Source organism: Cololabis saira, chromosome 20 (assembly GCF_033807715.1).
Source record: "Cololabis saira isolate AMF1-May2022 chromosome 20, fColSai1.1, whole genome shotgun sequence".
NCBI classification, from domain to species: domain Eukaryota; kingdom Metazoa; phylum Chordata; class Actinopteri; order Beloniformes; family Belonidae; genus Cololabis; species Cololabis saira.
Window position 1 is genome coordinate 37,209,827 of NC_084606.1, and position 72,089 is coordinate 37,281,915.

The 72,089-nt window shown below is 41.7% G+C and overlaps 1 protein-coding gene across 1 annotated transcript; it reads left to right on the forward strand.

Moving 5' to 3' along the window:
- Positions 1-27,317: 27,317 nt before the first annotated feature.
- Positions 27,318-53,432, forward strand: LOC133420254 (nuclear GTPase SLIP-GC-like). Its single transcript, XM_061709899.1, is given in 17 exon segments — positions 27,318-27,379; positions 41,170-41,386; positions 41,513-41,728; positions 41,842-42,048; positions 42,134-42,309; positions 48,070-48,127; positions 48,206-48,293; positions 48,426-48,547; positions 48,683-48,856; positions 48,939-49,016; positions 49,018-49,091; positions 49,258-49,375; positions 49,858-49,966; positions 50,055-50,188; positions 50,447-50,528; positions 53,135-53,215; positions 53,299-53,432. Coding segments are annotated over 17 exon segments (2,034 nt in total). The 3' UTR covers positions 53,337-53,432.
- The last annotated feature ends 18,657 nt before the right edge of the window (positions 53,433-72,089 follow it).

Genomic DNA, 72,089 nt, shown 5'->3' on the forward strand with positions numbered 1-72,089 from the left:
CTGTGTGGAGTTTGCATGTTCTCCCCGTGTTCCCTTGGGTAGTAATGGGAGCTACCCTCACAAAAACATGCAGCAGTCCTAGGCTATACATGCCTCCTCTGGCCAACCGGGGAACAGATGGGGTGGGGAGGATCTGGCCCAAATAACGTGATCCTTCCACGCGCTACGTCCGGCCGGAGAAACCCCACCCAGTCTGGTAAAAAGATGCGGCCTGCTCACTCCTCGTGAGATGAGACCTAGATGGAGACCTGAGCTCAGTGCAGGGCCCTCCTGGGGTTGGTAGAGGATGGCAATGCCCACTGTCTAGGTAGGAGCACTGGGTGATAAAATGGGGGAAAAAATATATGGGGGATAAAAATATAAAAAAAATTAAAGCTGCAAGCAGCGATGAACGGGCCCTCGCACTCACAGCCACCGCCCCCATAAGCATATCAGAAATGACACCACCCACGACTTCCTATGTCAAACCATTCAAAAGATATGGCAGAGCATAGTATTCTAGGGGGCGCTGTTGAGCCGTTAGGCCACGCCCATTAATGCAAACCATGAAATATCAAATTTATCGCCAGGCCTGGCTTGCATCTAAAATTTGGTGACTTTTGGAGAACTATCAAACATGGACCAATCAGATGAAGGGGGTCGCGCCTTTTGGCGTCTAGCATCACCACGGTAACGCTTTTGAAAGAGAAGAGTAATGCGTGGTGTCGCAGGATGGAGACGCACATTTTGATGTATAATACACCTGGGTGCACGTTACGGTTCGGGCTGAATTAACTGCCGAAGGAATGGCATAAATTTCGCCAAAATGACACGATTAATTCAAAATGGCCGACATCCTGTTTGGTTTCGGCCATGGCTCCAAGAGACTTTTCTTTAAGTTGCGCCATGATACAGGTGTGTAGCGATTTTCGTGCATGTACGTCAAACCGTATTTTGGGGCTTGAGGCACAAAGTTTTCCGGGGGGCGCTGTTGAGCCATTTTGCCACGCCCATTAATGCAAACCATGAAATATCAAATTTATCGCCAGGCCTGCCTTGCATGCAAAATTTGGTGCCTTTTGGGGAACTATCAAATATGGACCAATCAGATGAAGGGGGGGTGCGCTTGTTGGCGTCTAGCGTCGCCACGGTAACACTTTTGAAAGAGAAAAGTAATGCGTGTAGTCGCAGCATCGAGACGCACATTTTGATGTATAACACATCTGGGTTCACGATACGGTTCGGGCTGAATTAATTCTCGAAGGAATGGCATCCAAAATTACGCGATTAATTCAGAATGTTCAAAATGGCCGACTTCCTGTTCGGTTTCGGCCATGGCGCCAAGAGAATTTTCTTTTAGTTGCGACATGATACAGGTGTGTACCGATTTTCGTTCATGTACGTCAAACCGTATTATGGGGCTTGAGGCGCAAAGTTTTTTCTGTCTGGACCAATCAGATGAAGGGTGGGCGCGCTTTTTCGCGTCTAGCGTCTCCACGGTAACACTTTTGAAAGAGAAAAGTAATGCGTGTAGTCGCAGGATGGAGACGCACATTTTCATGTATAACACACTTGGGGGCACGTTACGGTTCGGGCTGAATTAACTGCCGAAGGAATGGCATAAATTTCGCCAAAATGACACGATGAATTCAAAATGGCCGACATCCTGTTCGGTTTCAGGCATGACTCCAAGAGACTTTTCTTTAAGTTGTGCCATGGTACAGGTATGTAGCGATTTTCGTGCATGTACGTCAAACCGTATCGTGGGGCTTGAGGCACAAAGTTTTCAAGGGGTGCTGTTGAGCCATTTTGCCACGCCCATTAATGTAAACCATTAAATATCAAATTTTTCGCCAGGCCTGATTTGGGTGCAAAATTTGGTGACTTTTTGGGCACGTTTAGGGGGGCAAAAAGGCCCTCCTTTCGTCAGAAGAAAAAGAAAAAGAAAAAAAAAATCCTACAGATACAATAGGGCCTTCGCACTGAAGGTGCTCGGGCCCTAATAATAAAAATTCCTGCAAATACAATAGGGCCTTCGCACTGAAGGTGCTCGGGCCCTAATTAAAAATAAAAGCACCATCACACAATGAATTCAGTTACGTGAACATGAAAGGATTTCATTCAATCAATGCACAAATAATCTGCGATGCAACTATGTCTCTGTCAAATGTTGTTGCCCGGTGGCCTGGAGGAAGGCACGACTCATTATTCTGCAGAACAGCTCTGTTGGTGTTTGCACCTCCAAGCAGGAACTTTTGACTCCAACCAAATCTTAATTTATATGGATAATCTTCCAAGAAATATATCAAACATGGTCAACATAATTATTTTACTAGGTAAATATCACATACAGTGGGGGTTTGCTGTTATGCCATTTGCATTTATGTACAGTGGGGAGAACAAGTATTTGATACACTGCCGATTTTGCTGATTTTCCCACTTGAAAAGCATGTAGAAGTCTGTAATTTTTATCATACTCTTCAACTGTGAGTGATGGAATCTAAAAAAAAAATCCCCAAAAATCACATTGTATGATTTTTAAGTAATTAATTAGCATTTTATTGCATGACACAAGTATTTGATACATCAGAAAAACAGAACTTAATATTTGGTACAGAAACCTTTGTTTGCAATTACAGAGATCAGACGTTTCCTGTAGTTCTTGACCAGGTTTGCACACACTGCAGCAGGGATTTTGGCCCACTCCTCCATACAGATCTTCTCCAGATCCTTCAGGTTTCGGGGCTGTCGCTGGGCAATACGGACTTTCAGCTCCCTCCAAAGATTTTCTATTGGGTTCAGGTCTGGAGACTGGCTAGGCCACTCCAGGACCTTGAAATGCTTCTTACGGAGCCACTCCTTAGTTGCCCTGGCTGTGTGTTTCGGGTCGTGGTCATGCTGGAAGACCCAGCCACGACCCATCTTCAATGCTCTTACTGAGGGAAGGAGGTTGTTGGCCAAGATCTCGCGATACATGGCCCCATCCATCCTCCCCTCAATACGGGGCAGTCGTCCTGTCCCCTTTGCAGAAAAGCATCCCCAAAGAATGTTTCCACCTCCATGCTTCACGGTTGGGATGGTGTTCTTGGGGTTGTACTCATCCTTCTTCTTCCTCCAAACACGGCGAATGGAGTTTAGACCAAAAAGCTCTATTTTAGTCTCATCGGACCACATGACCTTCTCCCATTCCTCCTCTGGATCATCCAGATGGTCATTGGCAAACTTCAGACGGGCCTTGACATGCACTGGCTTGAGCAGGGGGACCTTGCGTGCGCTGCAGGATTTTAATCCATGACGGCGTAGTGTGTTACTATTGGTTTTCTTTGAGACTGTGGTCCCAGCTCTCTTCAGGTCATTGACCAGGTCCTGCCGTGTAGTTCTGGGCTGATCCCTCACCTTCCTCATGATCATTGATGCCCCACGATGTGAGATTTTGCATGGAGCCCCAGACCGAGGGAGATTGACCGTCATCTTGAACTTCTTCCATTTTCTAATAATTGCGCCAACAGTTGTTGTCTTCTCACCAAGCTGCTTGCCTATTGTCCTGTAGCCCATCCCAGCCTTGTGCAGGTCTACAATTTTATCCCTGATGTCCTTACACAGCTCTCTGGTCTTGGCCATTGTGGAGAGGTTGGAGTTTGTTTGATTGAGTGTGTGGACAGGTGTCTTTTATACAGGTAACGAGTTCAAACAGGTGCAGTTAATACAGGTAATGAGTGGAGAACAGGAGGGCTTCTTAAAGAAGAACTAACAGGTCTGTGAGAGCCGGAAGTCTTACTGGTTGACAGGTGATCAAATACTTATGTCATGCAATAAAATGCAAATTAATTACTTAAAAATCATACAATGTGATTTTCTGGATTTCTTTTTTAGATTCTGTCACTCACAGTTGAAGAGTACCTATGATAAAAATTACAGACTTCTACATGCTTTGCAAGTGGGAAAACCTGCAAAATCGGCAGTGTATCAAATACTTGTTCTCCCCACTGTACATAAATGCAAATGGCATAACAGCAAACCCTCCATTGTACATCTGAAAAATGAATGTAAACTGTACTTAGCGTCTCTAAAACTGATGTGTGAAAAAAACAATATAGCCAAAAGCTTATATGAAACGATGTCTTTGTTTCTTAATTTTTATTAATACACTTCCCATAGCCTGTCAGTAAATGTATCTTTTTTTTTTTTGCTCTCAACCCTCCCAAAAGGTTGAATATCTGTAGATAATTGATTGTTTCGTTTCATGTGCCTTTTATTGTAAACCCTACAGTATTTTGTTCAATAAAGTTTGAAAAAAAAACAACCTCCTAGCAGGAGCTGTTGTTGCTGCCATATATGGTCAATTGGAGGCGTTTCTGAATGCAAATGACCCTAACCATGCACGCGCACGGCAGTTAAGAAAAGGTGGGATTTATCATCACTGACTACTTACTAGTGTGCGTACAACCGGTGTCCGCACGTTTGATAAATTCAGATTTTTTTGTACTTACACACATTCTAAATTTCATTCCTACGACAGAATTTAGAACCTTTTCTACGCACGGTTGATAAATGAGTCCCCTGCACCCTGCCACAGCTCCCCTCTTGGAAAAAAGACATAGAAATGGAGTAATGAAGTCTTTTTGAATTATCCTAAGCCCTAAATGCAGGCATGGTTATGTGGAATTGTCAAATTGGTTTAATTCACCATTCGAATGGTTGCAGATTACTATTGTAATACTGTATTTGGCCCGGTCTTTGTATGTTTTGATCATATAAAAATGTAATTATTGCAATTGTTAGTATGAGATGTGTATGATTGGGTTGACTGTTACACGAGCGTGAAACATATCAATAATTTTTCTTTATTTTATCCGTCATAAAATCACGTACTGATGATTGACAGCTTCGACAGGTTTGGTTTCGTCCCGTAAAATGAGCACCGCTGTTTTTTAGATACAGTAGAAGGGCGTGTTCATGAACCTACTGTCAATTGCTTGTCAGTGACATTTTACACAGAAAGGGGTTTATGGAGAAGAAACAACCCCGTTGAGCAGTCCTTTAAGACACAAAGGAACTCTGAGTGCAGACCAGCATATTCACACTGGAAAAAAATCTTATAGATGTGATTAGTGTGGAGTAGGTTTTGTAAGTTATTGTTTATATATATATATAGGTTCACTAGGACCTATTGTTTTACATTGCAAGAGAGTTGCTGCAGTTTTGTGACAGTTTTGTGTGTGAGGCACCCGAGCATGAACGGCCGGGACCGTTATGTGATTAACCGTTTTGTCACTAGACCGTTATGTTATTAACTCGTGTGTTGTTACTTTAATAAAACCATAACCCACTTGGGTTGAAATAAGAAAATTCTGAAGTCCTTGACTAAGGTAGGAGACAGAATTTAACAGGTTTTGCCACACCAAGTAATCTAAGGTGACGGAGGGGAGATCTGAGGGAAATACAGACAACCGACGCTAGTAAATTATTAAGTCAGACCCCCGACCTGCCAGGGTGCGAAGGTCAAGAAGTGGGAGAACCACTTATCTGGGGAGCAGTCAGGACTCTGGCAGCCCTGACCCTTGCAAGAAAAGGACAGGAAGAAGAGGATGATGACAACGAGACCCCTATCCCTGTTGACATCCAACTCAAATTCTAGTTGACATACAAACCAGTACTTCCAAAAAACCTTTTCCCCCTGGTGGATAAATTGAGCCATGGGAAGTCCCATGTCTCAACAGGAGGGATGAAGGGTATAGTACACAAAGTATAAGTATTCCAATACCTACTTTTTGTATGAGCAGGCCTAGTGGAAGAAACTGGAAAACCATGGCCTGAATGCCTGCCATTAGTCGAAATGTACATGAGAATCGTCCCAAACCCATCAGGCCTCACACCCTTTGAGGTTGTGCATGGTCGCCCATTCCAGCTCCCTCTATGGGAAGGGGAGCCATGGCACGAGAAAGCCGAAGAGGCAGATCCACTCTCAATGTGGATGAGTAAATTGTTTGCTGAAAAGATGTTCAAAGTTCTTGTAAGCTGCCGCTTTCCCCTCTCTCTCTTATGCAGGAATTGCTGAAACCAGGTGACCAGATCCTGATTCGAGTGGTGAAACAAAAAACGTGGTCATCACCCCGTTGGGACGGCCCCTTTGTTGTCCAGATCGCGACAGCAATCAGTAAAGATTGCTGAAAGATCTACGTGGGTTCACCAGTCACAGTGCAAGCTAGTAAAAAACTTTCCAGAGTAGGCCGGAAGTCGGACGGTATCAAAACCTTTGTCCGCTGAAGAACTCATCTGATGCCTACTCACCACCCACGGGTCAGTGCCCCCTTGCACTGCCATCATGAGAGTCCCACTCGTCTATTACCAACAACTCCAACGAACTCTAACTGATGACAAGGATGTTTATGATGACACTGGATTGTAGACTGCTTCATTTTGTTTACTGTAAATGTTTTAAGCTTGTGTGTGTCTTGGCCATGGCCATGGGTGATCGCTCAATAGGAGGGTCGGAGAGGAATTTTGCCCCATATAGCCTGGGTTTTCGCCTCTCCCTTGACATATAATTACTCGTTAACAAGCTTGCATTAAGTGTGTTATATACTATCCTTAGCCTAATGGACGGATATTAGTTGAACTTTCATAAGGACAACAGGAGGGAATTGTGAGGTTAATTAACCTTTAAACTTGTTTTTATCCTTCTGAAAACTGTCACATGCTTTGTTAACAGATGTCACAGCAGCCACTTCCTGATCTACTCAGGTTTTGGACTGTCCTGGTTCAATCACTCTACTGTAGTGTAATGATTCAATCACACGTTATCACTTCCACTCATTGTCTACTGTTCACAGTCCATATACGGTCAGTTGCTGTCAAGTTTCTCAATAAAACCATCATTCAGGAGGAGGGTACTTTGGGAAGCTCAGGAGTTCTCAATGAGAGTCTTGTTGCTCTGCACTCCTCTGCTCCCCCCCTTCTGCAGAAGTGTGTTAAAAGACCATTCCAAGCAGTCTCTGTTTTTCCTTGTTACGAACTTATGTAATGTTGATTTAGACCTAACATACACGTCTTTGAATCTAAAGTTCTCCTTTGCATTTCTCTTACTAAGGGCCAAATCCACAAAAGGATTGCGTGGCTTTTGCGGCCGCTAAACCGTTGCAAATGAGACAAAAAGAGAGCGCCTAATTCACAAAGCACCCGCAAAAGGCGAATTGCGGCACAAACTGCGCTGCCAAGCAAATAGCGTCATGGTGCGCCTGTGCCATTTGCATGCATGTAAATTAGGTAATATTCATACATTCGGCGCAAAATTGCCCCCTTTCTATGCAAATAAGCCTCATTGCAAAAACCGTCTTATTCACAAAGGCCAGCGCTATTTGCCACACGCAAAAATAGTGGAGCAAATACCGTCTTTTCGAAGCGCGTACTAACTGCGCGCAAACTCACTCCTCACTCCCCATCTCTCTGTTTCTCTCTCTCTCTTCAATGTCATTCAAGCCTGTGTGATACTGAATGATATTAAGGGTGAAATCTACATTCAGACATGACTGTACACAGTCAGATCAAGTGGGGTTGTGGACTTATCTCGGATTTAAAAATAAAAATAACAGGAGCTCAGGATTCATCCATACAGTAAAGGGGCTGCTTCATTACAAACAATTCCACCATATAAACATATAAATCTAGAATGTGTGTGTTTAACAGCTTAATAATGTCATCACATATCACAACATATATCAGACTTATAATAAAATAGCGCTGATCGTGTCCCTGTGAAGCTCAGCGTCAGTCAGGACTCTCAGCTGCTGCTGGAGATGCAGCCGTGGTGAGTGGGCTTGCCACCCGTCCCCTGAAATACGGAATTGTTACGTAATTGGGAATTAGAATTCATATAAAACAGTTATTTCCGTATTTCACAATCGTCCCATGCACGTCTGTCACATACGCACACACTAGTTAAGCCTAATTATGCCTAAATAATGGTCCGCGTTAAATCGCCGCAGAGCCTACGCCGTAGGTTTACGCCGTAGGGTACGCGGCGACGCGCACTGTACGGTGCGCCAGCCGCGTAACCTACGCCGTATGCTCTGCGTCGATTTAACGCAGAACCATAAATCATCCTTGAGCAGCACGGAGGGAGGAGGGAGGAGGGGGAGCGGGCTCCCGTCCCATCTTCGCACAGTGTCATGATTTGTAATACAGGCTGAGCCTACCGTTAGTTCTTAAACTGTAAAAAAGCATGAGTTTGAAAAGTGGGGGGGACATGCCCCCCCTGTTCCCACTGGAAATTGCGCCCTTGCGCCTCACGGCGTTTTATTTTCACTTGCTTTATTTTTTATTTCTGCAGTTTTCATTATGGACCAATCTGTGTGCTGAAATATGGAGAACACTGGAAACAGCTCCGCTCACTTACTGAGACAAGGGCAAATTGCACTCAGCCGCAAAACTTTATGGGCGTGTTTGCCCCGGTATATCATTAGAGCAAAATCTTTTGTGAATAGGACCTTAAAGCGGGGCAAAATGCGGGCGCAAATGCAGCGCAATTCACAGCGCTATTTGCGAGCGCAATCTTTTCTTTGTGGATTTACCCCTAAGTGTCTGAATTGTCACTCATAATGCTGGAAATATAAAATCTACATGGTGGGTACAATCTACACAGTGGTGAGAGGATAGTTTAAGTGTATATAAACTTTTTATGTTTTTGAATGTTGGCTACCTGGTTTAAAAGACCCAAAACTTTTTTTTTTGTTGCAGTTCAGATAAAACCTTGTTTTCAATGTGCAAACACAGTTACACAGACATACACACCAGCTCACTCATACATAGTCACTCCATAGTTTGACAGATAATTGTAGTTTTAGAGACCTGAAATGGTGGGTGTTTGTGTCGCTGCCTGCTCCCGTTTCTGTTTGTTTGTTTTCTCTCTTGCAGATTCCAAAGGCAGGTGTGCCCGTTGTGTGTTTTCCTGTGTTTCTCTCATTTCAGAATTGCAGCGGATAACTGCATGTGTCCTGTTGTTCAATAAAAAACATATATATACATTGTTCACTTTGTTTAGAACTGTTTATTGCAAGAGAAACAAAAATTCCCAGCTTTTTCATCCATACAGCATATACTGTACTATATATTGTGATTTAACACCGCCATTGTTCAGCAATTCTTTTCATGTCTGCTTTATTTCTGGATAAAGAGGCTGCATTTCCTGCGTGTCGGTATTGCATGTGCTCAGATTACCAACTTCCATATGGTTCAACAGTTGCAAAGTAGTCAGTAAATACAACCAAAATTGATCCACATTAAAATTACAGTCAAATATGTTCTGGATCTCTGCTGTGCTTTCATAATAGGTCTGACTTGTCAGGTGGCTATCATGGGATGTTCTGTGATGGCAGGAATCTGGGTGTTGGCGGCAGTTGATTATGAGGTGAGACATCTGGTGATCAGACCTGTTTGAACATATCAGAGTGGAATTTCGGTTATTAAAACCGGTTGGACTCTTGGTTCTCCTTCAGCAGCCCAGTCTCACTATGATCAATTTTATTCATAATACTTATATGGAGATACCACAATACAGAATATGAAGAGTTTTACTACGTAAAAATGTATTTTCAAATAGATTTCATAATGATTAAATCGTGACTTTATTATAAAATACATAATTCCTGCTTTTAATTACTTCCAGTAAAAAATATTCTTTGTAAATTAGATTATTTGTTTATGAAATCATTAATGAACTAGTAATCTACATGTTTATGTGCTAGCTTGGAAAATGGTAAGAATGCATGTGAACAGTATGTACCACATAGGCATGAAGACCTGCAGGAAACTTTCTCTTTAGAGAAACGAAACCAATAAAAAGCAATTATTTGTCTGCTCAGTGTAGCGCCTCCCATCTACGTTGCTCTGCCAACAGCCTTCCTGCATGTCTCACTCACCGCCACGATCTCCTTAACCTCTGTTAGTCTATTTTTGTTTCCATAACTCCTGTAAAAGGTAAGCTGTTTTAAGATCTGTTTTAATCAGATTTAAAAAAATATTCATCTGCCTTACTTGTACCAGACAAATCTGAGCAGACATGAATATAAAAGTAACATTGTGATTCATTTTTCAGTTCATGCTCTTGATCATGGATGACTTTGTTTGTGATAAACTAAGAGAGTGGGGTCTAAGCGAGTGGATTCAAACATTTAAAGGTAAACTGTTAAAGCACATTATTAATAATGGAAAATATGTTGAACAATAGTGATATGAATTGCTAACCGCACAAAACAAACTGAAGAAAGGATGGACAGTTTGTAGTTTCCTTGTTTTTCCAGATCAGTTCCAACAGATTCCTGCTTGTTCTTGTGTGCAATAATATAAAATATATGAAAAATACAGCCAGATGATGCGACCAGTTGCACGACACTAGTTGGTATTTAAAGAACAACAAAACTTCTCATCAATTTCAAAAACTGCCACAAATGTATAAAAATGGATTCAGGCAGCAACTTAAAAGTATTTCTTCATGACAAAGATTAAAAATATGTGTTATTTACAGACGAAGACATTGAGAGGGAAAGTCTTTATTGCCTGGAGGATGGTCACATTGACAAACTGATCTACAAAGTTGGACCTCAGGCAAGGTTCAAGAAGAGACTGAAACAGCTGAAGGTAATGTCCAGAACTGGGACTATATGATGCACATTTTTACTCTAAACATTTGGGAATAACATTTTTGTTGATACACTATTACCGAAGAACATGTTTTTAGTTATGATGAAGTAAACAAATAGAGTTTCACAGTGGTTTAATAATAATAATCAAGTCAATTTCCAATATTTCTTCCCCCCTAGGAAGAACAAAACCCAGTTCAAGATACTGTTGCCTTTTCTACTCAAGTAAGTTAACCATATTTTTACAGTAATAAAATGTATATTATATGATTTGTGATACATGTATATTGTTCAGAGTTTATAGGTATTGAATGATTTAGGATGCCTAAACATTACATTTTATGACACTAAACCTTCTCATGGGATCATGGCTGATGACAGACAAAGATGTTGAACGTCATTTGTTTCCTAACTCACGCTCCCAAAGCCTTTTTTTTTATAAAAAAAAAAAAAAAAGCTTTGGTATCGTGTTTATTTCCAGTTAATGGCTCAATGCTGTTCAACAAGCTTTATTTTTGTTCGTCCTCAGGCTGCAACATCCACAGCTGACATCGCTGAGACACACAGCATTTTAGATTAGATCCTATTTATTCTGTTATCAAAAATTAAAAACAAACCAAAACATTCCTTCCTTGAAAACAAATTGAAGGAGGATCTTGAGAAACTGACAGACTGGGTGAGACAACAGAAAGTCAAGAAATTCAAAAGAGATGAAAATGACTACAAAGAAGGGAAAGTCTACCGCTGGCCTGAACAGAAACGCTATGAAACACAACGACGGAGGTCTGTGTCCTTCAACCTCATGAGCAGTGATGAAGAATCCACTGCCTTCTCCAATGCATCATCTTATGCTTCTTCTTCTGATTTTTTGGACGAAAGCCCGCAACCTGGGAGATCCATCATAAAAACAAGAAAACAAGGAGGGGCAGGAAGAGGAAGAGGACAAAGACAAAGAGCATCGCAGCGACCACCGCCGACTCTCAGGAGCAGAATGAAACAGTAATCAACCTATCTAATACACCCTTATCTCCAGATTGTGTCAGCGTGTTGTCAAAAGGACTGTCTTTTTCTCCTACCTACCACACAAATGAATTCAACACTAAAGTGGACTTGTTCAGATTCTACCGCAGCCTCCACCTTAAAGCCTGGTACCACCATCACAGCGAAAGAAGTGTTACAACTGTTCAAAGCTCACCCTTCAGACCAAAATCACATTTTATGCCCCCAGTTTCGAATGCTACATTAACTGCCTTTACCAAAAAAGTGGATTATGAAATTGAAGAACTTTTCAGCAACTCTGCTCAGAAGGTTAGGGAGAATCTGACTAAATCTGAAAAACTGGCCATTGACCAATTAGCAAAAAATGATTCCCTAGTCATAAAGCCAGCCGACAAGGGGGGCGCTGTTGTGGTGCTCAACAAAGAAAAATACATTGAAGAAGCCCTAAGACAACTGAACAACTCAGATTTCTACAAAAAACTGTCTTCCAATCCAATGGATCGCACAAAAGAGAGACTGAATGAACTTTTGTCCACAGCCATGGAGGCCGGATGGATCTCAAAAAAAGAACACGATTTCCTCTTATGTGAACATCCCCGTATACCTACATTCTATATGCTCCCTAAAGTACATAAGTCCCTTGAATGTCCACCAGGAAGGCCTATTATATCTTCAAATGGTTCTCTTACAGAACCTGCCTCCCAATTTATAGATTTTCATATAAAGCCTCTCGCCCAACAGCTCCCGTCTTACATACAGGACACTACTCATGTCTTAAAGATCTTGAATGAGATGACCGTTTCTGATGATTCGTATCTGGTCACTATGGATGTAGAGTCTTTGTACACGAATATTGCTCATGGCGATGGACTAAAAGCTTTAAACCACTTCCTATCCAACAGGCCTACTGACTGCTCACCTCCATCTGATTTCTTAATTAAACTCACTGAATGGACATTGAAAAATAACATCTTTCTGTTCCAAGACCAATTATACCTTCAGGTATGTGGGACTGCCATGGGGGCATGTTTTGCCCCAAATTATGCAAATCTTTTTCTAGGCCTATGGGAGAAGGAATGTGTTTACAATAATGTCTATAGTGACAAGATAAAGTATTATGGGAGGTACATAGATGATATTTGCCTAATTTGGACCGGTTCTGAAGATGAGTTGTTTATGTTTCATGATTTGTTGAATAATAATGATAGAAATGTTAAACTATCTATGGAACATTCAAAAACAACTATTAACTTTTTAGATCTAACTATCTCAAAAGGACTGGATGGCCGGCTCCATACTACGGTCTTCCGCAAAATTACAGACAGAAATACTATGTTGAGAGCAGATAGTTTCCATCCAGTCTGGCTAAAAAACAATATACCTTTTGGACAATTCCAACGCCTGAGACGTATATGTGATTCAGACCCAGAGTATGAGAAGCAGGCCAAAATCATGTCTGATCGTTTTACCCAGAGGGGCTACCAAACTGATGTTGTACAGTCTGCCAATGAAAAAGCTCTCTCCACTCAGAGGACAGATCTGTTCAAAAAGAAGAAAAGAAAGTCATCTGGTCAGGATCAAGTTTACTTTGTCACAAAATATAACAGCTTTGCCAATCCGATTAAAAGGATAATTTTGTCCAACTGGAACCTGTTGAAAAGTGACCCTACTCTTAGAGAAGTATTTCCAGTCCCCCCCAAAATTACATTTAGGAGGGCCCCCACCCTTCGAGACAAACTTGTGCCTAGCCATCTTAATGTGAAAAAAAAGACCACCTGGCTCCATAGACCGATAACTGGTACATACAAATGTGGCCATTGCAACCATTGCTCCAACATGAAAGAATGCAAACAATTTATTGATTTCAAATCTAACAAAACATATAACATTCAAGCATTCATCAACTGCAGTACCACCTTTGTGGTGTACCGTTTATCATGCCCCTGTGGCTGTTTTTATATAGGCCGTACAAAAAGGCGTCTAAAAGACAGAGTCTCCGAGCATAAAAATGCCATTAGGAAGGTTAATTTGGATTATCCTATGGCTAAACATTTTCACACAGCACACAATAGCAATCCAGATGGGTTAATGGTTGAAGGTCTAGAAACTATCAAAAAGAATATTAGGGGTGGTGACAGGCTAAAATTATTACTACAAAGGGAAACTTTCTACATCTACACTTTGCAGGCCATGACATACCCAGGATTAAATGAAGAAATTGATTTTAGTCCTTATTTGTAATGACTTTATGTATCTTCTTTTGTTTGTATGTTTTTTTTTTCCCCTCTACCTGGCCATCCACTGGCTTGTGACACCTGTATGGCCATCTAGTGGCTCTTGCATGTATTTTTAGGGCCCGAGCACTGAAAGTGCGAGGACCCTATTGTATCTGTGATGTTTATTATTATTATTATTAGGGCCCGAGCACTGAAAGTGCGAGGACCCTATTGTATCTGTGATGTTTATTATTATTATTATTATTATTATTCTCGCCGTAAATAAATTGCCTTTTTGGAGGCCTTAAAATGCTCGAAAACTCACCAAATTTTGCACACGCTTCCAGAGTCGCGTAAAATTACGTATTTTATGGGCGACAGGCATGGGTCCACAAGAATGGGCTCTATAGCGCCACCTATTTTATGTTTTTTGACGAGCCCCACAATATGGTTTGACTTACAGCAATGACCTTTATGTGAGTATTATATTAGACAAAGAGCTACAAAAAAGTCTCTTGGACCCATGCTCTAACTCACACAGGAAGTCCGGCATTTTGAACAGAAAAAGTCATTTTTCATGAATTCTGATCATTTCTAGGCCTCGTACTTTAACGAACTCCTCCTAGAGATTTTATCGAATTGGCTCACAACTTGGTTTGTACAATCTAGACACATGGCCGACGCTAAATTGCGAAGCTTTTAAGTTTCTGCCAGAGGGCGTGACCGTAGTGATCCGGCGAAGTTTGAGGTCATTTTTAAGCTTCGCCATCAAACATCAATTGGCTGTAACTCAGCAATACATGATTTGATGTGGTCGAAAACGTATGTGCATGATTGTAGGTTGAGCCTGAACCCATCTATGGTGGAATATTCAGGATCGGTTGTAGCGCCACCTGTTGGCACCAGGAATTGTCATGTCTTCTAGTTTGCATCTGTGCTCCAAACGAGATCAGTTTCTTGATCTCAAAGTTGGTCAGATAATAGGTAAGGCATTGACGATGAGTGACAGAGAAAACTGTAAGTTTGTGTCAAAGGGCGTGGCCGTTAGAGGTTGTCAAATTTCGGGGTCTCGCCATGAACATAAAAGTTGTTGTAACTTAAACATAATTGGTCAGAATCAACCCAAAATCAATTCATGTAATCAGGCTTCCATTCTGAACAAGTGGATATGACAATCTTGGATGAACTCCATAGCGCCACCTTTTGGTCAGGTATACATTTTTCATCAAATTATGTGCTGTAATGGCTGTTTCGTTCATCCAATCTTAATCCAATCGACACATATGATTGTCAGTAGGTTCCTTGTTGACCGTGTCGCGTATCGTGGCCGTAATTTGAAAGGAATTGGCATTTTTATGTCACTCTGTATTTCTGGTAAAATATTAATTAAAAATCAGAGATTTTGTGTAAGGAAAATTAAATGACAGTTTCAGATAGCTTACAACAGGACTAAAAAATCATACACTGGAACATATTATTTTTGAAGAACTCCGTCACTCTAAAAATTAAAAAAATGAACTAATAACATAAAAAGCTATGTCTTTGTCACAAAATGTCAAAATTGACATCCGACTTCATAGATATGTTGTTTACTATAATGAGAAAAAATATCATGTTAATTCCATAAGTCAAAGATACATGAGTGATTTTTAAATAATATTTATGTGTGATCAGGCTGCCTGACATGTTGATCTCTCAGTCTCTCAGCTCCAGCAGCTCCAGCAGAGTGGAGAGGGGAGGGGCTGAGCTCCCGCCGGGCGAAGGTGTTTGGAATGCGTGCGCAGCTCCCCCGGGGGCGGGGGGGTGGGGGTGGGTGGAGGGGGTTGGGGGGGTGGAGTTTGGAATGCGCGCGCAGCTCCCACGGGGGGAGGGGCTGGTGTTCAGCGCGGCCGCCATCTTGGTCAAGGCGCCGCATTGACTGCCTGAGAACATCGGGCGTGGCCGCCATCTTGGATCGGTTTTTTTTTTTTTTTTTTTTACTTTATTTAAAAGAATTATCACAAAACAGTATACAAATAAAAAACAGAACATGTGCCAGGGGTGATGTTTGTTATTCAAGAAGATTAAACATATAACACAAGTCTACGGTTTTAAAAGCCTTTTCATTTGTTGATTTTAGGATTAATTTCAAGTAAAGTTCCATTTCTTTCTGGAAAACAAAAAAACAAGGGGTTTTCTTTGAAAATTTACTCTTATGAATATGGAATTTGGCAAGAAATAAAAACAGATTTATCAAAAAGTAACATTTTCCTTCTTTTTTAGAGAAACAATGGAAACCAAAAACAACATTTTCCCAATATAAATTAAAATCTATACCAAAGGAGTCAATAATAAATTTGCTAATATCTGCCCATAGTTTTTTCGAATGAGAGCAAAGCCAAAATAAATGGACAACTGTTTCTGGATGTAAATTACAGAAGGAACAATTTGTATTAATGTCCTTTTTAAATTTCTGCATGTAATGGTTAGCAGGATCATATTTATGTATGATTTTGTAAGAGACCTCCTTAACCTTATTTGTGATTAAAAACTTGTTAGGAAGCATCCAAGTTTTTTTCCAATCAATATGATCTGTGAAACGATTCCAATAAACAGTAATATTAGGAGTAGCAACAATATCTTTTTGAAATAAGGCACGTACCCTTTTATTATTATTCTTTTGGGTCAGTGAAAAACATATTTTACCTATTGGGGAGTCAGTTGAGAATGGGACAGACACATTTCTAGACGAGGAAGTACAACTGTTTTTAAAAAGCATTAAGGTGCCTGATGGAATAGCATTGGCGACAACTGAGAATTCTTCAGGAGTTACTTGAAGACTATGTCGTGATGAAAAGTCTCCGTAAGACAGCACAACTCCTTCCTCATTTAGCAGCGGACTCACCAGCCAGATCCGGTTCTGAAACCAGGTTTAAAAAAAATGATTTATTTCTAACTAGGATATCTCTATTGTTCCAAATAATATAACGGTGGGGTGAAAAGTTATGCTTATAGATAAGAGTCCATGCAAGGAGGACCTGTTTATGAAATACAGATAACTTAACTGGAATTTTTTCTACATTATAATTACAAGACAGTATGAAATGAAGGCCTCCAAAACGAGAGAAAATATGGTGGGGAATAAAATTCCAGATTGAGGTGGGATTCTTCATAAAATTTTTCGCCCAATTAATTTTAAATGTATTGTTTAAAGTTTTAAAATCCAGGAAATTAAGCCCTCCAGATTCATAAGTATTCATGACTATACTTTTTCTAATGTAATGTATACGATTTTTCCATAGGAAATTAAAAAGCATCTGGTTAACAGTTTTACTAATTTTATTATCTAAATGTAGTGATAAGCAGCATAAGTTAGTCGAGAAATTCCTTGGATCGGTATCGCTTTGACTCCAGTGCGTTCACTTCTATTGTGGAAGGAGGTGTCTGCATAAGTAAAATAACTATAACTTGCTTAATTTTCAACCGATTTTCACGCAGTTTTCTTTGTTACAAACGGCAGACATGTAGCTACGATACAGGATGCTTGATGTACGTTAAATATGCAGGCTTTCATGCTAAACTACGTTCTGCAGGTAGTCACACTACTGGTTATGCTATTCAGGTATACACACACACACACACACGCACACACACACACGCACACACACACACACACACACACACACACACATATATATATATATATATATACATACACAAACACACACACAATATACACAAAACAAAATACAGTATAGCATATTAATGAATGTATTAATATATTTGAATAACAGACATAACAAACTTAAAAACAAAAAACATAATGGATGACAGCATACAATTGTCATAATGGAGCAAAAAAAAGAAACATTTGGAAGGAGTGTGTGTGTGAGGAATTGTATTTTAGTGTTATAAATGAAATTATATAATAATGCAATCGCTATGATATATAATTTTACAATATAATACAGTCAAAAATATATGAAATGAAGCAACATACAATATAATAATACAATATGCTATATTACTGGGTACGCTAATATGATATAACAACATGTAATATAATATGGTATAATAGATTAATATAATATCATACATTCTGGACCATGAGATACAGCTGTACTGTATGATCGTCGTTCATTTGAGTGATCTGATTTTAACTACTATCCTCTCATCTGTACCGCCATGATTTTCTCTGTATGTGTGTCTCTGTCTGTCTGTCTGTCTGTCTGTCTGTCTGTCTGTCTGTCTGTCTGTCTGTCTGTCTGTCTGTCTGTCTGTCTGTCTGTCTGTCTGTCTGTCTTTCTTTCTTTCTTTCTTTCTTTCTTTCTTTCTTTCTTTCTTTTCTTCTGACGAAAGGAGGTCCTTTTTTGCCCCCCTAAACGGCCCAAAAAGTCATCAAATTTTGCACCAGGCCTGGCGATAAATTTGATTTTTATGGTTTGCATTAATGGGCGTGGCCTAACGGCTCAACAGCGCCCCCTAGAAAACCTTTCTCTGCCATAACTTTTGAAAGGTTTGACATAAAGAGTTGTGGGTGGTGTCATGGGACTCGGCATTGAGTCCTTGACCATAATTGGTGAAAATTAGCCCCGCCCCTTCTTCTGATTGGTTGTCCCTATTTCCTGCTATAACTTTTGAATGTTTTGACATAGAGTCGTGGGTGGTGTCATGGGGCTCTGTAATGAGTCCTTGACCTTCATTGGCCTTAATTAGCCCCGCCCCTTCTTCTGATTGGTTGTCCCTTTTTACTGCTATAACTTTTGAATGGTTTGACATAGGAAGTCGTAAGTGTCATTTCTGATATGCTTATGGGGGGCGGTGGCCGTGAGTGCGAGGGCCCGTTCATCGCTGCTTGCAGCTTTAATTATTATTATTATTATTATTATTATTCTCGCCATAAATAAATTGCCTTTTTGGAGGCCTTAAAATGCCCAAAAACTCACCAAATTTTGCACACGCTTCCAGAGTCGCGTAAAATTACGTATTTTATGGGCGACAGGCATGGGTCAAAAAGGATTAGGCTCTATAGCGCCACCTATTTTATGTTTTTGACGAGCCCCACAATATGGTTTGACTTACAGCAATGACCTTTATGTGTCTATTATATCAGACAAAGCCCTACAAAAAAGTCTCTTGGACCCATGCTCTAAGTTACACAGGAAGTCCGGCATTTTGAACAGAAAATGTCATTTTTTATGAATTCTGATCATTTCTAGGCCTCGTACTTTAACGAACTCCTCCTAGAGATTTTATCAGATTGGCTCACAACTTGGTTTGTACAATCTAGACACATGGCCGACGCTAAATTGCGAAGCTTTTACGTTTTTAGTAGAGGGCTTGACCGTAGTGATCCGGCGAAGTTTGGGGTCATTTTTAAGGCTCGCCATGAAACACCAATTGGCTGTAATTCAGCAATACATGATTTGATGTGGTTGAAAACGTATGTGCATGATTGTAGGCTGAGCCTGAACCCATCTGTGGTGGAATATTCAGGATCGGTTGTAGCGCCACCTGTTGGCACCAGGAATTGTCATGTCTTCTAGTATGCATCTGTGCTCAAAGGGAGATGAGCGGATGGATCTCAAAGTTGGTCAGATAAATAGGTAAGACATTGACGATGGCTGACAGAGAAAACTGTACGTTCTTATCAAAGGGCGTCGCTGTTAGAGGTTGTCAAATTTCGGTGTCTCGCCATGAACATAAAAGTTGTTTTAACTTTCAAATACTTGGTCCAAATTGACCCAAAATCAATACATTTAATCAGGCTTCCATTCTGATATCCATTCTATATTTGGGACAGTTTGTCACCGACTTTATTCAAAATATGAACTCATTTTGAAATAAATCTTTACTTTGTCATGCAATGTCGAATTAACTTCTAACTTCGTAAAAATATTGTTGAAAATTATATGATTTGAGCATTGTATGTGCAAGAGGCGATTTATAATGAATGTTTTGAGTTGGATTAGAAGCATGAAGCTGTCTGCGGGCCGCGTGCGCGCAGACCGCGGGAACGCGCAGCCGCAGCTCCTGGAAGCTGCCGGGGGCGGGGCGGGGGAGGGGGGTTGTTGCAACTTGCAGCAACATGTGGAGTCACGCCGTCACGTCACGTAAGTTGTATTGTGGTTTTTTAATGCGTGTTGCAATTATTTTATTTTATTATATTATTATATTATTATTGAGCTTCCATCCGCGATCCCGATCAGGAGCGCGCGGCCGCGCGCGGCCACGCGCGGCCACGCGCAGAGCCGAGAGCCAATTTCTGCCCATTTCTGCAGCTTTGCCAAAAAATGCTACCTAAAGGTTTTCCACCTTTGTAGAGCCACAACTTTACTGTGTTTTACTCCCTAAACCACTTCCTTTTCACCCTCCTTGTCTCTTGCCAGGCCGTCATTGTAAATAAGAATTTTCTTAATGACCTGCCTGGTTAAATAAAGGCGAATGACTGAATGAATATCAAATAAAGCCATAGAATTGTTGTTTTTTTTCTCTTTATCGTATAATGTTCACAAAGTGTAATGCATTCATGTCATGGGTCGTGTATTTTGAAGGATCAAATAATCAACATCCCATTATCCATTTTACATCGTGCAAGAAATGATGCAAACTTTGAAAATCGACTGTGCGCATGCGCAGAACCCAAACGTAGCATTTTTTCGGCAGGGAGCAGAAATTGGCAGAACACCGGCTGGGACGGACCTGATGCTCTGATGCGACAGGTCTCTGCTCACACTGACTGTACGTTCATACACGGACGTAATATGGGGGGGGGGACATGTATCCTGCACTTTTTCAAAAGGCAGTTTTGGTCCCCTGCAGTTTTTACCGTCCAAAAACAATGTTACGCTATATTAAATGGAGACAGGTCAGCACTAGGACCAAGCGGAAAACGGCCGCTCAAGCTGAAGCCTGTTGTTTGGTCTGCCTGGGTCACGTCAGCTAGACGGATTTTAAGAATAAGAATAAGAATTACTTTATTAATCCCCAAAGGGAAATTCCTTTGTATGGCAGCTCATCTACTGTACCATTTGCAGATGAGAAGCTCTTCTGAATATCTCTTGGATGAGTTGATTATGTTGAAATGTTAATAGATAACCCTTCTGTGGTCTTTTGGTCAAATTGACCCATATTCACTTTTCTTTTATATCAAAAATATGATTTTCTTCCATATAACTGCCTCTGTTACACTCATTTCAAATAAAATTGATGATCACTACCAGAGCTGGTAGAGTAGCCAAAAATTGTACTCAAGTAAAAGTACTGTTACTTCAGAATAATATGACTCAAGTAGAAGTAAAAAGTAGTCATCCAAATAATTACTTGAGTAAAAGTAAAAAAAGTACTTGGTGAAAAAACTACTCAAGTACTGAGTAACTGTTGAGTAACGTCTGATTTATTTTTTTAACACACCCATTCAAAAAGACAAAAGTACAAAATAATCACCTTCAGGCAAATTAAAATCAATAAAATAAATTAAAATTAATAAAAAAATGAAAAATAGCTTAAATTAAAATAAGCGTAAAGTAAATTCAAGAACTTTAATAAATAATAAAATAACAGAATAAAAAAATAAATTAAGCACCAGTAGCACAAAATTTCAAGCCTTTGTACTTTTCTTTTTCAACCAGGCAGAACTAGAACAAACATGAACTCATAGAAACTCTGTGTGTGTTTGAGTCTGTGTAAATGTGACAAAACATGCAAAAACAAACCTTTTTCCCAAAGAATCACTCAGTGATGTCATGAGATTGTACACGGATAAAAAGGATAAAAGAAAAGTAACAGCTCAACGTAGCCTAATGTAGCGGAGTAAGAGGAACAGTTTCTTCTTCACAAATCTACTCAAGTAAAAGTAAAAAGTACAGTTATCCAAAACTACTCCTAAAAGTACAACATTTCCCAAAACTTACTCAAGTAAATGTAACGGAGTAAATGTAACTCGTTACTACCCTCCTCTGATCACTACTTGCATTGAATTATGGATATTTTATTCAATTTCTCCTCTCCTGTGATATTCAATTTGACCCACCAACCACTGGCTGGTGCTGGGTGGTGGTCCAAACATTTTAAATGATTTCATTTCATTTTCACATATACCCGTCTGTGATAATCCATCAATTTATATGCCTCTGAGTTTAACTATAGTCAAAAAAATTCAGAATTTCGGCTTATCTTTATCTATCTCAAAAATGAGCTATGATTTTATGTAAATGAGGTCTATTGACCATTCATTCCAAAAATAAGTGTAAAATTGGTGGTAATGAGTTGGAGTGAAGTTGACTAACAAGGTGAAACACAGAATTGGGTGATAATTAAAGCTACATGCTTTACAACCAGTAAAACCACAAAGGGAACAGTAAACTTAAAAGTAACAATAGAAAACTAGAAGAACTACTAGAAAACACAGTGAACTGAAAGAGTTTGAGTTTTCTTTTTTTTTTTTTTTTACCTTGTCTGCACACATATTAATGATTGAAACAAGAGGAAAATTGGTTCAAAACGAGCCGGCAATGGCACAGTGTCTGCCCGGCTTTAAACAGAACCGCAGCCAGTACTCGAGTTGTAAAAAAAAATCAGGGGGGATGGTGGATTTTATCATATGGGGACAGATAATTTGTGCTGATTACAAATAATATAATATATTACAAATAATAGCAGTGACCAAAACACCTGCAGAAATACTGCAGGAATGACATAGCAGCAGTTAAATGCAGCCTTCTGTAAGCTTTAAATATCCACTGGGCTTACATCAAATACATCAAAACACAACAATAAAAAACACTTTTCTGAACTTATCAATATGACTCTGTCCTTCACAGGATAAGTAACATGGATCACTGCAAAAACTCACAATCTTAACAAGAATATTTGTCTTATTTCTAGTGAAAATGTCTCATTTTAGTAAAAAAAACTTCATTACACTTAAAACAAGACTCATAACTGAAAAAAAACACACCATTTTCATCTGTTTCACCTGTTCACCTGTTTTCACTTAAAATAAGTAGAAAAATCTGCCAGTGGAACAAGATTTATTGCTTGTAATGAGAAGATAAATCTTGTTTAATTTTATTTATTTTTTTACATTTATCGTATTTTTAATATTCTCTTTTTGGGGGGGGCTGGAAGGAGGGGCGTTGGCCATGAGTGCGAGGGCCCGTTCATCGCTGCTTGCAGCTTTAATTTATTTTATTTTTCTTCTCTTCTCTCTACCTGGCCATTCACTGGCTTTTGTCACCTGCGTGGCCACCTAGTGGCCCTTGTATGTAATGTTTACCTGGAAAATGGTTCATGTGACTTCCTACCTGTGCAGGGCAGGTGTATATAATTAGGAATTCCTGTTTGAGCAGTACCCTGAAGAAGGCTTGCGCCGAAACGCGTGGGTCTCTGCTCCCATGTTTTTATACTAAATAGCCATGTTTCAATAAAGGCTTTTTATATTTTTCCACAAGAAGAGTGCCTTGGACTCCCTTTTTTTGATTAGATATTGTTTTTTCCCCCAAAACCAAAGAGCACCTTCAAGATTCTTTCTTAACAATTCCCTGAGCACTTCGGATTTTCTCTTCACTTGATGACTACTCAGCACTGGGGAAGTGCTTTTCTGAAGTAGCTCTACCCGCACTCTGAGGGTATTGGAAAGTTCTACAAACAAGCTCAAGATGGAGAATGGACACAGCACAGCATTCTCATATTCAAGTGAGCAAGGCAAGAACATTATTGTAACTCAGTCTTTACTTGATGATACACCTGGACTGCCTGAAGTTGAATCAGACTTGAAAAATGAATACTTCAAGTTAAAAAAGCTGTCTGAGAGAGAAATCAGACTGCACTGGAACATTGTCAATATGTCTGATTACTGGCGCGAAGGCCGTATTCCAAGAGGCCTGCGCATCAAGAAATTCCCTGCATTTGGCTTAGAAGATCCAGATTTTAGATCCAGATGGGAAGGCATTCTAAATAAATGCTCACTGGACCTCATTCTGTTGATAATTGAGCACAATAAGAGGGAGAGAGAAGTGACACAAGAAAAACTTGACGAAATAAAGACACAAATATCTACAATTGATGATGAACAGAAAAAGCTGCCATTTGAAAACAAATTGAAGGAGGATCTTGAGAAACTGACAGACTGGGTGAGACAACAGAAAGTCAAGAAATTCAAAAGAGATGAAAATGACTACAAAGAAGGGAAAGTCTACCGCTGGCCTGAACAGAAACGCTATGAAACACAACGACGGAGGTCTGTGTCCTTCAACCTCATGAGCAGTGATGAAGAATCCACTGCCTTCTCCAATGCATCATCTTATGCTTCTTCTTCTGATTTTTTGGACGAAAGCCCGCAACCTGGGAGATCCATCATAAAAACAAGAAAACAAGGAGGGGCAGGAAGAGGAAGAGGACAAAGACAAAGAGCATCGCAGCGACCACCGCCGACTCTCAGGAGCAGAATGAAACAGTAATCAACCTATCTAATACACCCTTATCTCCAGATTGTGTCAGCGTGTTGTCAAAAGGACTGTCTTTTTCTCCTACCTACCACACAAATGAATTCAACACTAAAGTGGACTTGTTCAGATTCTACCGCAGCCTCCACCTTAAAGCCTGGTACCACCATCACAGCGAAAGAAGTGTTACAACTGTTCAAAGCTCACCCTTCAGACCAAAATCACATTTTATGCCCCCAGTTTCGAATGCTACATTAACTGCCTTTACCAAAAAAGTGGATTATGAAATTGAAGAACTTTTCAGCAACTCTGCTCAGAAGGTTAGGGAGAATCTGACTAAATCTGAAAAACTGGCCATTGACCAATTAGCAAAAAATGATTCCCTAGTCATAAAGCCAGCCGACAAGGGGGGCGCTGTTGTGGTGCTCAACAAAGAAAAATACATTGAAGAAGCCCTAAGACAACTGAACAACTCAGATTTCTACAAAAAACTGTCTTCCAATCCAATGGATCGCACAAAAGAGAGACTGAATGAACTTTTGTCCACAGCCATGGAGGCCGGATGGATCTCAAAAAAAGAACACGATTTCCTCTTATGTGAACATCCCCGTATACCTACATTCTATATGCTCCCTAAAGTACATAAGTCCCTTGAATGTCCACCAGGAAGGCCTATTATATCTTCAAATGGTTCTCTTACAGAACCTGCCTCCCAATTTATAGATTTTCATATAAAGCCTCTCGCCCAACAGCTCCCGTCTTACATACAGGACACTACTCATGTCTTAAAGATCTTGAATGAGATGACCGTTTCTGATGATTCGTATCTGGTCACTATGGATGTAGAGTCTTTGTACACGAATATTGCTCATGGCGATGGACTAAAAGCTTTAAACCACTTCCTATCCAACAGGCCTACTGACTGCTCACCTCCATCTGATTTCTTAATTAAACTCACTGAATGGACATTGAAAAATAACATCTTTCTGTTCCAAGACCAATTATACCTTCAGGTATGTGGGACTGCCATGGGGGCATGTTTTGCCCCAAATTATGCAAATCTTTTTCTAGGCCTATGGGAGAAGGAATGTGTTTACAATAATGTCTATAGTGACAAGATAAAGTATTATGGGAGGTACATAGATGATATTTGCCTAATTTGGACCGGTTCTGAAGATGAGTTGTTTATGTTTCATGATTTGTTGAATAATAATGATAGAAATGTTAAACTATCTATGGAACATTCAAAAACAACTATTAACTTTTTAGATCTAACTATCTCAAAAGGACTGGATGGCCGGCTCCATACTACGGTCTTCCGCAAAATTACAGACAGAAATACTATGTTGAGAGCAGATAGTTTCCATCCAGTCTGGCTAAAAAACAATATACCTTTTGGACAATTCCAACGCCTGAGACGTATATGTGATTCAGACCCAGAGTATGAGAAGCAGGCCAAAATCATGTCTGATCGTTTTACCCAGAGGGGCTACCAAACTGATGTTGTACAGTCTGCCAATGAAAAAGCTCTCTCCACTCAGAGGACAGATCTGTTCAAAAAGAAGAAAAGAAAGTCATCTGGTCAGGATCAAGTTTACTTTGTCACAAAATATAACAGCTTTGCCAATCCGATTAAAAGGATAATTTTGTCCAACTGGAACCTGTTGAAAAGTGACCCTACTCTTAGAGAAGTATTTCCAGTCCCCCCCAAAATTACATTTAGGAGGGCCCCCACCCTTCGAGACAAACTTGTGCCTAGCCATCTTAATGTGAAAAAAAAGACCACCTGGCTCCATAGACCGATAACTGGTACATACAAATGTGGCCATTGCAACCATTGCTCCAACATGAAAGAATGCAAACAATTTATTGATTTCAAATCTAACAAAACATATAACATTCAAGCATTCATCAACTGCAGTACCACCTTTGTGGTGTACCGTTTATCATGCCCCTGTGGCTGTTTTTATATAGGCCGTACAAAAAGGCGTCTAAAAGACAGAGTCTCCGAACATAAAAATGCCATTAGGAAGGTTAATTTGGATTATCCTATGGCTAAACATTTTCACACAGCACACAATAGCAATCCAGATGGGTTAATGGTTGAAGGTCTAGAAACTATCAAAAAGAATATTAGGGGTGGTGACAGGCTAAAATTATTACTACAAAGGGAAACTTTCTACATCTACACTTTGCAGGCCATGACATACCCAGGATTAAATGAAGAAATTGATTTTAGTCCTTATTTGTAATGACTTTATGTATCTTCTTTTGTTTGTATGTTTTTTTTTCCCTCTACCTGGCCATCCACTGGCTTGTGACACCTGTATGGCCATCTAGTGGCTCTTGCATGTATTTTTTATTTTATTTTTCTTCTCTTCTCTCTACCTGGCCATTCACTGGCTTTTGTCACCTGCGTGGCCACCTAGTGGCCCTTGTATGTAATGTTTACCTGGAAAATGGTTCATGTGACTTCCTACCTGTGCAGGGCAGGTGTATATAATTAGGAATTCCTGTTTGAGCAGTACCCTGAAGAAGGCTTGCGCCGAAACGCGTGGGTCTCTGCTCCCATGTTTTTATACTAAATAGCCATGTTTCAATAAAGGCTTTTTATATTTTTCCACAAGAAGAGTGCCTTGGACTCCCTTTTTTTGATTAGATATTGTTTTTTCCCCCAAAACCAAAGAGCACCTTCAAGATTCTTTCTTAACAATTCCCTGAGCACTTCGGATTTTCTCTTCACTTGACAAAACATTCCTTTCTTCTTTCAAATAAATATAACAAGGAAAGAGAAAGCTGGATGTTCAGGGAGAGTCCAGTAAGTTGGAAACACCATCTAAACGGCTGCGTAAGACTGAATCCAGATCAGGTATTTCATCACAAACATCAACCCCAAACGTGATAAAGAGCATAAATGTAGAGTAAACTCTGTCATTGAAAGGTCACAGGATGAGCCCGGTACAATAGATTTTCATCAATTTAATTATTCATGATTCCCTAATATTTCTTTTGTAACTTTTATGATGACAGAAGCAAAGATACTGTCTGATGTTAGGCAGATAATGGGACGTGTCAATTTGAGACTCCAAAACCAAGAAAACACAGAGCTCAATGCTTTCCTGAAGTAAGTATTACATTAAGTGTGTTATTCTGTTTTTACAAAAGTTTTTATCACAAATAGTTTAACTTTTCGTGTATTCAAAACGTCCTTCAAAATGATTAAAAAAGTAATTGCTTTCTCTCTCTCTTTTTTCTTTTTTTAAGTTTTAAAGCAACCAATGGGTGTCTTCATTGACCTTAAAAAAGCATTTGACACAATTGATCACAAAATACTATTGAAAAACATATATCGATATGGAATTAGGGGTATTGCCCTCTATTGGCTGGAAAGCTATCTAGATAAAAGAACGCAATTTGTTGGACTAAACGGAGTCGAGTCGGAACCCTTAGAAATAACTTTTGGTGTTCCTCAAGGCTCTGTACTAGGGCCAAGATTATTTATCTTATATATAAAGGCCTACAAAACATGCAGTGTGTTCTATTTGCAGACGACACAAGCCTGTACTCATCTGGTACAGATCTGGAGCAGCTCCTGCATGTAGTACAGAAGGACCTCAACTTATTGAATAAATGGTTTAAAATAAACAAATTATCAGTATCAGTAAAACCAAATTCATTGTTTTTGGCAACAAAATGATAAATGCTCCAATAAACCTAATCATCAATAACATAAAATTAGAACAAACTGTTATGTCTCGGTAGGCGTTGGGCTCAAGTGCACGACACAAGATGGCAGAGATTTGGTTTAATGCCCGGGAGGGCCTTTATTGCTGTTTGTGGGGGAAAAGGGTTGAAGCCTGGCGGGCTGGATCCAAGGCAGGCTGGGGTGACAGCAGGGTGAAGGAGTGGAGTAGGTGGGTAAGGGGTCAAGCCAGACTGCAGCACAACGGTGAGGGCAAAAACTGTGGAGCAAACAAAAAGGAGGCAGTTATCAAAAAGTCACAAAAGGTAGCTTCAGGAGTGTCAACATATAAACGAGCAGCTATGTATGCGACAAACACAGACGAGATACTTGCCAGGCCATTCTTAGGGAAGATCTGGCGATGAGTGGCTGGAAAACCGGGGTTTAAGTAGGCAGAGGGATCCGATGAGGAGAGTGGCTGCAGCTGTGCTGGACCTGGCTGGAAGCTCCTTCCCCAATCACCCACAACTCACATCACCTGCAGCGAAGAGCACGCAGTGCACGAGCTGTGGGGGTGGGGCAGGCAGGCTGTTGTGGAGGGAGAGTGTTGGGTGGAATGAGTGGAGGTGACACCGTAACAGGACCCCCCCTCGAGCGGGAGACTCCTGGCGACCTGCCGGGGGCGTCCGGGTGGGCCTGGTAGAACTCCCGGAGGAGAACGGGAGACATGATCTGGGACCGGGGAATCCAGCTTCGCTCCTCCGGTCCATACCCCTCCCAGTCGACCAGGTACTGGAAACCCCGGCCACAGCGACGGGCCTTCAGAAGCCTCCTCACTGCCCACTGGGGGTGGCCATCCACCAACTGGGGAGGGGGCGGTGGGGGGGCTGGGGGTGACAGGTCACTGGTGACAAAGGGCTTTAACCGGGAGACGTGGAACACCGGGTGGATACGTCGGAGGGAGTGAGGGAGGACCAGCCGGACGGCAGCGGGGTTGATGACCCAGTCAATGGTGTAGGGCCCGATGAATCTTGATGCCAGTTTCCGGGAGGAGACGTTGAGAGGGAGATCAGCTGTGGATAGCCAGACCTGCTGGCCGGTCTGGTACTCTGGGGCTGGAGACCGGCGTCGGTTGGCACTCCTGGTGGCTCGGGCGGTGGCCCGGAGCAAGGCAGTGTGCACAGAGGTCCAGACCCTATGACAACGACGGAGGTGAGCCTGCACCGATGGTACCGATGCCTCAGTCTCTTGAGCTGGCAGTAGGGGAGGCTGGTAACCCAGGGAGCACTCAAAGGGTGAGCGACCGGTGGAGTCATTGACCATGGTGTTCAGGGAGTACTCAACCCAGGGTAAGTCCTTGCTCCAGGATGATGGGTGAAGGGAGGACATGCACCGGAGTGCCGATTCAAGGCTTTGGTTGGCCCTCTCAGCCTGCCCATTGGTCTGAGGATGGTACCCAGAGGAGAGGCTGACAGTGGCCCAAATCCCTGAGCAGAAGGCCTGCCACACCTTGGAAGTGAACTGGGGGCCACGGTCAGAAACGACATCCTGGGGGAGCCCATACAGACGGAATGCATGGGTGGTGAGGAGGTCTGCCGTCTCCGCAGCCGTCGGTAGCTTTGCCAGGGCCACCAACCGCACGGACTTAGAAAACTGGTCCACAATGGTGAGGATGACAGTGTTGCCCTGGGCTGGAGGGAGACCAGTAACAAAATCCACGGAGACGTGGGACCACGGCCGGCTGGGCACAGGGAGAGGCTGCAGCAGGCCAGACGGTGGTCGGTGAGATGCCTTGCTGCGAGCGCAGGTGGGACAGGCAGAAACAAACTCCCTGACGTCCTTGGCCATGGTGGACCACCAAAATCGCCGACGTAGGAAGGACAGGGTACGTCGGATACCAGGGTGGCAGGCAAAGCGGCTGGCGTGACCCCATTGCATCACCTGGGTCCTGACGGAATCTGGGATGAAGAGACGGCCCTGTGGACCCGTCCGGGGGTCGGGCTGGGTAAGCTGGGCCCTTCTTACCACTGTCTCAAGGTCCATGGTGACCATGCCGATGACCCGGGGGGAGGGAAGGATGGTGTCGGGAGTGGTCACTTCCTCCCCTGCCGCATGAAGCCGCGACAGGGAGTCAGCCTTGGCGTTCTGGGCCCCTGGGCGAAACGTGATGGAGAAGTCAAATCGCCCGAGGAACAGGGCCCAGCGTGCCTGCCGCGAGTTCAGCCGCCTGGCCGACCTGATGTACGTCAGGTTCTTGTGGTCTGACCAGACGGTGACGGGATGCTGGGCGCCTTCCAGCCAATGACGCCACTCCTGGAATGCCTCCACGACAGCCAGCAGCTCCCGGTTACCGATGTCATAATTGGCCTCAGCGGGGGTATAGCGGCGGGAGAAGGCGGCACAGGGGTGCATCCTCTCGTCTGCCGACCGCTGTGACGGGACGCCGCCAACGCCAGTGTCCGAGGCATCCACCTCGATGATGAAGGGCTTGGAAGGATCCGGGTTCACCAGGACTGGTGCCGAGGTGAAGCGCCTCTTCAACTCAGCGAAAGCAGCGCTGGCTGCAGATGTCCAGTGGAAGGGGCGCAGAGAGGAGGTGAGGGCAGTGAGTGGGGCAGCCACCCGACTGTAGTCCTGAATGAATCGCCGGTAAAAGTTAGCGAAGCCGAGGAAGGACTGCAGCTGTTTCCGGGTGGTGGGTTGGCTCCACTCGACGATGGCCTGGATCTTTCTAGGGTCAGGCCGAGTCTGCCCACCCTCCACGATGAACCCCAGGAACTCCACAGAGGGGGCATGGAAGGTGCACTTCTCAGCCTTGATGAATAGGCGGTTCACCAGGAGGCGCTGGATGACGAGTCGAACATGCTGGACGTGCTCCTCGGCATTCCTGGAGAACACCAGGATGTCATCCAGGTAGAGGACCACAAAGATGTCCAACATGTCCCTAAGGACATCGTTCATTAGGGCCTGGAACACTGAGGGGGCGTTGGTGAGGCCGAAGGGCATGACCAGGTATTCGTAGTGGCCACGGGGGGTCTTGAACGCCGTTTTCCACTCATCCCCCTCACGAATCCGGACCAGGTGGTAGGCGTTCCGGAGGTCCAACTTTGTGAAGATGGTGGCCCCGAGGAGGGGCTCGAAGTTGGAACTCATGAGGGGGAGAGGGTAGGTGTTCCGGATGGTGATGGCGTTGAGCCCACGGAAGTCAATGCAAGGCCGGAGAGACTCATCCTTCTTTTTCACGAAGAAAAACCCTGCTGCCACCGGGGAGTGTGAAGGACGGATGAGTCCCTCGGCCAGGCAGTCAGAGATGTAATTGTCCATGGCCGCTTTCTCAGGGGGAGCAAGGTTGTAGAGGCGACTGACTGGGAGTTCGCTGCCAGGGCGGAGGTCAATGGCACAGTCGTAAGACCGGTGAGGAGGCAAGGTGCGGGCTCGCTCCTTGCTGAAAGCCTCTCCGAGGTCGTGGTAGACTTCCGGCACCAAGGAGAGATCAGGGGCAGCAGGAGGCGGTTGGGGGGGTGACAATGGGACTGGTGCGGCACGGAGACACCGTGCGTAACAGGCCGTGCTCCAGCTCAGGATGCGTCCCTCACCATAGCTGACATGGGGAATGTGGAGTTCCAACCAAGGTCGACCCAGGATGAGAGGGGACTGGGGGGACCTCAGGATGTAAAATCGAACCTCCTCCACATGGTTCCCAGACATGGTCATGGTGAGGGGGCTCGAACGATGGGTGAGGGGTCCCAGATTGTGTCCATCCAGTGCTGACACAGCGAGCGGAGACTCCAGGGTGACAAGGGGAATTGCCGCTGAGTCAGCCAGTTGAGCGTCCAGAAAGTTGCCATCTGCCCCCAAGTCGATGATGGCCTCCAGAGGGAGAGTTCTGCCAGGCCACGAGAGGGTGACTTTAAACTTGGCTGGGTTGGTGGTTGGTGGGGAATGAGTAACACGGCTCACCCGGAATCCCCCCTCGGGTGGGCCTACTCTTTTGGCAGTACAGGGCAGGTGTCACGGAGGTGCCCCTTCCTCCCACAGTAGAAACACAAGCCCTGAGCCCTTCTCCGTTCCTTCTCAGCCCCTGTGAGACGGGCCCGGCCTAGTTGCATGGGTTCTTCACCAGGGGAAAGAGTGGCGCTCAGCTCCGCTGCAGAAGGGGGATTAGCTCTGGGTGTGGACCGTGGGCCGAAATCCGGGAGGTGAGGTGAGGTTGTCTGGTGGCGTCCTCTTTCTCTCCGGCGCTCCCGGATGCGCCTGTCCACATCGATGGCCGTGGACACAAGTTCATTAAGGGTGGTGGACTTGTCCCTGACGAGTTCGTCCTTGACAGCCTCACTCAGACCCTTGCGGAAAGCACACTTCAGCCCTGCATCATTCCACCCACTGCTGGCAGCCAGGGTGCGAAACTCGATGGAGTAGGCTGCAACTGTCCGGCTTCCCTGGTGGAGGGACATCAGCCGTACCCCGACATCCTGTCCTGCAGTGGGGTGGTCAAAAACCCTCCTGAACTCAGTGAGGAAGGCAGCATAGTCATTGAACAAGTCGGGGCGGGTGGAGAGGATGGACTGCGCCCAGTCCAGGGCGTCACCGGTGGTGAGGTTGGTGACGAAGGCGTCACAGGATGCAGGTGAGAAGAACTGGCTGGGTTGGTGGGAAAACAGCTCACACTGCATTATGAAGCCTCGGAAATGGGCAAAGGTTCCGTCGAAGGGGGGTGGGCTGGCAAGGCGGGGTTCACGGGGCTGGCCAGCTGGGGGAGCAGCTGGAGCTGGGACCTGGGGAGCAGCTTGAGCAGCGGGGGGCGCGGGGGGCTGGGGGACAGCTGCAAGTGCAGTAACCTGTGCCGTCAGAGCCTGGGTCATGTTGAGGAGTTGCTGGACCTGGGCGTCACGTCGCTCCTGGTTAGCCCTCCTGGACCGCCAGGCGGGTGTTCAGAGCCCGGACCGCTGTAGAGGCCTCTGCGAGGGCGTGGGAGTGGTCGGCAAGGACCCTCTCCTGAGTTTGGAGAGGCGTGACGTGAGTGTGGGGCCAGGGGACGAAGCTTGCATCTGGCTCCCTGTGTCGGCCGAGTCAAATTCCATGGCCAGATCTTCTGTTATGTCTCGGTAGGCGTTGGGCTCAAGTGCACGACACAGGATGGCAGAGATTTGGTTTAATGCCCGGGAGGGCCTTTATTGCTGTTTGTGGGGGAAAAGGGTTGAAGCCTGGCGGGCTGGATCCAAGGCAGGCTGGGGTGACAGCAGGGTGAAGGAGTGGAGTAGGTGGGTAAGGGGTCAAGCCAGACTGCAGCACAACGGTGAGGGCAAAAACTGTGGAGCAAACAAAAAGGAGGCAGTTATCAAAAAGTCACAAAAGGTAGCTTCAGGAGTGTCAACATATAAACGAGCAGCTATGTATGCGACAAACACAGACAAGATACTTGCCAGGCCATTCTTAGGGAAGATCTGGCGATGAGTGGCTGGAAAACCGGGGTTTAAGTAGGCAGAGGGATCCGATGAGGAGAGTGGCTGCAGCTGTGCTGGACCTGGCTGGAAGCTCCTTCCCCAATCACCCACAACTCACATCACCTGCGGCGAAGAGCACGCAGTGCACGAGCTGTGGGGGTGGGGCAGGCAGGCTGTTGTGGAGGGAGAGTGTTGGGTGGAATGAGTGGACGTGACACCGTAACACAAACAAACATTACTAAAGTCTTAGGAATAATTATTGATGAAAAACTCATATGGAAGCAATACATTAATACCTTAAAACGAAAATTATCTAAAACAATAGCTATATTATATAAAATGAAAGGCATTATAAATAAAAGATCATTATAAACACTATACGGATCCCTACTACTCCCATACCTGACCTACATGTATTGTTTGGAAGTGTGGGGGAATACGTATAAATCATAATTCAACCCATCTATATTTTACAAAAAAAAAACTTCAGCTTTATCTGAAAGTGTGTAAATTACCCAGATAACAGCTTTGTGGTTTCTGGAAACTATTATATCAGAAACATCCAAAACAAATCTGACGAGTCACAGGATTATTTCTCTCTATTTCTTTTTTTTTTATATATATATATATATATATGTTTTTATTGGCAGATTGTTTCCACAATACAGAGCAAAACAGATGAACATATCTTTTTTTTTTGTTTTTCCTCCCTCTCCCCATCCCTCCCCCCACAGTTATCATCATTAATTTTCCTTTAGGAATAGCAAAAAATAAAATAAAAAATAAAATAAATAATAATAATAAAAATTACAAAAATAGTAAATAAATAAAAATAAAAAGATAGTAATATAGTGAAATAACAAAAAAGTAGTAGTAGTGCAATGAATGTAAACTTAAATAAGAAAATAAAATGAGAAATTAGCAATTCCAGTAGTATTCACAAGTTATACTAGTAAACACTTGAGTCGGAATGTTGTCATATATCACCTCCAGGGTTATATACCAATGTATTAGTAATTAGGCTGTTACTATTTTTAGGGATAGAAAAACGAAAAACAGCAAAAAACAAAAAACAAAGACATCAGCTCAGTTCTTTGGAAGTACTCTCAAATTTTCAAAATAGGTAATAAATGGTTGCCAGCTCGAGAGGAACCTTTTTAATGAACCTCTAATTGTAAACTTTACTTTTTCCAATTTTAAGAAATCCATAATATCTTTGAGCCATAAGGCAATAGACAGAGGCTTTGGGGATTTCCACCCCAACAATATTCTACGTCTTGCTATCAGTGTGGTAAATGCTACCATTCTAGACTGTTTTGCGGTCAAAAGTCCAAAATCCGGTGGTATTCCAAAAATGGCTATCTGGGGTGATGGTTCCAAACGAATGTCAAATACATCAGACAGAGTCTTGAATATATTAGTCCAATAACCTACTAGCTTGGGGCAAGTCCAGAACATATGAGTATGATTAGCCGGTGAGAGGGCACACCTATCACATTTATCTTCAACTTCGGGATATATCGTGGCTAGTTTAGATTTGCAATAGTGAAGTCTATGAAAGATTTTGAATTGGATAAGGCCTAGCCTAGCGCATGACGTTGATGTGTTAATCCTATCAATAGCTCCATCCCACCATTCGTCCAGAAAAGTCTCGCCCAACTCTGCTTCCCATCTATCTCTACTTTTCATTACAGGGTGCTCATTCAGTCTCATGAGAGATCGATATGTTACAGAAATGTGGCCTTTTTGTCCAGGATGCAATATTAGAAGGTTGTCCCATGGTCTATCTGCTGGTTTTTCAGGATAGGAGGGAAATTGCTTTTCAACAAAATCTCTAATTTGAAAATATCGAAAGAGATTATTATGGGGTAGATCATATTTGGTGCGGATCTTATCGAAACTACAGAATAGATTCTTCTCATAAAGATCTGAAAATTTGATAAGACCCTTACCCTTCCATTGCTCGAACACAGGGTCTGATAAAGAGGGAAGAAATAAATGATTGCCAAGTATAGAACAATTTATGGAGCCATCTATAAATTTAAAGTGGGAGCGTAACTGTGACCAAATCTTAATGGAAGCAATCACAACCGGATTTTGGGTAAATTTAGTTGGTGAAAGGGGTAATTTAGAGTAAAGTATCGCAGAGAGAGAGACCGGGCGGCATGATTTAAATTCTAGCACACACCAGTCAGTCTGAGGAGAGTGAAACCAGCAAGCCATTTTCTGAACGTTGGCTGACCAATAATAGTAAGTAAAATTAGGTAGAGCTAGACCCCCTTCGTCACGGCTCCTCTGTAAGACAGAATTTTTAATTCTGGGCCTTTTACCACCCCATATAAAGGATGAAATCATCTGATCTAAAGACTTAAAGAAGGATTTAGTTAAAAATAACGGAATACATTGAAAAAGGTAAGAGAACTTTGGGAGTATGGTCATTTTGACAGATTGGATTTTACCCGTCAAAGACAGAGGCAGACTATCCCATCTTTGAAGGTCTGATTTAATTTGTTCCAGCAAAGGCTTGAAATTAGCTGAAAAGAGGGAGGAGAATGAATTGGTAACCCGTACACCTAAATATTTGAATCCTGAGGTTGAGATATGAAATGGCAGCTTTGACTGTGCAATACGTTTAGCACTGTCATTAATTGGGTAGAATTCACTCTTTTGATAGTTCAGTTTGAATCCAGAAAATTGACCAAATTCCTTGAGAATAATTGAGAAAGAACATGGGGGATAGCAGAAATCGGGTCAGATAAGTATAACAACAGGTCATCCGCGTACAGAGACACCCTGAATTCCATACCCTCCCGCACTATACTTCGAAGGAGCTGTGACGTTCTCAAAGCAATAGATAAAGGTTAGATGGAAATAGCAAATAAAAGGGAGGATAGTGGGCAACCTTGTCTCGTACCTCTCGTCAAAGGGAAATACTCCGACCTCAGATCATTAGTTCAAACACTCGCCCTAGGGTTGGTGTACAACAGCTGGACCCATGAGATGAAAGTCTCTCCAAAACCAAATTCCTTAAGTACCGCTAACAAATAGCCAAATTCGACCCTATCAAAGGCCTTTTCAGAATCCATAGAGATGGCTGCCTCGGGGGTGTTTGGAGAAGATGGGGAGTATATAATATTCATTAACTTTCTAATGTTCGAGAATGAATGGCGGTTTTGAATAACACCAGACTGCTCTTCTGAAATAATACTCGGCAGAAACTGTTCTAATCTGGCAGAAAGTGTTTTTGCCAATATCTCGCTGTCAACATTCAGCAGAGATATAGCCCTGTAGGATCCACAATTGACCGGGTCTCTACCTTTTTTATGAATAACAGAAATAGTTGCCTGTGTCAGAGTGGGGGGGAGAGAACCATTTGTCAGGGATTCATTGTACATATCAAGTAGTCATACCTGCCAACACTCCCGATTTAAGCGGGAGTCTCCCAATTTTCAACCATTTCTCCCGCCCTGCTCCCGATTTGTAATTTCTCCCGCTTATCACCCGATTTTAAAGTGAAATGAGTCAATGGTGTTTCACGTGTCGGGGTTCCTGCATGGATGTATTATATTAACGGGTTCCTGACAAACCTGGCAACCCAACCCAAAAGCACTGCCTACGTCCAAGCTCCGCCCCATGGAGCTGCCAATACGTCAACGTCGCCGCCATATTGGATGTGGCAAGACTGCGCTGTAAACTAATACAAGTGAATGGACTTATTTTCATAAAGCGCCTTTCTACAAAGAAATTGATGTTTTACGTCTCATTTATTCATTCACACACGCACTAATATACTTGGGAAACAGTTAGGCACCAAATATAATATATTTAATTTTCTCAGATGGCAAAAATAAGAACTGTATTGATCCCACAGTAATTCATGTTATATCAGCTATAGAGAACAAGGTAGTGCCGAAAAACAATATATCCCCCCTCACAAAAACAAGAAAAATAGAGAAATATATTCTCTCATCAGCAAAGCATTACATAAACATATTTTAAAAATTTCAAGTTACAAAATAACATATTTGAACCATTTTTCAGATTTTTTCAGTTATTTTATTGTTTGGAAAATGGTTTAAATATGTTATTTTGTTATTTGAAAATTTGAAAATTTGTTTTGTTTGAGAAAATGCTTTGAAAAAAAGCTGAGGGAAGAGTTGGTGGAGAATCAAGTTATAGCAAGCAAGGATCTCCCACAGGAAGAGAGAGTTGAAGGTTCTGGGTTCTTCTAGGGAAAGAGGAGAGCTTTACAAATCTGGCATCACTGATGAAGGCAATGCTCTGCATCCCTCACAGCAATGAAGCTCAGAGAGGTCACTCAGCATGGTGGAAAAGATCCTCACAGAAAACACAATGAGTATGGATAATTCTACTCTTTGTGCACTCCTTTCTTGCAGGATAAACCATACCAGCCCTGGCCACAAGTATGTACCCTCCAAGAAAGTGATTGAAGCTGCAAAGTCTGCCACCTACAATTACAACAGGTCCTTGAGGGACAAAGGGAACCTGGAAAATTCTACAAATATTGTATTTTATTGTTATTAATACTAAACTTATTTGGCTCCAAGAAGGCTGTAGAATCATTTTGGGAGGTACATTTTAGCACATTTCATTGTAGCTATGGATTTAAAGCTCATTAAAAGTCGCCTTGTTTATATCAGGATGTTGTGAGTGGAGCATTCCAACCACTACCCCAGAAAATCTCCCTCTTTTTCACAGCCCAATGTTGGCAGGTATGAGTAGTAGGGGGGCAAGTTTGCCATTAAAGACTTTATAAAATTCAGTAGGAAAGCCGTCAGGGCCTGGAGATGTATTACTTTGCATTGATTTAATGGAATCTACTAATTCAGTTAGCCCTAATGGTTTGTCCAATTTTGGTTGTTGCGGTTGAATCAAGCTTAGGGAAGTTAGGATTTGAAAGGAAGGCGGTCATACCAGATGTGTCAGCTGGGAATTCGGACGTATACAGTGAAGAGTAGAAAGAGGCGAATGCCTGATTAACCCCAGAAGGAGTGGTTTGCAAAACGTTATGATTGTCATCAACCTCAATAAGTCGTGTAGCAGCTTGTCGCCTCAACTGATGCGCCAAGAGACGGCTAGACTTATCGCCATATTCATAATACATTCCCCTTGATTTGAGTAATAGTTTCTCAGCTGTCGTTGTAGTTAGCAAATTAACTTTATTTTGAAGGTCTAGTCTACTTTTACACAAAGCCGGATCAGGGTTCAATGCAATGAGACGATCTAAATCAGCGATGTCCTTGCACAAGTTATCAAATTTACGTTGTGTATTTCTTTTTAAGGATGCTGAATATGAAATTATCTGTCCCCTAAGGAATGCTTTTAGCGACTCCCATAGAAGAGAAGCAGAGGTGTCTCCAGTTTTATTTGTAGCAATAAACTGGTCAATCGAATCAGAAATATAATCACAAAATTTCTTCTCAGACAGGAGCAGTGAGTTAAGGCGCCAAAGCGGCCTCTCCTTCTGGCATGCTGAAAAGTTTATATCAAGTAGTACTGCTGAATGGTCCGAAATAACTATGGCTGTATAGTCATAAGAATTAACGGCCGGTAGGAAGAACTTATCAATGAAAAAACTGTCAATGCGAGTGAAAGTTTTATGTAAATTGCTGAAAAAGGAGTATGTCCTACCCTGTGGGTTTCTATTCCTCCACGGATCAGCACACCCATTCTCCTTCATGAATATGTCAAGGGCTCTAGCCATGGCAGACTGCTGTTTGTTTCTGGGGTTTGATTTATCTAGTAAAGGGCACATCACCATGTTAAGATCCCCACCAAGAATAAAACGATGAGTGTCCAAATTAGGAATGGATGAAAGGAGGTTGTTGATAAACCTAACATCATCCCAGTTGGGAGCATATACACTCACCAATACCACCGGTATTTGACAAAGAGTACCCGTTACAATGACATGTCTGCCGCCAGTGTCAACCTTAGTAGTAGAAACCGTGAAATTAACTCTTTTATTCAGTAAAATGGCTACCCCTCTTGTTCTACTGTCCAAACGTGAATGAAAGTATTGACCCACCCAGCTACTGTTCAGTCTAGCGTGATCTGAGAGGCGAAGGTGAGTTTCTTGTAAAAAAAAAGTTGTGAGAAAACTTTGGACCTTTTGATTGGACCATTCAGTCCTTTCACATTCCACGATACAAATCTGAGGTCAGAGTAGCTACCCATAACTAAATCGAGGTTGTTTAAATTCTGGAGGACGATTAATATGACCCACTCCTATGTCGTAGTAAATAACATTGTATAACATATTTGCTTCAAACTTTGGGTGGTAATGTATATCTCAGATAACCCGTACAAAACAATAAAAAAGAAAAAAAAAACGCACACAGTTTCAATTACAGATGATAACCATTTCCCCCTAGTCCCTAAGTCTTCTTCATCCAAACATCCAAAACATCCAAAACGCTTCCAGTCGTCGCCATCGTTAACCATAACCTATCCTAATCGTGCTGTGGGTGGCACCCCCCAGATCTGAAAAAATCAAAGACATCCGAATCTTGCATTGAAAGTCAGTTACATCATGAAAAGTAAATAAAAAGTAAACTAAAATGTATCCTGTTCTCTAGCATACCACCTTAAAATGTCCCATTATTAAAAAAGAAGTAGAAAGAAAATGAAAAATGATAAAGAAAGAAAAATAGTAAGTGTATAAATTGTTGCTGCATTCATCCAGTCCATCCAATATGTATCCAAGATCCACCAAGGATGATAAAGCAGTTCCTTATAAGTTCCTTATAAAAGAGAGATAACAGCATACTTGTTACACTGAATGACCAACAGTGAGAGGAATAAAAAAAAAAAAAAAAAAAAATCCACCAGATGGGGCTTGTGATCCCAAAAATATTGGGAGCTCTGGTTCACTCCTTTCCAAAACTACAATGACCAGGTCACGGCACGGCGATGTGCGTACGGGGGCAGTAGAGAGCCGAAAAACCATGTGGTAACGAAGAAGAAAATACCGGACATCAGAGTTGACAGGAGTAAAAAAAAAAGAAAAAACAAAAAGGACGACGGTCCGTTGATTGTCATTTAGCCGTTTGGCTTCAATAATGTCCATAATGATGTCCCATTAACATGTATTTAACCTGTCAATCCACGGTAGTAAAAAAAAACGGCATTATATATCGTCACCGTAGTGGAAACGTACGATCATCACTCTCGGCCGTTGTCCGTCTCTGGGTTCTTTACCGATCCTGTGAGCAAAGTCCAACACAGGAGGAGTTCCGTATACATCAGCACCAAGCACCTCCACAAAAAAGTTAGACATAAACTTGATTGATCAAAATATTGATTTTATTCACTAAAAAATAAGAAATGTCCGGCTTTTTTTTTTTTTTTTGGATTCAGTCCGCAAATGACGACGAAAAGCATTCTGGGAAATTTTTTGGTCCCTAGATCAAACTAGTGTGCATCCGAAAACACTCGCTCTGAAGGGACAATTCATAGCCACTCGCCCTCGTTTTCCCCACTCCCCCTAGGTGGAAAGAGGAATTGGGACACCACTACCCTCACGGGAACGCACAAAATTTAGGGGAAGGGATGAAAGGGGGAGTAGGGGTGAGTATTGGGACAGGGCCCAAAATAAATATTAACTAACTAAATGCCAAATGCCAAACCAATGCGTTCATATTTTAAATTTGGTCTTTAAAACTTTCAACTGTCCATATAGGTAATTCCCAAATCGATATCATTGGGATTTCAAAGTTTGTCTGAAATCAACCACTTATTGATGAATCATGTCTAAATCTTTTGCAGGTCTAAAATACGTGATCTGGAGGTAGACAAGAAGGAGATGGTTGGTGTTTTTGGTAAAACGGGGGCTGGAAAGAGCTCTTTAATAAATGCTGTGATTGGACAGAAGAATCTTTTGCCTTCTGCAAGCGTGACTGCATGCACCTCAGTCATGATCAAAGTGGAGGGAAACATGCACAACACAATGTATGAGGCAGAGATTGAGTTCATCACAAAAGAGGTAAAAACAACAACAACAAAAAGAGGCTTTCTATATGGATTTACACATTACAGTAGTTTCTAAAAAAAGATGTGTTTACAGTCTCATAGTCAATCTTAAGTTTACATCATTTTGTTTTGTTTTTAGGAGTGGAAAGATGATCTGTGGTCAATGGATCAGTTTCATGACAATGAAGATCAGGAACAGGAGGATGATGAACACAAAGAAATCAGTGAGAAACTGTCAGCTCTGTATGGAGATGAATGGAAGAAAATACTTGGTGAAAACCGCATGGCCAGTAAATACTTTAAAGAAATTCCTGAATTCCTGCAGGGCAGGAAGAAGATTTTGACATCTGAATCTGTAATTAAAGTCTTTCATTCTTACTAATACATTAATTTAACTTCAATGAATTTGTACACAGTGGCTGTAAATTAAATAAATTGCATTATTCCTTTTATTCTTTTTATCTCCAGGCTAAAGAGCTATCTGCACAATTTGCCAAATACATAAGAAGTGACACAAAACAGGGAGAAGGTGAAGATGTAAGAAGATGGTACTGGCCGCTGGTCAAATGTGTGACCGTAAAGGTGCCAAACAATGATCTTCTCCAGCACGTCACACTGGTGGACCTTCCTGGGAACGGGGACCGTAACAAGAGCAGAGATCAAATGTGGAAAGGGGTGATTATTGAACTGCAGTTTTAACTGTTTTCTTTCTTACCCTGTTTGTAAAATAAATATTACAATGCATTTCACATCCTTGCAGATGGTTAAGAATTGCTCTACAGTGTGGATTGTATCTGAAATCAATCGAGCAGCATCAGAGCAACAATCATGGGAGATCCTGATCAATGCTGGTCATCTCCTTGGAAATGGTGGCGAGTGTCAACGCATTCACTTCATCTGCACCAAATCTGATCTTACCGGGGATTTGGATGATACGTAAGTGAAATAAATTCTAAATATGCATAGATGATTTCCATAACCAGGTACACCACTTATAAAAAATGTCAGCAGGCCTCAGTCCAAATAGAAATAAAGTGTATTTTGACACGGTGTACAGTCAGTCACATGGAAAGGAAAGAACCGTCTAAGTTGTTACTACAGTGTAACTACACATGAACAATAACACATTATATATCTCATTAAATTAACTTTTCATCAAATCTGGGGTGAGAAATTCTAAGCTATTGCTAATCTGGAACGTGTGGTGGTCCATCTCGAGAGTACACTGTAACAGAAATAGGCCTTTTGAAAAAGTGCAATCAAACAAAAGTACAATTAAAGCTGCAAGCAGCGATGAACGGGCCCTCGCACTCACGGCCACCGCCCCCCATAAGCATATCAGAAATGACACCACCCACGACTCTCTTTGTCAAACCATCCAAAAGTTACGGCAGAAAATAGGGACAACCAATAAGAAGAAAGGGCGGGGCTAATTCAGGCCAAAGAAGGTCAAGGACACAATACAGCATCCGATGACACCACCCACAACTCTCTATGTCAAACCATTCAAAAGTTATAGCAGAAAATCGAGACAACCAATCAGAAGAAGGGGCCAATTCAGGCCAATGAAGCTCAAGGACTCAATACCGGTTCAGGTGACACCACCCACGACTCTCTATGTCAAACCATTAAAAAGTTATGGCAGAGAATAGTATTCTAAGGGGGCGCTGTTGAGCCGTTAGGCCACGCCCATTAATGCAAACCATGAAATATCAAATTTATCGCCAGGCCTGGCTTGCATGCAAAATTTGGTGACTTTTGGAGAACTATAAAATATGGACCAATCAGATGAAGGGAAGGTGCGCTTTTTGGCGTATAGCGTCGTCACAGTAACACTTTTGAAAGAGAAAAATAATGCGGGTAGTCGCAAGATGAAGACGCACATTTTGATGTATAACACACCTGGGTGCACGTTACGGTTCGGGCCGTATTAATTGCCGAAGGAATGGCATAAATTGTGCCAAAATTACACAATCAATTCAAAATGGCCGACTTCCTGTTCGGTTTCGGCCATGGCGCCAAGAGACTTTTCTTTAAGTTGCAACATGATACAGGTGTGTAGCGATTTTCGTGCATGTACGTCAAACCGTATTGTGGGGCTTGAGGCACAAAGTTTTCCGGGGGGCGCTGTTGAGCCATTTTGCCACGCCCATTACAGTTTTTCTCAGTCGCTTTGGTGCTATTCTCAGATCACTCTTAACATTTGCACAACACTTAGTGCATTTCTCAGAACAATTATCACAAACTGCAAAACCTAGTGGATGACCTGCAAAAGCGCGTCACTTGCTCAAAATGGATTGTCTATCCCTCAAAAGCAAGTACTCATGTCAATGAAACTGTCAGTGTCGTCAAAATGAGAAGTCCTGTCACCATCGTTTATGAGCATGATAGTCAAATGGCTTTGTCATGTTTTCATTAGGACACTATATTCTCTAAGAGTTTTCTAATGTAAAAAAAAAGGTCAGGACTTGGTGACACTACCTGAAAATGCTCAAGGCAGAACTATACACTACTTGTACAGCCATTTGAAAACTACAGTAAAGTTACACATTGCTGTAGTTAGGGGAGTAACTGAGTACAAGACACTGAATATGTATGTTTCACATTTTTACTGTATGCTCTTTGCAATTCTACAGCATTGTGCAAAAGAAAAATACACTACAGTCACTAATTTACTGTAGAACAAACATAAGAAACACCTTTTTGGTAAAGCTGTGCACAAATGTGAACAATACACTATAGCAGTACATATTCTAACTGAACATAGGTACAGTAAATCATTCTGGCACATCCAGACGTTCCTGTCTGTCTGGCCACATATTTTCATCTACATCACAACGGATATCATCCCTTGCAATGCAACGAGGAAAGTATCTTCTGCAGTGGCGAATCCACCCTCTGCATGAATCTGCTGTGATGTCGTCACATGCTGCATCCATGGCTGCTAGCAGGGCCATTTGTGTATGTGGACGCCGGTCATAAACCTTCCACCTCCAAGCAGAAAAAAACTCCTCAATCGGATTAAGGAATGGGGAGTAGGGAGGGAGATACTCGACCAGCATCCTGTCATCATGTGCAGCAAACCACTGCCTGACCAGAGGTGAAAGGTGAAAACGGACATTATCCCATACAACGACATAATTGCTCTGTTGGCCTCCACCCCTCTCATTCTCAGGGATTATATCCCTGTAAAGAGAGTCTAAAAAAGTGAGCAGGTGTTGTGTATTATATGGACCAATGCATGGGATATGGGTGAGGACTCCATTCTCCGAGATGGCTGCACACATTGTGATATTTCCTCCGCGTTGGCCTGGGATGTCAGTGGTTGCTCTCTGTCCTATTCTATTCCTTCCACGCCTTCTACCTTTGGCCAGATTGAAACCCGCCTCATCGATGTAGATGAATGTGTGCAGTGGTTCCCTTGCTTCCAGCTCCAGTACACGCTTTATTGAGAGAGAGAGAGAGAGAGAGAGAGAGAGAGAGAGAGAGAGAGAGAGAGAGAGAGAGAGAGAGAGAGAGAGAGAGAGAGAGAGAGAGAGAGAGAGAGAGAGAGAGAGAGAGAGAGAGAGAGAGAGAGAGAGAGAGAGAGAGAGAGAAGTGCTGAAAATTAGAGTATACATAGAAGACATGTTTTACCTGTACATACTGGTGACGGATCTCCTTCACTCTGTCACTGTTCTGGTCAAATGGCACTTTGTACAATTGTTTCATGCGCATTTCATTTCTTTTGAGCACTCTATCAATTGTAGCAATTGACACAGATTCAATATTGCCAAATACATTGTTATCCTCTATGACAGCGCTTTGAATTTCTCTCAACCTTATTGCATTGTTTGCAATCACCATTTCACAAATGGCTTCCTCTTGCTGCGGGGGTAAAAAGGGGACCTCTTCCACCTCTGTGAGGTTGTCTTTCAATCCTATGTGGTGCAGAGTAAAATTACACCAATGCACAGTAAACATGAGATATTACTGTATGAGATGTTGGATTACTGTCAAATACTATACATACCTGTTCTCCCTTCGAAATCTTTGAATGATTGAATTCACAGTGGTTCTTCCAACATTTGGCTGCACCCTCCGACCAGCCTCAGCCATTGTGAGGCCGTGATTGATAACATGGTCCACAATTGTAGCCCTAATTTCATTAGGAATATGCGTATGTATTCGGCCTCTTCCCCCTCTTCCCAGTTTTGTCCCCTTCCCCTTCCCCTTCCCCTTCCTCCCCGCATCCTCACCCCTCTTCCACCATGCTGACCTTCCATTTCTGTGTCACAGAATTGTAGAAATGGTACACATGTCTTGCTCGGTCTATATATGCTTGCCAAGTGATGGTTCCTGGGATTCAGCCCTGAGTGATTGTGGACAAGTGGCTTGTCATTGGTTGCAACTAAATGCTTCACACACCTCCTCATGAGTGAAAACTGGAGTTTACCTGAGAGCAATTGTTCAATTTAGAGAGATTTCCAGGAAAAAATGATAAAGAAAGGTATTACAGTAAATTAGCTTGACACATTTTGATAACTTGTTCAACAATTTTGTATGTAATGACTAAAGCAATGAAATGAGGACTATTAGTTTTTTAGGAAATGACTATTCAGCGTCCATAAGTATAGTTCATTTTGACTGACATGACATAAACAAATGATAATGTTGTAAAACAGCAGAGAATTGTATGAGAGCAACTGATACATGTCCAAAAGCATTTGCAATTTGTTCAGAGGAAGGAGAAACTGCTACTATGATGTGGACAAAGGACTACATATTGTGGAGGTTGAACTAATAGTTATGAGAACTTTCATTCTGATCTGAGAATAGCACCAAAGCGACTGAGAAAAACTGTAATACAAACGATGAAATATCAAATTTTTCGCCAGGTCTGCCTTGCATGCAAAATATGGTGACTTTTGGGGAACTATCAAATATGGACCAATCAGATGAAGGGGGGCGCGCTTTTTGGCATCTAGCGTCGCCACGGTAACACTTTTGAAAGAGAAAAGTAATGCGCGTAGTCGCAGGATAGAGACACACATTTTGATGTATAACACACCTGGGTGCACGTTACGGTTCGGGCCGTATTAATTCTCGAAGGAATGGCTCATATTGCTCCAAAATTACGCGATTAATTCAGAATGTTCAAAATGGCCGACTTCCTGTTCGGTTTCGGCCATGGCGCCAAGAGACTTTTCTTTACGTTGCGACATGATACAGGTGTGTACCGATTTTCGTTGATGTACGTCAAACCGTATTATGGGGCTTGAGGCGCAAAGTTTTTTCTGTCTGAACCAACCAGATAAAGGGTGGGCGCGCTTTTTGGCGTCTACCGTCGCCACCGTAAAGCTTTTGAAAGAGAAAAGTAATGCGTGTTGTCGCAGGATGGAGACGCATATTTTGATGTATAACACACTTGGGGGCACGTTACGGTTCGGGCCGTATTAACTGCCGAAGGAATGGCATAAATTTCGCCAAAATGACAAGATTAATTCAAAATGGCCGACATCCTGTTCGGTTCCGGCCATGGCACCAAGAGACTTTTCTTTAAGTTGTGTACTGATACAGGTGTGTAGCGATTTTCGTGCATGTACGTCAAACCGTATTGTGGGGCTTGAGCCACAAAGTTTTCCGGGGGCCGCTGTTGAGCCATTTTGCCACGCCCATTAATGTAAACCATTAAATATCAAATTTTTCGCCAGGCCTGACTTGCATGCAAAATTTGATGACTTTTTGGGCAAGTTTAGGGGGGCAAAAAGGCCTTCCTTTTGTCAGAAGAATAATAAAAATTCCTACAGATACAATAGGGCATTCGCACTGAAGGTGCTCGGGCCCTAATAATAAAAATTCCTACAGATACAATAGGGCCTTCCCACTGCAAGTGCTCAGGCCCTAAAAAAGATGCTTACCATCAGACCCAGGACACTTTGTCAGAAATCAGACTTTTCTCAAATCAGACCCTACGTCATTAAGAGTTATTTCAACCAAGCACGCATCCGTCTTACCCTTCAAAGTTTTTTTAAAACCTTCGTTAGTCCCATGCACGATGCTGCCTCTAAATTCATTACCAACAGACAAATACATACATGGGCCGCAGTGTCTAAGTATTTATGCACATATTATGCCCCTTTGGGGCGCGAGGCCCCGTGCGGTCGCACGGTTCGCACACCCCTTGCGGCGGCCCTGACTCCAGCCCATAACCAATCTAACTAATCATAACCAAGCGGCCAGTGGTACCAGTTGTTGTCAGGTAAAAAACAAAATCAAATGGGCCGATGGGCCTGCCCGGGCAAAAAAAAAAAAAAAAAAAATTTTTTTTTTTTTTGGGCCCGGCCCAAAATCACCATCGGCCCACAGGGCAAATGCCCGGTATGCCCCGATGGCCAGTCCACCCCTGCTTCAAGGTTGAACCAACAACATATGTTCACTGCTCACACAAAAAATATGTGCCCCTGCAGCCCAACATGACCCTTCCCAGAAATGCAACAATGAGCTGGTTCAAATTGTCTCAACATGTAAAACATGTGCTGGAAGAGGCTTTTATGAATTCCTCCTACTCATACTTGGTCACTAACACCACTTACCATCTAAACATTCACAATCCAAACCGTTGTGTCAAACGTGTTGTGTCCGAATAATTAATAAGAAGTGATACGTTATTTCTTTTAGCTCAGCTGATGCCATCCGCACTGCCATTTTTAAAAGAAACACAGATGCCAGGAGAGAACTGCACAAGGAGTTCAACAAGCTAAGCACATTAAAGGTGAATTTGAAAAGCTGACAGAATGTGTAAATTTTTTGTCTTTGACAACAAATTTGATGAAAATTCTATATTCCTCAGAAACACTTCAGTGAAGACTGTTTGAAAGTGTTCACAGTGAGCTCCAGTGAGTTTTTTAAAGGGACACTTCTAAATAAGGAGGAGACTGGTAGGTGAAGCCGTTGTTCAGTAGTCAGTGGGAAAACGGTCTGGAGACATGAAATGTGTAACAGATGTGTCCTAATTTGTGTTCTTTAAATTATTCTAGCATTACGTTTAAATTGACTAACATTCTTTACAGAAATACCCAGTCTTCAGGAGTTCCTGAGCCAGCTGAATGACTGCCACTCAGATACATTGAACTATGTGTCTGGAGCTCATGGGATTCTCTCTCTGATTCAAGGGGCCAGCCATGGAGAAAAGGTAAGATGGGTCGGGTGGATTTATAACAATGAACAGAATGTGCAGAGTAAATAAATTACTTTTAGTAAATTATGCTGGTGTTGGTCAATTTAGCTTAAAATAACTATTGTTTTTACCCTTATTATTTTCTTTTAGACCAACAGCAAGGCAGAAGTGCATGAAAACATCATGAAAAGTTTTCGCTCTCAACTAGACTTGGTTCGAAAAGAAATGGAGGAATCTTGCACATCCTTTGAACAATGCCTTCAAAGAGGAGTTACAAACTCAAAAAGTTCATGTGATAAAGTCTTGAAGTCCTTCTTGTATCCTGTACGTATTTTGATTGGGAATATTCTTTCAATTCTGACTTCCTGTGATTGTGTGAACAAATGTTTTTTTCACTCATTCACAGAGGAAGGGTGTCTCTGCCTTTCAGATAGCGAATAGTGTTGTCAGCAAAGGTGGCGTCTACAAACCCCCCAAAAAAAAATCAAGTGGACCTCAACAGGAAGTTAGCGTCATTTCTGACTGACAGCATTGATGAGGAATTCAGGAAAACCTTCCCGTAAGAACTTAAAGAGCAAATAAAATCTTCTGGGTGAAAAATTATCTATCCAATTTGTTCCTTGGTTGACCCACTTTGTAACTGTACAGTATAAATAGAACTAGCTGATTAAGTAAGTAGATGAAAATAAAGATGCATGTTGTTTCAACTTTTAAACATGTTTTAGCAACGATGACAAACATGGACCATTCAACGATGCCATCAACAACTTTTCACTTGACACTGAGACACTGATTGACAAGTACAAAAATGTCAAACTGCAGCTGATATTTGTCAAGACGGAGGTAGAGAACGAAAAAATCTTATTTGATCTTCACAAATAATTTTTTTGTTGGGTAAAAGATATTCTACAGGACTGTCTCAGAAAATTTGAATATTGTGATAAAGTTCTTTTTTCTGTAATGCAATTAAAAAAACAAAAATTTCATACATTCTGGATTCATTACAAATCAACTGAAATATTGCAAGCCTTTTATTATTTTAATATTGCTGATTATGGCTTACAGAACAGTTTAAGATTAAGATTCCCAGAATATTCTAGTTTTTTTAGATAAGATATTTGAGTTTTCTTAAGCTGTAAGCCATGATCAGCAATATTAAAATAATAAAAAGCTTGCAATATTTCAGTTGATTTGTAATGAATCCAGAATGTATGACATTTTTGCATTACAGAAAATAAAGGACTATCACAATATTCTAATTTTCTGAGACAGTCCTATATACTGAAACGGTAACTCATTGTAATGTAATTTTGGATCTTTATTAGGAAGAAAATCTCAAGTCAAGGCTGAACAAATCCATCCGTAAACGCAAGAAGACCGTCTACAGCAGTCTGACAGAGAACATTAAAGGAAGCATGCAGGAGTGCTACAGCAGTAAATAAAGCTTGTTGCTACAATAATGTTTAATTTATAGTCTTTGAAATCACAGATAATACTGATCTTATGATCTTGTTTTTTGAAGGAGCAGCAGGGTTCACTGGAAAGGGTTCACTGGATAACATGAGGGAAACAATTGTGAGACACATGCATGAATCAAAGAACAGCATGTTTGACCAGGCCAAGGATGAAATGATGAACCAGCTGAAATACTTGAAGGTTTGTCACATTTATACAATTGAAATTAGATTATGATAAATCCTGAATTTGTCAATAGGCTTTAGGTAAGTTCAAAATAAATTCACCGTATGTTGATATGTGAAAAGAAAATTGTGAAAAAGAGCTTTAACAATTAAATTACCATCTATTGGTATCATTATTTATCTTAAACAAATGGCATTCTGTTGTGTTACATGTGAATAATTTATACAATTTTAACTCTACGATAAGTGATCAAAGATTTGAATGTTGAATTAGGAGGACATTCTGCAAACACTGCACACAACCATGAAGGAATCAATCAATCTCTCACTCAAGACAGACGAGCGATCAATTCCAGGTAAAGAAACCGTCTCTGAACATAAATCACAGCATGAAAGTTAAAAAGATAATGATTTATTGGAAAAGCTGAAAATGTCCTTTTTTTTTTAATTCTGTTGATAGATCCAAATTGTAACCCATGTAGAAAAAAGTATTTATATCTAAGCAAGTAGTTGCTAAAGTCACCAGCTTGTGAAACTAATAATGATTTAAAACATGAAACTTTCATCTGGATCAGATAAACAGGATGGGTGTAACTTTACTGCCACACTCCCCGTCCATGTAATGTGAACTTGTTTTCACATATTACAGTCAAACATTTTTTTAATGTAAATATTTTCAAATTGCCACTTCTTTCAGCTGTTGTTTTAGTAGCGACACTTGCAAAGAGGATGTTTGAACACAACTGATCAGAATAAATATAAAAGTAATATGAGACAACATCACAGATTAGCATCAGGTAAGATAGATAGATAGTGTTGAGGAATTTATCAAAATCAGTTCATAAGTCCGCTCGTGGTATAGTGAGTTTATTCAGCCGGCGGTGAGCACGTCTACACAGAGCCTGGTCTGGTTGAAATGCTGACCCAGATTGATTTGGCCACAGGGTTTTTATACAAAAGTTCAATCAACAAAGACAGGAATAAACAAGCCAAGTGAGAGACAGTCAGGTGTGATCTTTCAGTTTTGGGACTACCCCTGAGGGGTCAGGAAGTCCATATATGATCCTCGTCTCTGCAGGGGCTGGAAGTCAAAGGCCGGGTTTCCCAGATCAGTTAAGTAGTTCTTAACAGCGAAAGACTTCTTTCAAACCTTCTTAAGGAGCCTGTGAAAGAAAATCGCGTTTCCCAGAGTTGCTCTTAGCTTAAGTATCTCTTTCATTAAGAAGGAAATGAAAGATGCTGCTGACCCAGTCTTTCCAACCATCTTAGTGAACAAAGACTCACAGATCCAGCCGCGTCAGGCAAATCAATATCACACCAAGCAATGAGATATTAAAACAATGCACCCCGCACAAATTTTGATTTATTTTATACTTTAGATTTATATTGTTTAGCATTTATTGGTGACAGCAAAGGGGGAAAAAAAGAAAAATAAGGAATAACAAGTGTGTTCCTGTATATGCTTTATGCGCACAAATAAAACGATCATTATGAATATCATTTATTTGATAATTTGGCTGCTATACAGCATGTTCTCGCTGCAAATCAACCGCGTCACCGTGCGCGAAGCAGAACTGTTTATATGAACGCATTCGTGCGTCAGCACTTCAGTCCCCTGGACGTGTCGGACCGGGCTGTCAGGCAGCCGGGACACCGATCCTCCTGCGCCGTGCCCGAGCCTGAGCACCTATGTGTGATGACAGGGAAGCAGCAGCTGAAGAACGAGATCCTTTGATGAATCGTTCATACAGTCTCAAATATAATCAATGGTGTCGGTTTATATTAAAGAATCTTTTTGCCCAGAAGAAAAAAGAGCGAAGACAACGACCCATAACTATTTTCTTCTCTTGAAAAAACCCACCTGCAGCATCATTCAGAAGAGGAGGAATAGTGCGTGGCGGGGATGATCTCTGCAATCTGAAGCCCTCTATAATTGTAAAAAGAATTTCACTTATCACGGGTTCTTTTTGGAACATAACCCCTGCGAAAAACCAGGGTTTGCTGTAATTCCACGTTGCGATTTGCGAAACTCGTCTTCTCTTGGCTCATGTTTTTGAACGCACACACACGCCCACCCCGTTTACTCCCGGTCTCCGTGTGTGGGGAAAAAAAGCCTCAATGTAGCCAGAAATAACGGAGTAACACACCGTTTGGATGAAAAAGGGTCATTGAATTATATTTATCATCTTAATTTTTCATTATAACGCACAGGCAGCAGTGAATTAGTACGTTAGGCAGCAGTGCTGCGTGTGAAAATGCGCTGATAGTGATCGGTGATCGATTTGTCTGGCATCGATTCATTTGGTTTCAGAACCGTACAGCTGCTCCAAAGAGCGTCTGAAAGAGCGAAACTAAAGGACGGTGTTAAGAAGTCATCTGGGAAACACCCGTATCTTAGGGTTCTCTCTTAGTTCAAACCTTCTTTGAACCTCTCTTAAATCCTTAAGAGAGGTTGGATCTGGGAAACCCGGCCAAAGCCACTCCCACGGTGCCTGTCTCGGTAGGGATGCAAGATGCTGGAACTTGCATGACAATGCGTCAAGCGGGGGTATTAGGCTGGGGCAACCTGCAAGGCGTCATTGTCCCTGCAGGGGTCACGTGCTGTCACAATGCTTCATCAATAGATAGATAGATAGATAGATAGATAGATAGATAGATAGATAGATAGATAGATAGATAGATAGATAGATAGATAGATAGATAGATAGATAGATAGATAGATAGATAGATAGATAGATAGATAGATAGATAGATAGATAGATAGATAGATAGATGGAGACCAGACTGAATCACTCATACCCCTTGAGATTACTTTTTTATGATTTGGTGATATATAAATAAAGCTGAATTGAAGTCATACATTTTCCTTAGAGAGGAAGATTATTGTTTTATAACTTGGAGGATTTAAGGATTTGATATTGGCCTGGTGAAAGTGTTTTATTTGTTTTGTTTTGTTTTTTAGATGTTTCAGAAGAGCTTGCGATGGTACAAAAACTCTACAATGAACTGAAAAGCAGCTCGGATACGGAACCTCATGAAAGAGGTGAAGGACTAACCATTTTTAAAGTCCTTGACTGTTAATTCTGACTAATGTTAATAATGTATTTAATACTGTCTGTCCAACAGCTGCACTGAAGCCAGAACACTGGAGGTCAACATTGTAACACTTCAAGTTCAACGCCCTTACACTTTTGAGATAAATGTTTGTTTCAGTTTGTTGTTATGATTTCAACTTTTTATCTTTTGATACACCTTGTAATCCATCTTGTTTTAGAGTGGTGTCTGCTTTAGCTGTGAGAAAGGTACATGATCTTTTGGTTACATACAAAAAAAAATAATTATTTAATATTGAGTGTTTGTAAGTACAACTGTATATGAATATTTAACAAGCACAATGATGCCTGAAGAGTGCTGAGGTTTGTTGTATTTCTCTGAGCATTGCGAGATACGATGTTGGGGTAATAAAGTCCTACTTTGGGGTTAATGTGTTTGAGTGTCCTCCCCTGGGAATATTGGCAACTGTCTTGTATCTATTGGAATACTCCTAATATTTGGAAAAATCTTTTTCACTGAGCTCTGAATGGCTTGAAATGGTATTAAAGGCTTTTCCAGATCAATAGTCAAGCTTGTAATGGGAAATTTTGGTATAACATATATATTTTGTCTTGTATGCTTTAAGACTAAAGCACAAATCCTGTTTTCAAGTAAACATTGCTATGCTGCCCGAGGTCAAGCTCTCTGACACAGCGCCTGTGGAATTTCTCAATTTCAGGCGGTGGAGCCAGGTTGAGCGTCAGGGGGCCATATTTTGTCTCATTGTTTTAAGCTTGCTGGAACTATAAGATAGGGTGTCTCTAAACATCTCTAGGTCATTCATGGGCAGCACTGTGTGATCTCCAATCATGAATGTTAATCTTTTATTAAAACTCCAGAAAGACATCTGATGTGTCCTGACATTCTTTTTTAAACACTTTATTGAACAAACAAAAGTTTTTGCCACCACAATTTGGCGACCACGAAGGGACCCCATCTGTGAGCGGATTTTCTTTTTTCCTCTGGACCGAAGGTGACTAAAAGTGCACACAACAACCTCGTACTCCCCCATCAAAGGAAGGTCGAGAGAGGGCCTGACGTCCGGAGGACGGAGACGAGTCCCCTCACCGATTGGGGTCTAGTGAACTCGGTGGCTACAGAAAACACCTCGCTGTTCTTTCGGGTGAGTTTTGAGGATAGAAACAGCCGAAAATTGCGCGAAAGTCTCCTGCTACCTACTGAATCGACAGTGGTGTCGGCGTCCGCTCTAAGGGCGGAGGCTTTGTGTCAGAGAGTGGTAGACTTACTCCAAGTTTGGAACTTGGGGGCTTTAGGTTCCGGGAATCTAGAGTGACCAGACCGGGTCTGGGGGCACTTAGGGCCTATAAATACTAAGACAGGTGGAGTAAGGAGAAGTTTGTGTTTTGTCTGTTAATGTCTGGCTTAACAATTTTGACTGTCTGGAGAACAAAAAATGTATTTAGAAAAATAATTAAAGTTGGAATCCGGTTAAAGTTAAAGCAGCACAACGTAACTTTCAGCTTTTCTGAGTTTGGCGGCATCTTTTGGACAAAAGCGGTAGTGTTTTACCAGAAAGAACACTACGTTTCCCATGAGCACCAGCGCGTACTGCCGGAAAACTCCTGTCCCGTCGCTGCATTTGTTTTGATGAGAAGAGACTGGACGCTTTTCTGTTTCACCAAGTGAACAGACGGAACACAAAAAAAAAGATGTTAAACTGCTCGAAAGGAACGGGAATTTACCGGGATACCTTAAACAAGGAAGCCAGGGAGCGGTACATGGAGAAAATAATGATTATTAACGGTCTGGATCCATATGAAATCTCTGAAGAGCCATATGTTTCAATAAATTTGTATAATACAACATACAGTACATGTTTTGTATCCCTCTTACTTTTCTTTTCTTTTTTTTGACCGCTATATTATGCTGAAGAGGCTCCGAGGCATGATTGTTTTTGTTTTCCTCGTGAGATTATTTTTTTCCTCTGCAGCTACAAATAAGAGTTAATGGCCGGGTTTCCCAGATCCAACCTCTCTTAAGGATTTAAGAGAGGTTCAAAGAAGGTTTGAACTAAGAGAGAACCCTAAGATATGGGTGTTTCCCAGATGACTTCTTAACACCGTTCTTTAGTTTCGCTCTTTCAGAAGCTCTTTGGAGCAGCTGTCCGGTTCTGAAACCAAATGAATCGATGCCAGGCAAATCGATCACCGATCACTATCAGCGCATTTTCACACGCAGCACTGCTACCTAACGCACTAATTCCCTGCTGCCTGTGCGTTATAATGAAAAATTAAGATGATAAATATAATTCAATGACCCTTTTTCATCCAAACGGTGCGTTACTCCGTTATTTCTGGCTACAGTGAGGCTTTTTTTCCCCACACGCAGAGACCTGGAGGAAACGTGGTGGGCCTGTGTGTGCGTTCAAAAACATGAGCCAAGAGAAGGCGAGTTTCGCAAATCGCAACGTGGAATTACAGCAATCCCTGGTTTTTCGCAGGGGTTATGTTCCAAAAAGAACCCGTGATAAGTGAAATTCTTTTTACAATTATAGAGGGCTTCAGATTGCAGAGATCATCCGTACGTATTCCACTGCTCTTCTGAGACGCTGCATCCCGACTCTGTAGCGTCTTTTTATCCTAAACCCCGCGGTGCAGGTGGGGTTTTTCAAGAGAAGAAAATAGTTATGGGTCGTTGTCTTCGCTCTTTTTTCTTCTGGGCAAAAAGATTCTTTAATATAAACCAACACCATTGATTATATTTGAGACTGTAATGAACGATTCATCAAAGGATCCCGTTGATCAGCTGCTGCTTCCCTGTCATCACATAGATGCGCTCGGGCGCGGCGCAGGATGATCGGTGTCCCGGCTGCCTGGACAGCCCGGTCCGACAGCACGTCCAGAGGACTGAAGTGCTGACGCACGAATGCGTTCATAAACAGTTCTGCTTCGCGCACGGTGACGCGGTTGATTTGCAGCGAGAACATGCTGTATAGCAGCCAAATCATCAAATAAATGATATTCATGATGATCGTTTTATTTGTGCGTAATGCATAAAGCATATACAGGAACACACTTGTTATTCCTTATTTTTCTTTTTTTTTTCCCCTTTGCTGTCACCAATAAATGCTAAACAATATAAATCTAAAGTATAAAATAGATCAAAATGTGTGCGGGGTGCATTGTTTTAATATCTCATTGCTTGGTGTGATATTGATTTGCCTGACGCGGCTGGATCTGTGAGTCTTTGTTCACTAAGATGGTTGTAAAGACTGGGTCAGCAGCATCTTTCATTTCCTTCTTAATGAAAGAGATACTTAAGCTAAGAGCGACTCTGGGAAATGCAATTTTCTTTCACAGGCTCCTTAAGAAGGTTTGAAAGAAGTCTTTCGCTGTTAAGAACTACTTAACTGATCTGGGAAACCCGGCCAATATTTGTTCCTCAACAAACTAGTTTTATCCGAAGATTGGGGTTAATTGCACCGCAGAGAGCTGGCCATCAACTGCGTTTAGCTGGCGAAGTGGGGAATGAAACCCGTGTTTTGATCCGACCCCGGTCTGTGTGAGTGTTTGTGGTTTAAGGCTGTTTATGGTCCTGCGTTAAATCGACGCAGAGCCTACGGCGTAGGGTACGCGGCGACACGCACCGTACGTTGCGCGTCGCCACGAACCCTACGCCGTAGGTGTGTGTCGATTTAACGCAGAACCATAATTCAGGCTTTACTGTGTGTTTGGTCGTTACAGCCGCGATCCAAAGCGAGCCGACGACTCTTTCACTCTTTTACTCCGTTATATCAGATACTCGGTCTCCGTGGTTCCGCCTCCGAGCAGGAAACCGTTGAAAAGTTAAACCATTAGGATCTTTTCCCTGGTCTGTTATGTGTGGAGCTGCTGCAGCAGCAACGGGTTACCAGCTTCTGCGGAGCTGCGCTCCACGCCCCGCCCATTTTCGTCTCGACTGCGAATCGGGAAGGAGGGGGAAGTGACGTATGTGCCGTAAAGCAGTCAAAGCCGTAAAATTTGTAGTTTTTTAGTGTGGCAGGGTTCCTACCATGCTCCTCAAAGTTACATAGTGCCAGTGAAGGCGATACAGACTCCCTCAGATCATGAAAGAGGTGTCATTAAACCTGTTGGAAGTTGATGTACCATCACAATGACTCTGGAAATATGATATTAAGGTGGAAAAGTTACGTAGTGTCGCTTTAAAGGGTAAATTAAAATTAAAACTTAGCACTGCTACTCTTTTTATTTTCTGTTTTAAAGATAATCCAAATTGTGGTTATTCTAAAATCAAATCTAAACCTTGACTCCTATCTCCGTCAGCGAGCTGCTCGGGTGTTCAGGCTTCTGTGACCTTGAGTAGCCCACTGTTTTCCTTTGTGAAAATTAAACTTGCAAACGTCTGAGAGAACCCTCTGATAGTAATCCTTCCGAGGTACCAGATTTGGAAGCCCGAAATGTAAGATACATGATAGTTAACTATGGAAAAGAATCCATATCTCAGTTGGATCTGTGGGTCAGACAACTTAAATTTCCAAAAACAGGAAGCCTGAGCGTTAAACAGCTGTAGGCTTTGCAGGTGAGACTTCACATGACTGAGACAAAAACTAAACTAGTCAAGCGGGTAATCCTAAGTACTACCTGGACTGCTTCTGCTTGATTTAAAAGATGCAGCAAAGACACATCGGCAAGGAGAAGTTGTTCCTGCACATAAATCAAGACTCTATTATTAGGGCCCGAGCACCTTCAGTGCGAAGGCCCTATTGTATCTGTAGGAATTTTTCTTTTTTCTTTCTTTCTTTCTTTCTTCTGACGAAAGGAGGGCCTTTTTGCCCCCCTAAACGTGCCCAAAAAGTCACCAAATTTTGCATGCAAGTCAGGCCTAGCGAAAAATTTGATATTTAATGGTTTACATTAATGGGCGTGGCAAAATGGCTCAACAGCGCCCCCCGGAAAACTTTGTGCCTCAAGCCCCACAATACGGTTTGACGTACATGCACGAAAATCGCTACACACCTGTATCAGTACACAACCTAAAGAAAAGTCTCTTGGCGACATGGCCGAAACCGAACAGGAAGTCAGCCATTTTTAATTAATCGTGTCACTTTGGCGCAATTTATGCCATTCCTTCGGCAGTTAATACGGCCCGAACCGTAACGTGCCCCCAAGTGTGTTATACATCAAAATGTGCGTCTCCATCCTGCGACATCACGCATTACTTTTCTCTTTCAAAAGCGTTACCGTGGCGACGCTAGACGCCAAAAAGCGCGCCCACCCTTCATCTGGTTGGTTCAGACAGAAAAAACTTTGCGCCTCAAGCCCCATAATACGGTTTGACGTACATGAACGAAAATCGGTACAGACCTGTATCATGTCGCAACTAAAAGAAAAGTCTCTTGGCGCCATGGCCGAAACCGAACAGGAAGTCGGCCATTTTGAACATTCTGAATTAATCGCGTATTTTTGGAGCAATATGAGCCATTCCTTCGAGAATTAATACGGCCCGAACCGTAACGTGCACCCAGGTGTGTTATACATCAAAATGTGCGTCACTATCTTGCGACTACACGCATTACTTTTCTCTTTCAAAAGTGTTACTGTGCCGACGCTAGACGCCAACAAGCGCACCCCCCCCCCTTCATCTGATTGGTCCATATTTGATAGTTCCCCAAAAGGCACCAAATTTGGCATGCAAGCCAGGCCTGGCGATAAATTTGATATTTCATGGTTTGCATTAATGGGCGTGGCAAAATGGCTCAACAGCGCCCCCCGGAAAACTTTGTGCCTCAAGCCCCACAATACGGTTTGACGTACATGCACGAAAATCGCTACACATCTGTATCATGGCACAACTTAAAGAAAAGTCTCTTGGAGCCATGGCCGAAACCGAACAGGAAGTCGGCCATTTTGATTTAATTGTGTAATTTTGGCGCAATTTATGCCATTCCTTCGGCAATTAATACGGCCCGAACCGTAATGTGGACCCAGGTGTGTTATACATCAAAATGTGCGTCTCCATCCTGCGACTACGCGCATTACTTTTCTCTTTCAAAAGTGTTACCGTGGTGACGCTAGACGCCAAAAGGCGCGCCCCCCCTTCATCTGATTGGTCCATATTTGATAGTCACCAAATTTTGCATGCAAGCCAGGCTTGGCGATACATTTGATATTTCATGGTTTGCATTAATGGGCGTGTCCTAACGGCTCAACAGCGCCCCCTAGAATACTATTCTCTGCCATAACTTTTGAATGGTTTGACATAAAGAGTCGTGGGTGGTGTCATGGGACTCGGTATTGAGTCCTTTACCATAATTGGTGAAAATTAGCCCCGCCCCATCTTCTGATTGGTTGTCCCTATTTCCCGCTATAACTTTTGAATATTTTGACATAGAGAGTAGTGGGTGGTGTCATCTGACTCTGTATTGAGTCCTTGAGCTTCATTGGCCTGAATTAGCCCCGCCCCTTCTTCTGATTGGTTGTCCCTTTTTTCTGCTATAACTTTTGAATGGTTTGATATAGGAAGTCATGGGTGGTGTCATTTCTGATATGCTTATGGGGGGCGGTGGCCGTGAGTGCGAGGGCCCGTTCATCGCTGCTTGCAGCTTTAATTATTATTATGATTATTATGATTATGATTATGATTATTATTATTATTATTATTATTATTATTATTATTATTATTATTATTATTATTATTATGAATAAACACTTTACATTAGATGCTGGAGAAATTTCATCAGTTAGCACTAACTAGAAGGAAAAATGAAAAAAAAATTGAGAGAGATTGGAAAGCCTTTGGAATGTGACTGAGTTAGGCAAAGCGAAGGCAGGATCTCAAGCAGACCGCGCCCCAGTGTGTGAAGCTGGACCCGGACTTGGACTCTGCCTCACCCGCCCCTCAACCAGCACCAGCTCCAGGACCTCAACCAGTTGCGCCCCTTTACACCCCACTGCCCACAACCCCTCCTCCATCTTCAACCATTTCTCCAGCATCTCAGGAGATGCTGCAAGTGGAGATCGAAAAGATGAGGAAAGTGCTGGAAAGACTGGCAATCTAGAGCAGGGGTTCTTAACCTTTCTGACCTTGGGGCAGAAAGGTTATATATATATATATATATATATATATATATATATATATATATATATATATATATATATATATATATATATATATACAAGTAGCCTCATAGTTGTATCAACATCTGCATCTGACTGTTATATTAAAAAAAGTACATATTTGACACTTAAGATGTGTAACTTGAATTACACATATTGTTTTTCTCTTAAAAATAAAATACATTTTATTTTTATTTTCAAATGCTATCTTATTTTATTTCTCTACCAGCAGTTTGAATTTCCACTTTTCTTTGTTAATTGTCTCAACACATTTTTATAATAAATGAATATAAACATTGGTAAGCCTGGAACGATATTTAGTTTTAATTATGTTAATTGTGGAGAAAGCTGCTTCACAGCTGTATGTGGACCCAAATATGGTCAGGATGTTTTAAGACAACCTGATCTCACAAAAATCCGTGAAATGCCCACGACCTCTCACCACTATTTTCCGTGGTACCAACACGGAAAGTGGTATAATTACGTGGGAGCACCACGGATATTGTACCATGCAAAGTCAATGGGATCCGTGGTCGTGATATATACACGGATTATGACATTATTATTATTCATATATTATTCTTTGTTATAGTGGCTAAATTATGTGTTTTTGTCGCGCAAGGTACTGTTTGTTACTGTCAGTTTGTATGACCATGTTTTTAACGCTGTTTTAGCAGTGTTTTATTGAGGTTTTAATGGGAGCACCATGGATATAATACTATGCAAAGTCAATGGGATCCGTGGTCGTGATATATACACGGATTATGACATTATTATTATTTATGTATCATTCTTTGTTATAGTGGCTAAATTATGCGTTTTTGTCGCGCAAGGTACTGTTTTTACTGTCAGTTTGTAAAAGCACGTTTTTAACGCTGTTTTAGCAGTGTTTTATTGAGGTTTTAATGGGAGCACCATGGATATAATACTATGCAAAGTCAATGGGATCCGTAGTCGTGATATATACACGGATTATGACATTATTATTATTTATATATTATTCTTTGTTATAGTGGCTAAATTATGCGTTTTTGTCGCGCAAGGTACTGTTTTTTACAGTCAGTTTGTAAAAACATGTTTTTAACACTGTTTTAGCAGTGTTTTATTGAGGTTTTAATGGGAGCACCACGGATATAGTACTATGCAAAGTCAATGGGATCCGTGGTCGTGATATATACAAGGATTATGACATTATTATTATTTATATATCATTGTTTGTTATAGTGGCTAAATTATGCGTTTTTGTCGCGCAAGCTACTGATTTTTACTGTCAGTTTGTAAAAGCATGTTTTTAACGCTGTTTTAGCAGTGTTTTAATGAGGTTTTAATGGGAGCACCAAGGATATAGTACTATGCAAAGCAACCTGATCTCACAAAAATCTGTGAAATGCCCACGACCTATTTTCCATGGTACCAACACGGAAAGTGGTATAATTCCGTGTGACCATCACGGATATAGTACTATGCAAAGTCAATGGGATCCATGGTCGTGATATATACACAGATAATGCGCACAACGTATTTTCCGTGGTACCAACACGGAAAGTGGTATAATTCCGTGTGACCACCATGGATATAATACTATGCAAAGTCAATGTGATCCGTGGTCGTGATATATACACGGATTATGACATTATTATTATTTATATATTATTCTTTGTTATAGTGGCTAAATTATGCGTTTTGTCGCGCAAGGTACTGTTTGTTTCTGTCAGTTTGTATGACCATGTTTTTAACGCTGTTTTAGCAGTGTTTTATTGAGGTTTTAATGGGAGCACCATGGATATAATACTATGCAAAGTCAATGGGGTCCGTGGTCGTGATATATACACGGATTATAACATTATTATTATTTATATATTATTATTTGTTATAGTGGCTAAATTATGCGTTTTTTTTCGCGCAAGCTACTGATTTTTACTGTCAGTTTGTAAAAGCCCGTTTTTAACGCTGTTTTAGCAGTGTTTTAATGAGGTTTTAATGGGAGCACCAAGGATATAGTACTATGCAAAGCAACCTGATCTCACAAAAATCTGTGAAATGCCCACGACCTATTTTCCGTGGTACCAACGCGGAAAGTGGTATAATTCCGTGTGACCACCACGGATATAGTACTATGCAAAGTCAATGGGATCCATGGTCGTGATATATACACGGATAATGCCCACGACCTATTTTCCGTGGTACCAACACGGAAAGTGGTATAATTCCGTGTGACCACCATGGAGATAGTACTATGCAAAGTCAATGGGATCCATGGTCGTGATATATACACGGATAATGCCCACGACCTATTTTCCGTGGTACCAACACGGAAAGTGGTATAATTCCGTGTGACCACCACGGATATAGTACTATGCAAAGTCAATGGGATCCGTGGTCGTGATTTATACACGGATTATGACATTATTATTATTTATATATTATTCTTTGTTATAGTGGCTAAATTATGAGTTTTTGTCGCGCAAGGTACTGTTTGTTACTTTCAGTTTGTAAAAGCATGTTTTTAACGCTGTTTTAGCAGTGTTTTATTGAGGTTTTAATGGGAGCACCACGGATATAGTACTATGCGAAGTCAATGGGATCCGTCACCCGATTTGACTGCTGTCATACCATTGAATGAAGGACAAAACGATAACAATCATCCCATAGATATGGGCCAGTAGGGCCCTACTCTACCTACTAATAGGCGCAGGAGGCTGTTATCGCCCCTTTCTATGGCTAACCCCATGTTATTAATGCTCAGTAGGCACAGAAGTTTTGATATGAAGCTCATACCTCACCTCCCTTTTTTATGTATTTAGCTAGAATTTTAAAACCTGAACAATAGAATTCAACGTAAAATGCCGGATCTTGTCCATTAAAAACAATACTTTTTGGAACATAGTGTAACGACCACAGATAAGATAAGGCCTTGCCCGCCTGGGCAACACATCAGCATTTGGCCGACTGGTTATTGCAGTTGACTGTGGTTTGGGAGACTGTGGTTCGAGACACGCTCTGGGCACGACTTGTTCGCCACAGTATTTTCCTCATTGTGTTATGGTTTTCTTTTAATGGCCGGGTTTCCCAGATCCAACCTCTCTTAAGGATTTAAGAGAGGTTCAAAGAAGGTTTCAGCTAAGAGAGAACCCTAAGATACGGGTGTTTCCCAGATGACTTCTTAACACCGTCCTTTAGTTTCACTCTTTCAGAAGCTCTTTGGAGGAGCTGTCCGGCTCTGAAACCAAATCAATCGATGCCAGGCAAATCGATCACCGATCACTATCAGCGCATTTTCACACGCAGCACTGCTACCTAACGCACTAATTCCCTGCTGCCTGTGCGTTATGTGTGTTATAATGAAAAACTAAGATGATAAATATACTTCAATGACCCTTTTTCATGGTGAAAACAAGACGGCAACTAAATAAGAATTATCTGGGTAAGAGAATAATGAGGAAATGTATTATTTTGTTATTAAATGTGAAAGATGGACGAATTAGGACAAATTGTCTTAACGAACAGCATATAGGACCACATTGTATTCTCGTGACTAGTAAAACAGAATCCTTGACCTCAAAAAAATATTCTGAAGTTTATTTAGCTGCCTTTTTCACTATTAAACAGAATATTGCATTTATCAACGTTGAATTTGCGGATGTTTGGAGACACACGGCGGGTGTGTGGAGACGCGCAGCTGGTGGCTCACCTGCCAACATGGAGCTCACGCCAGATGAAGAGAAGGTGATGGCCATAATTGGCAAGACGGCATCTGAGGGCATTGAGGGCGGGGTAGATGTCCTGGGGAACGAGGGGCTGTCGGAACCGGTGGATGAGCCATCTGGGAGCGGGGACAGACCAGCACCACCAACCTCCCCGCCCCCGGCTCCAAGTACCGAATCCGAGGTATACGTCGCCCTACACCCACTCCCGCCTGTCCCCGAGCTCCAACCTGCACCAGCAAGAACCGGCGTCCGCATGCGGGGTGGCCGCACACAGCGGCCTGCTATCACCACCTGCACCTGCAGCGAGACGCTGGTGGACCTGGAGAGGGAGAAGCTCGGAGTGCTGCGGCGCATGGAAGAGGGCGACGAATCATGATATTGATTCATTTCCTGACATGTGTTTATATTCATGGTTGAATTAAACTTGGTTCTCTTTTCATTCTTGTGTTGTGTGATTCACAGGGGTTTCAAAATTACACAGAGGGTCCCTGTGAATTGACCATTTTATTGATGAGTACTCAGGCCAAGTGTGTGCGTAATGTACGCTTTACGCATGACACACGCGCCTCTTCCAGCCAAAACCACATGTAAACTCCCGAACACTTTCAAGAATACTTTGCTTTAATGTTCAATGCTACACCTTCAAAGCACTGAAAAAGCACTGAAACCTTGCAGCAATAAAGTATTCTTGAAAGTTAGTGGCGGAGTTTAGTAGTTTTTAGACAGTTATGGGTGGTGTGGTGATAGTGGGTTTATTGATGTTTTTTTTTTTTTCTTAATGTTTGGGGATTAGGGGAGTTGGTTGGTGCTCAGCTGACTGCTTGGTGACTGGTGAAAGGGAAGTGAAATCAGAAAAACAGGTCGATGAGCTCCCGTCTTCTCTGGACACCGACTTGGTGGAGTGCTGCTCGGGCATCGTTCGGAGGTCCGGGGAGGTCCGGGGACCGGAGGTCCGGGGAGGTCCAGGGACCGGAGGTCCGGGGAGGTCCGGGGGCCGGAGGTCCGGGGAGGTCCGGGGAGGTCCGAGGACCGGAGGTCCGGGGAGGTCCGTGGGCCGGAGGTCCGGGGACCGGAGGTGGGGCATCGTCGTCTTCAGAATCCGCGTCCTCATCCAAGGGAGGCGGCTCATCTGGTCCGGCGCGCACAGTCATGTGGAGCATGGCGGTGACTATGATGACACCACAACTCTTGGCAGGTGACAGGCGCAGCTCCCCCGATGAAGCCCTGAAGCATTTTTGAGTGTGGTACTTTATCTCATATATGCACGCAGATGTGGGATGTGTGCAGACAAATTATGGTAAATGATGATCCTTTTATTTTTGCGTAATGCATAAAACATATACAGGAACACACTAGTTATTCCTTATTTTTCTTTTTTTTCCCCTTTGCTGTCACCAATGAATGCTAAACAATATAAATCTAAAGTATAAAATAAATCAAAATTTGTGCTGGCTGCATTGTTTTAATATCTCATTGCTTGGTGTGATATTGATTTGCCTGACGCGGCTGGATCTGTGAGTCTTTGTTCACTAAGATGGTTGTAAAGACTGGGTAAGCAGCATCTTTCATTTCCTTCTTAATGAAAGATATACTTAAGCTAAGAGCAACTCTGGGAAACGCGATTTTCTTTCACAGGCTCCTTAAGAAGGTTTGAAAGAAGCCTTTCGCTGTTAAGAACTACTTAACTGATCTGGGAAACCCGGCCAATATCTTTAACATTTCTAAACACAAAAACACGAAAGTGTCCTTGATAATTCAATAATACAATAGGTTAATGTTAAGGACATCCGTTTTAATTAGTTCTCCTTCGATTATAACATGTTATTAATACTCAGTAGGCACAGGAGGTTTGTTATTTATTGTCATGAGGCCTATTTCTTGTCTTTTTTTGCACAGTTCACTAACGCCTTTAGCTAGGAGGCTGAAATTCTAGACTCTGTATCAGGAGGGGACTTTCATCCACTGTGCGGATTTTCAGATCTGTGTGACCTTCGGAAGTGTCAAAGGTCACCGCGTCTGTTGCTTTTCGGGCCTGCAAAGACTATTTCGTGTCTTTTTTTGCATAGTTCACTAACGCCTTGAGCTAGGAGGCTGAAATTCTAGACTCTGTATCAGAAGGGGACTCTCATCCACTGTGCCGAATTTCAGATCTGTGTGACCTTCGGAAGTGCCAAAGGTCACCGTGTGTGGTGCCTATTTCGGGCCTTTTTCGTGTGTTTTTTCAATAATTCACTAACCCTTTGAGCTGGGAGGCTGATTTTTGAATATGTTGCAATGCAGAAGGCCCTTTGCTAGGATACTTTGGTCCAGTGGCTGTACAACTTCCACAGAGCCAGTTGGCGTTGCAGAGGGTTCACAGAGTTGAGACTTGGCAAGCCCAATCTAGGCCCCATATGGAGGCCACAGGTCAAGTTTTACTTGGTTTGGTCAAATGTTGTGGCAACGGTGTCCGTTACGAATGTTGGAAAAGGTGACGTTTCAAAGCCCCGCCCATCGAAAAGTACAGGTCCGATCTGCACCAAACTAACGTCTGTCTGATCAGGGGATGCCCCCAAACAACATATACAAAATTTCAGATTTCTGTTACTTCTGCAACAGTGTTTCCTCCAAAACGTTCTGGCTGGTTAGGAGGGTGTAGAAAGCTCTAGCTCTGAGAGCCTCCTGACTAATGGAACAGGGCCTATTTTGTGTCTTTTTTTGCATAGTTCACTAACGCCTTTAGCTAGGAGGCTGAATTTTCAATAATAATAATAATAATAATTCAATAATCTCCATAATCAAAGGAGAACTAATTAAAATTAATCCTTAACATGAACCTATTGTATTATTGAATTAACAAGGACACTTTCGTGTTTTTTTTTTTTTTTTAAACTTTATTTTTAAAGATTTTTATATTTTTGACATTACAAGTAAAATGTAACAATGACATAAAATTAAAAGCAAAGCAAAATAAAAGAAAGAAAAATAACAAAAGTGCACAGATTGTAACAACAGGTCAGGTCGGTGAGCCACTCTGAAATCAACAGCAAAGGAAAAGCCACATGGCAAGCATTGGAAGTTCACCTCCATCAAAAGTCCCAAACATAAAGTCCCAGGCCATCAGTCACACATACATATATACCGACAGAGAGGGATGTGAAGAACCTGTTTATCTTCATAAACCTTACATTATCACAAAGATGTACACACAACTCTACACCCTCTTCTTCACCCATCAAAATAAGATGACCACTTCCACCAGTAAGTATTAAATTTACCCATATTGAGGTTCAAGGAGAAAGTTATTTTTTCCATGATATATATCTCATTCATAATTCCTGTCCATTCCTCTTTTGTCGGGGGCTCTTTGGTCAGCCACCTCCTTGTTAGAGCTTTTTTACTGGCTGCTAACATTATTATTTTTTTTTTTTTTTTACCTTGTCTGCACACATATTATTGATTGATACCATGACGGTAGAAACCAAAAGTGTATATATGTGCATTATTACTATATGTAATATATACATATATATACGCACACATATGCGTACACATACATAAATATACACATACAAACCCAGTGTTTTTTTTTTTGTTTTTTTTTTTTGGGGGGGGGAGGGGGTGGGGGGGGGGGGGTGACGACATCCACTGCCAATCCAGGAAGCAGGAACACACGGAGACACACGTCAAGCACTGGAAATCTGCAACAAAAAACCACAAACAAAGCACGAAACCGGCACGGAGCCAACCAAAACACGAACATTATTTTAAACAGGTATTTGTCACTCGGGTCAAGTGTGGCAGGGATATTCCCAAGATACATTATTTTGAAATCCTGTGTGATCTGCAAACCCAATATTGAATTGGTTATACTTATTATATCCCCCCAGTAGGGCTGGATCGTTGGGCAGTCCCAGAAGATGTGGAAATGATCTGCCTGGGGGTTTCCACACTCCCGCCAGCATTGTCCACTTCCTGGCTGATTCTGTGGATGTTTCATTTTTGGAGTGATAAAAAATCTGACCATGTTTTTCCACGCAAATTCCCTCCATAGTCCCGAACTCGACGTGCTCAATTGGGTTTTACAGATGTTTGACCAATCCTCGTCTGATATTTCTATTTTAGCTTCCTTCTCCCATTTATGTTTAATATAAAGTGTGGAGTTCCCAATTTGAGATTGTAAACATGCGTATAGTCTAGCAATTATTTTTCTGATGGACTTGGATTTATATGAGTTGATCAAAATATGTATTAGATCTATGTTACACTCTTCTGTTGTTTTTATATTACTGTTATAATGGGCTCTAACCTGAAGGTACCTATAGAAGTCATGTTTTTCTAAATTATATCTATCTTTTAGTGTTTGGAAACTTTCTAATACTCCTTTAACAGAGATGAGGCAGTATGTAGTTATTCCTTGAAGGGACCAGTGTTTGTATCTCCCATCCATCTGAGCAGGTTTAAAATCTTTATCATGTGTCACCCATCTTAATAGTTTTATCTGTTTTTCCAATTTATGTTTGCGACATTCCCCAAACCATATGTTTATGGGCGTTTTTGTCCAGCAGTTTAATTTTCCTTTTTGTTGTAGGTATTGAGTTCTGTCTCCAAGCAGTGTCTGGAGGGGGATGTCCAGTTGGGACAAGTCTAGGTCCTTCCATTTAGCGCTGTAATTTGGATCACACCAATAAATCAGATATCTCAATTGTGCCGCTTTGTAGTAGTTCTCCATGTTTGGCAAAGACAGTCCCCCTTCTTCTTTAGTTAGTTGCAAAGTGTTATATCTAACCCTGGGTTTTAGGCCTCTCCATATGAAAACAGAGAACATTCTTTTCCACTCGATAAATTGTTTAAGTGATATTTCTATGGGTATTGATTGGAAGAGAAAAAGTAAACGGGGTAAGATGTTCATTTTAATGATGTCTATCCTGTTATGCAGGTCTAATGGTAACAAGGTCCATCTATTTAAATCTGTTTTAATATCTTTAGTAATTGTCAGGTAATTTGTAGCATAAATGGTGGATAAATCCTTTGGAATTTTAATTCCCAGATATTTAATGGTGTCGTTATCCCATTTGAAGTTATAAAGGGTGTAGATATGCGGTGCAGGTCTGTAATTGTAGGAGAGGATCTGTGTTTTGTGTGTATTTAGTTTATACCCAGAGATACGACCAAAGGTTTTCATACAGGACATTAATTTGGGAAGGCTCAAATCTGGCTGGGAGAGAGTGACCAGTATGTCATCTGCAAAGAGGCAAGTTTTGTATTCAATCCCTTGAATCCGAATTCCTTGGATTGATTGATCCTCTCTGATTGCCTGCGCCAGAGGCTCAATGAATAGAGCGAATAGGGCCGGACTCAGAGGGCATCCCTGTCTGCAGCCTCTTCCAAGTAGCACATGGTTAGATAAACTGCCATTTATTTTTATTCTTGCAGTGGGTAATTTGTACAGCTTTTTAAAAATTAGGATTACTGAACTGTTAAAACCAAATCGTTGCAGCGTTAAGTATAAATATTTCTAGCTGACAGAATCAAATGCCTTTTCAGCGTCAAGGCTCAGAGCAATAGATTTATCCTTGTTTTTACTCATATGGTCAACTAAGTGTAAGGCCCGTCTTGTATTATCATGTGTTTGTCTATTTTTAAGAAATCCAGTTTGATCTTCGTCTATTAAATCTGGAATTATGTTTTCCAATCTTTTTGCAATTATTGAAGCAAACAGTTTGTAGTCTACATTCAAAATAGAGATTGGTCTGTAGGAGCTGCATTCAAATTTGTCTTTACCCATCTTTGGGATTACAGTAATGATTGCTTGTCTCCAGGATGTGGGCGTTTCTTCCCCTTTAAGGATAGAGTTAAAGCAATTCAGTAATGTTGGTGATAGAATTTCCCTGAACGTTTTGTACCATTCCGCTGGGTATCCGTCCACACCCGGCATTTTGTTTGTTTTAAGTCTTGAAATGGCATCATCCAATTCCTGTTTTGTTATTTCATCCGTCATTATTTTATTCTGTACTGTACCAATGGATGGCAGATCCAATGAATTTAGAAAGTCTGTAATGTTTGAACATCCGGCATCCTCCGGTTGTGCGTACAAGTCTTTATAATAATTTTCAAAGGAATGTTGTATTTCTTCCAGTTTATGGCATAATCTTCCAGACTGTGGGTCTTTGATTTTGTAAATTGATCTTTCATCTTGTTGCTTTTTTATCCTCCAGGCTAATAATTTTTTAGCTCTCGGCCCGTTATCGTAATATCTTTGTTTAATGAATTTAGCTTTCGTCTCCTCTGAACTAACATATATTTTATTTAAGCTTTGTTTGGTCAGGTTTATCTGGTCCAGGATTTGTGGGTCGTTCGTTTCCATATGTTTGATTTCTAGAATTTTCAATTTGTGTAATAGATCGTTTAATTGTTTTTGTCTGGCCTTCTTTTTAATGGAAGACCACATTATGAGCTTCCCCCTGATCACTGCCTTAGCCGCATCCCAAGCATTACCTGGAGACACCTCATCATTGTCATTGTATTGTAGATATTCCTTAAATTCCTTTTCAATGTATTTTATACACTCAGGGTCATTTAATAGACTAGTATTAAGCCTCCATGTCGAAGTTTTAACTTCAGTGTCCAGATGTAGGGAAAGATACACACCTGCATGGTCTGATATATCCTTGACCCCTATTTCGCAGGTTATAACTCTATGTCTGTCCGAATGAAACAAAAAAAAATAGTCAAGCCTTGAATATACACTGTGTGGGTGGGAGAAAAATGTGAACTGTCTTTTTGTTGGATGGATTTCCCTCCAAATATCCATCATACCAGCTTCAAAAAGGAACTTTTTAACAGTGATTGTCTCTGGGTTTATTCTCTTTGTAACGTTGGTAGAGTCAAGGGAGGGTTGCATTTGTATATTCCAGTCCCCACCACAAATAAGAACCCCCGAAGTCTCATCAGTGATTATATTAAATATTTTCTTTATAAGCAAAGTATCGTTACCTGGGGGTCTATATACGTTTAACAGTGTCACTGGTTTATGATCGATATATCCATTTACTATAACGTATCTTCCCTCTGTATCTGTTATCTGTTTTGTTAATTGGAATGTTATTTTATTCGAAATTAATATTGCAACACCTGTAGCTTGACCGTGCTTGTAAGAAGAGTAGAAAGTATTCTTAAATCCAAAGAGCTTCAGCTTCTCATGTTCCTTATCACTAAGATGAGTTTCCTGCCAAAATATTATATGCTGTTTCTCTCTTTTCATCTTAGTTATTAATTTCTTCCTTTTGATGGGGTTTTGTAATCCATTAACATTTAAAGTGATTACACTGTACTCTTGATATGGCATTCTATCCCTTAAATCCACACACATTATGCTCACCTAATGACCTGGAAACGAAAACAAAAAACATCTGTGCAACACAACAAGACATCTGAACAAAATAGACCTCCAAAAGTGAAGTAATAAGATAACTTCGGAACAGGGAGAGGAAGCCTCTTAATAGAGGGCCCCTCCAAATGCGCTCTGACATCCTCGTTTGAGAGTTATCAGAACACATTGTGGCCGCTGGTGCAGTGTCGGTCAACCAGAATATGCGGTCTTAGAAATATTTTTCAAAGTTACTCCAAAGCTAAGAACATTCAACTCTTTTAATCATATTAAAAATGCACACTTAAAAAAAAAAGGTATTGATCAGGCAATGCTTAACTGCTGAATGTCTTTTCAATAACTGACAAATTAGTCTCATATGGACCGGTGAGTTGTTCTTTGTCTTTAATTACTCACGGGTACCCCTCAGGCTGTCTCCTCCTCTCGTGCAAGGGTATTTCGAAACCTCTGAAGCTTCTCCCGGGCTCGCTCAATGTCCGCGTTGCGGCTCCGGCGTCTCGTGGGTCCGCGGAGCTCCCAGCTGTTTCCCCCTGGGCTCCTGCGGGGCGCAGCCGCTGCGCGCGTCCGCGGCGCGCCGTCGGCTGCTGCGTCCTGGTTAGATCCTCCATCAGCTGGTAGTATCCCCCTCCTCAGCAGGTCCTCCGTTGCCTCTCCAATGTTGTTGTAAGTTAT